At 35.3% G+C, this 72,089-nt stretch overlaps 1 long non-coding RNA gene across 2 annotated transcripts; it reads right to left on the reverse strand.

The window, feature by feature from the left end:
- Positions 1 to 5,123: 5,123 nt before the first annotated feature.
- On the reverse strand, positions 5,124 to 14,784 carry LOC107863657. 2 transcript variants are annotated; one of them, XR_001672392.2, is made up of 5 exons: positions 14,557 to 14,784; positions 10,638 to 11,098; positions 10,431 to 10,557; positions 5,745 to 5,864; positions 5,124 to 5,662 (listed from the first exon to the last, which is right to left on the reverse strand). It is a non-coding gene; the product is annotated as an uncharacterized LOC107863657 (long non-coding RNA). The 2 variants fall into 2 exon arrangements; XR_001672391.2 differs by having other exon boundaries at positions 10,051 to 10,557; positions 14,557 to 14,745.
- Between the last annotated feature and the right edge of the window lie 57,305 nt (positions 14,785 to 72,089).

Consider the following 72,089-nt stretch of genomic DNA (forward strand, 5'->3'; position numbering starts at 1 on the left):
TTGAGTCAGTTCCAGTCGTAAGTGAATTTCCTGATGTGTTTCTCGAAGATCTCCCTAGGGTTCCTCCCAAAAGGGAAATTGACTTCAGAATAGAACTTCTTCCCAATACTCAGCCCATCTCTATTCCACTATAAAAAATGGCTCCAGCTGAACTTAAAGAGTTGAAAGAACAGTTGAAGGACCTCTTAGACAAAGGGTTCATCAAGCCCAGCGTGTTTCCTCGGGGTGCACCAGTTCTATTCGTGTGAAATAAAGACGGTTCTCTTAGAATGTGTATAGACTACCGTCAGTTGAATAAAGTTACTATCAAGAATAAATACCCACTTCCTAGAATCGATGACTTATTTGACCAACTTCAGCTATCATCAGCTTAGAGTTAGAGAATGTGACATTCAAAAAATATCTTTCAGAACCCGGTATAGTCACTTCAAGTTTCTAGTCATGTCCTTTGGTCTCACCAATGCCCCAACAGCATTTATGGACTTGATGAACCAAGTGTTTAAGCAGTACTTGGACATGTTCCTTGTAATCTTCATTTATGACATTCTTGTTTACTCCTGCAATGAAAATGATCATGCACACCATCTTAGAATAGTAGTACAAACTCTCAGAACCAATCAGTTGTTCGCTAAATTCAGTAAGTATGAATTTTGGCTAAAATCAGTAGCTTTTCTTGGCCATATTATTTTTGGTGATGACATTAGAGTTGATCCTCAAAAGACCAAAACAGTGAGAAACTGGACTAGACCCATCTCTCCATCAGATATCAGGAGTTTCTTGGATTTGGCTGGCTATTACTGATGGTTGGTTGAAGAATTTTCATCTATTGTATCCCCTATGTCCAAATTGACTTAGTAGAAAGTCAAGTTACAGTGGTCAGATTCTTGTGAGAAGAGTTTCCAGGAGTTGAAGGCTTGACTCACTAAAGCCCAGTTTTGACTTTGCCCGATGGTTTAGATAGATTTGTTGTTTACTGTGATGCTTCCAGATCTGGTCTAGGGTGTGTTTTGATGTAGAGAGGTAAGGTTATAGCCTACACCTCTAGACAGCTTAAGCCCCATAAAAATAATTATCCCACCAATGATCTTAAGTTAGAAACTATTGTATTTGCCTTAAAGATTTGGAGGCACTATTTGTATGGGGTGCATGTTGATGTGTTCACAGACCACAAAAGACTGCAGTATGTGTTTTTGCAAAAAGACCTGAACTTTTGTCAGAGGAGGTGGTTAGAGTTGTAGAAAGATTATGACATGAGTGTTTTGTATCATTTGGGAAAGACCAATGCAGTGGCAGATGCCCTCAGTAGGTTTTCCATGGGTAGCGTTGTTCACGTTGAGGATGGTAAGAAGAAGTTAGTTCAGGAAGTTCATTATCTTGCCAGACTAGGTATCCGTTTGGTTGATTGGGTTGAGGGTAGTATTTGGGTGCAGAATAGTTTAGAATCTTCATTAGTTTTCGAGGTGAAAGAAAAGCAGGACAGGGATTTTAGTTTAGCTAAGTTGAAAAAGTCAGTCAGAGACCAGAAAGTAGAGGTTTTCTCCTAAGAGGGAGATGGTGTGTTGCGTTGCCAAGGTAGGCTATGTACGCCATGTGTAGATGATGTGAGACAGTAGATTCTTTCCAAAGCGCATGGTGCATGTTACTCTATTCATCCAGGGGCCACTAAGATGTTCCACGACTTGCGGAAAGTCTATTGATGGAGTGGGATGAAGAGAGACATTGCAGAGTTTGCGGCTAAGTGCTCTACTTGTCAGCAGGTGAAGATTGAGCACTAAAAGCCTAGTGGTTCCATGTAGGAGTTCAGTATTCCCACATGGAAGTGGGAAGAAGTGAACGTGGACTTCGTGATGGGTTTGCCTCGTACTCATCGTTAGCACGATTCGATTTGGGTCATTGTAGATAGGATGACCAAGTCCTCCCATTTCTTGCCAATCCATACCTCTTATTCAGCCGAAGACTATGCCAAGCTCTATATCAGAGAATTAGTTAGGTTACAGAGTGTCCCGTTGTCCATCATTTCAGTCCTATAGCATGCCAAAAGAGGCCCCGAACTTTTTTTCTAAGTGTTGAGACTTAGTCTCATTTTTGGCCTCGATATTTCAATGGTCTCATTTTCGATCTTTCCAGCCTTAGATTATCGATTTTTAAATTGATCCATGATCAAGATTATCTATAGGTCATCTCAGGTGGGTTTTAAAATTTTCAGACATCGTTTCTGATACATTTGGGTAACCAAAATAACAAGCCAATACGATCAGGATGCGTCGCGTTAGCTATCACATCATCACCATCGATGCGGTGCATCGATAATCGCGTTGATACCATCGACACAGTGCACGACCTGACGTGTAATTGCGTACTTTTTGCTTACTAAATTACGAGTTTATGGAAGCAAAGAAATCATTTTCCACCCATCTTAACCCGCCATAACACAAAATTAAGCCTCTCAAAGGGCAAAATTCACTCATTATCTTACAAATTCTCTCAAGAATAGAACCCTAGTTCATCAAGTCCAAGATCAAGTTCCAAGAAATCACCAATAATTCCCACGAGTTCAACAATCAAGGTATATTTAGGTGTTCATCCTAGGGTTCCTTCCACCCTTGGAGTTCAAGAATTCTTTTTTAAAACTTAGATTATGATTCACATTCTTGAATGGAATCATGTTCATGTATGTAGGTGTGGGTTTCAAGTCAAGAATATTTTGAGTTTCATGTAAATGAACTAGAATGTGTGTTGATTTATGTAACCCTCATGTTAAATCCTTGAATTGTGATGTTGAATATGGTAGTCATGATATTCATATATTGCTCATTCTTATGTACAAGATTTATGCATCCTAGGTGTTTGACAAAATGTTTATGTGGAGGCATTATGCATGATAACCTATGTGTGATGCTTTTAAAGTTGAGATACGGTCCCATTATCTATGTTATCGAGTCCTGGGGGTATTGAATACCCAAAATTTAGCTGTTTATCTAGTCTCCAGTCGAAGTAGAATGATTTTGTAGTATCCCAACAGTAGCAGTCAGTCAGTCAACAGAATTAGTGTGAGTTCAGTCAAGCCTAGTATAGTCTAGTGATCAGTGCAGTGTCGATTTAGTTGGGAGTAGGATTCAGCACCGAGTAAACCTAGGGATGGGGGCATTCCTGCAAGCAGAGGGTTTGACCTTTAGTAGTAGTCCCTGAGTTACAGAACTACATAGCCAACATAGCGTAAATCGTCTTCCTGTCAGACTAGGGTTGACGTAACTATATATATCTCTTGAGTCTTCATGCCAGATTAGGGTTGACCCAGCTAATATTTGTAACTCGTAGCACGGTGCTAACACCCTTTCAACTGGGGTTACAGGTCGGACCCCAAATCAGTCCATAATCAGGGTATGTCGGTTAGATGATAACTCCCATAGTTATAGTTTAAGTATTCAGTATCCAGTATTCAGTACAGAACTCAGTTCAATTTTACACTATCATGACTTATAGTTATCAGTTATTTAGTTATTAGAAACTTAGTACTTCAGCTTCAGACTACTTATATGCTTATTATTGCATGTTCAGTACCTACAGTAGTCCCAGTCTTGCATACACTCTCATCCAGTTATTTCGTGATATTTAGTTATTATTCTCATACACGTGAACCCATGCATATCAGCATAACTTCACCTAGCATACCAGTACATTCAAAGTACTGACGCATAATCTTTCTTTGTGATATGATGTCTCATAACATAGGTTCGGATGCTCGGGTTCCTGACCATACCTAGTTAGATCAGTCTATCAGTTGCAGCTACAGTAGTGAATCCTCACCCATCGAGGATGCGACACTCATTTATTTATTTTATGATTTACAGTATTTTAGTTTTTCAGTTACTATCTGACAGTAGTTAGAGTTAGTTGGGGACTGTCCCATCAACTTGTTTATTTCAAATGTTAGAGGCTTTCAGACACCTTTAGTTAGCAGTTATTCTACAGATGTACTCAGTATTGATTCAGTTTTATGAACCTTATGGCGTTTTTCAGTTTTACTTCTGTATATATTTCATGATTATTATTCAGTGGTTACTGCAGGTATCAGTCATAGGTTAGCTTGCGGTCCTTTGGGGTCGTAAGCACCATGTGACGCTCAGGGTGTAGTCTCGGGGCATTACATTCTTCCAAAATCCTAGGAAAGAAAAGTTGATGCTATAACTAAGGCAAGAAACTTGAAGACTCTGACTATGAATGAACTAATTTAAAATCTAAAGATTCATGAACTCAAAAAACAATAAGGCCAAGAAAAGAATGAAGAAAAAAGGGAAAAATTAGCATTAAGGCCTTAAAGTATGATTCAAGCAAGGAGGACACTGATGTTTCATATTTAGCCAATGAAATTGTGAGGGCAATGAAGAAGCACTACTAGAAAGTCGCAATTTTTTTACAACTCTTTTAGTCGGAATATAGCCGAAAAATAAGGCATTTCCGACTACATTTTGACTGTTTAATGATAGTCGGAAAAAAGCTTATTGAGAAAATATTTCTTACTGTTGTTGGTATTTTTTGACTACGGTAGTCGCAAAAATTAAATTATAGAATGATTCAAAAAACTAATGATTCAAAAAACTAATATTCTTACTAATGTAGTAGGAAGATTAATAAAATAATTAAAAATAATTACTTAATAATTATAAATATTCAAATTAATGTAGTTGAAATATTAATTAATAATTATTTAATAAATAAAAATTTTAGTTTAATAAAAAATTATTATTTAATAATAAAGATTTTCCGACTACAGTAGTCGGAAAATGATAATACCATTATTTCTTCCAACAGTTGTAGTCGTAAGATTGATAAAAAATTATTTAATAAATAAATTATTTTCCACTACTATAGTCGAAAAATGATAATATAATAATTTTTCTGACAGATGTAGTCGAAAAATAATAAAATTATTTCATCCAATCTGATACATGTCGTCAGAATCTTAACTTTTTTTCCAGATAAGTATTTACTACTCTGACCACTGTAGTCAAAATATCTTCTATTCTTTTATTAGATTTCACTGCCCTCATGTTACAAACAATAACAACAAACCTAATGTATTTCTCACATTAGAATTTGAAAATTACAAATACAACCAAAACTTAAAAATTCAACCAGTTAGAAACATCCATAACAAACATCGAATCAAATAGTTTAAACATTTCAAGACAAGTTCAAGTCTAAATATCACAATCCAAAATAAACATCAATTATAATAGTTTAAGTCTAAACATCACAATCATAAACAAGAACCATCAACTACAATCTAATCATCTGATTCACTATCCTCCTCATCATCAAATACTTGAGGCATATGCTTCTTGACTAACTCCTCAAACTTAGCAAACTTGGCAAATTTGGTATCATTAACTGCACATTGTTGTGTCAACTCTTTGATTTGTTTTTTCATTGATTCCATTTTTTCTGTATTTTGCGAAATAGAAGTGGAGTTGGGCAACATTGGGGAAGAACTACTCGAGAATTGGTTAACTCCAAGACCATAGGTTTTACCTTTCTTTGGACCACCTACTATAGTTGTCCATATTTTAGTCATATTTGCAGGCGATGGTTGGACCATGGTACCATCCTCTGAAGTAGGTTGGGTTTGACACCAATCTTCAATGCCTTTTTAAAATCCTTTCTGAAAGAAAAATAATTGTCATTATGTAAACAAGCTAAGATGAATAATAAGAAAATAATATATATAAAATTTATTATCTTACATATGCATCCTTATCATACAGTTTGATCAAATCTTCTCTTGTACCATCCTATTTTTTGTTCTTATGTGCCTCTTTGAAGGCCGTATCAAGAGGTACATCTACTCCTCCATTTAAGAATTTCTGCAAAATTTTACCCATATACATATCAATGCAACTGTAAAAGTTCAGCTATTGAGCAATGACCATTCAGATTTACCGAAAAAAAGGAATCACGAATGGTTCATAATCAGGACTTATTGACCGTAAGAGAATAAAACTGATACTGTAGTTGAATAACTACAATCTAGAAAAGTAAGGCATGTTGTATGGAGCTTTTGAGCCCCGCATGAGATTCCATGGTCATTCCTGAAACACTCAACTTTTCCGGACGATTTTTGATAGCATGAGCGTCTAGAGAAAACTCATCTCCCACCAAGCCCTTCTGCAGTAGCTTCCTTCCTAATAGTGCCTTAAAACTTTTTTCAAAGTCATTGTTGTTCCATAATGGTATAGAATTGAATAATCTTTCCGTCGATACCAAATTTGTCCAAATTCGACACTCGGGCAAAGAGTTAGAGCCATTTTAGTAAGACATGTGCCACCTGGCACTTTAGCACGTCGCGAAGCCAGCCAAAATGGCAGTTGTCAAAATCTAGTGAGACTCCGCGATTATGGCGCATCGCGCCAAGGCTTAATTTTAGAGTTGTCAATTTCCAGTGCACCAACGCGATTCCACCGCCGTCGCGGTGCCTTTCCAATTGTCCAGTTTCCAGTGAGCTGGCGCGATTCCACCGCGTCGCACCAGCATGTGAAATCGGGATTTTCAGATTTCCTTTTTTAAATTTCAAGAACTAATTGGTAATTTCCTAAAGCCCCAAACTAGTTTATATAAGGGATCTATACCCTAAATGACGAAAATACTTCATTATTCATCAATTTTTCCCCAAATCCAAGTATTTTCTCTCTCAAGAAGTCAAGAACCCTAGCCAAGAAATCAAGAATGAGCCTAAGGATTTCTTCAAGAACCTTTAAGAAAGAGTCTTCTACGGTATGCAGATATTGATTCTTGGGTTCCTTTCATCCAAGAAGCTCAAGAACCCTTTTCTAAATTTCAAAGATCTTATGTTTATGAGTTTTCATGATTCATATGAATTGAAATTGGAGTTGATTCTATTATTGAGTTTTAATTCATATTTTGTTTATGAGGTTTCAAGCTTTGACCCTAATATGTGATATCATATGATGTTCATGATAAACCCTCTTTAAGCTGCTTGTTAAGTGATGTGTTCATGTAAATTAAGTGTAGAAATTGTTGAATAAGCAAAGCATGCTCCCCATATGTTTGATAAAATGCTTATGCGAAAGAATTAGAGCCATTATAGCATGTTGACTAAAAATCCCCAATTTTGTGCAAGTCCATGCATGCCAAGTGTTTGTTGAAAGGCCTTAGTGAATGAATTGTAACATGATAGCATGAAATTCCCCAATTATGTGCTCTTCAATACATGCTAAGACTTTAATACATGTTGAGTGTTTGATGTAAGACCTTGTTGAATAGAGTATGAGCCAATAACATGTCTCCCTATACTATTACATGTTTATGATTTCTAAATACTTGAAGAGATGCTTTAGTGATTGCGATGATGAATGAATGTCCATGGTCTTGATTATTCAAGAATGGTTATGTTTTACTTTTATGTTATCGAGTCCTGGAGGTATTTATACCCGAGAAATTAGCTGTAGTCTAGAGCCCATGTCAGTTTCCTCGATAATCTCGGTTAAGCCACAACTCTCAGAACTCAGTGAGTTATAGAACTCTGTACTCTCTGACAGATACAAAACTTAAGAAATCTCAGTAATCTCAGTATCGCTAGTATTCTAGCCTCAGTTCAGTACTCAGTTCAGACCTAGTAGTATTCAAGTGTTCAGTTCGAAACTCAGTATCATGCAGTCAGATAACGAAATTCAGTAGTATTCCGTCAGATACGGAACCAAGTGAATTCAGCGTAACTCAGATCATTCGAGAAATATAATCAGTATCAGATTCAGTTCAGTTTAAGTTAAGAATCAGTTCAGATCTTTCAGTTGGGAGTAGGAGCTAGCACCGAGCGAGTGCAGAGATGGCGGCTCCCCGTTATAGAGGCAGAGTCATTAGGATCAATCCCTGAACTCCATAACTGCGTAACCAGCGTAGGATGCAGGAGTCACCCGTTAGAAAAGGCTTGTCACCCGCTAGATAGGCTTGACTATTATACTGCCTTAGGCTTGACTTCCTGCGAGGGTCACCTGTTAGAGAGGCTTGACCAAAGAGGTCTTTACCCATGGCACGGTATTGACACCCTTCCAGCTGGGGTCACAGGTTGGACCCCACCGGTTCAGATTCGAGGCAAGTCGGCTAAGTGAGCACTCCCACAGGTACAGTTTCAGTATCAATCTTCAGAAAAGAACTCAGAAATCAAGACTGTCAGATAAGTCATCTATCTCAGTGAGGAACTCAGATAGTTCCATCGACTCATGGACCACCCGTTAGATAGGATGGTCCCACATAAAGTTATTGAGTAATCTTATTATCAGATCCAGAGACCACCCGCTAAATAGGCTTGATCTCAGTCTCATATTCAGTTGAGTAATCTCATTATCAGATCCAGAGATCACCCGCTAGATATGCTTGATCTCAGTCTCATATTCAGTTGAGTAATCTCATTATCAGATCCAGAGATCACACGCTAGATAGGCTTGATCTCAGTCTCAGATTCAGTTGAGTAATCTCATTATCAGATCCAGAGATCACCCGCTAGATAGGCTTAATCTCAGTCTCAGATTCAGTTGAGTAATCTTATTATCAGATCCAAAGATCACCAACTAGATAGGCTTGATCTCAGTCTCAGATTCAGTTGAGTAATATAATGAGATCCAGAGATCACCCACTAGATAGGCTTGATCTCAGTCTTAGATTCAGTTGAGTAATCTCATTATCAGATCCAGAAATCACCCGTTAGATAGGCTTGATCTCAGTCTCAGATTCAGTTGAGTATTCTTATTATCAGATTCAGAGATCTTCTACTAGATAGGTTTGATCTCAGATATAATCTTTTCTTATCATTGATAGTAGATTCCGGTACAGGTACAGGTACATATATCAATAGAGAGTTGGCTTATGGTCCTTCAGTATCATGAGCACCGTGTGACGTTTCGGTTCCAGAAAATCGGGTCGTTATAAGTACACAGTTACACACAGTCCACACACTGCATTTCACCAACACCTCTTCTTTCCTTTTTTTCTTAATGTTTATTTGAATATCAACAAAATAAACTAACTTTTCTGTAGAGACCATTTAGCCTATAATGGGTTGTTGTATATCTCAGTTGGAAGCAAAATTTGCATTTTTTCCTACAACACCATCTACAAATCAACTCAAGAAAGTTATTGTTTCAACTACATCTTCTATGCCTATTTCTGGTGCTGTTGATGATGTTAATCTTGATGAGTTGTTAGTTGACACTAAAAGAGGCAAGAAGATTGTAGCTTTTTACTTGAAAAATCCACATACTAAACTTACTGTGATTTACTCTCGTGGCAATGTTACTGATCTAGGACAACTCTATGACCCAAGGAAAACAATTCAGTTACATCATGGAGAATCAACATACGTGGGAAAACTGTACCAAAGGCAAATCAATATATAGATGCCTACAAGATTATCCCTTAAGCAGACATTATTCTAAACCTTTTCAGTTCACAAAATTGCATTCCATAATTAGATAGCTATTAATTAGCAAAACAATCGAAATAAAAATTAGATAGCATTCCATAACCAAACATAAGAAACACAGATGATAATGGACAGGGAAAAACGGACACTTATTTTGTCTGCTGGACTACTGCTATTGCAGTAGATTTGTGAGCATTAAAAAGAGAAACTTTCTTGAGTTAATTGAGTTGCCTGAATGATTAGATTAATACTGTCAGAAGCTTGTTTTCAGCCACAGTAGAAAACTACTCTAGCATCCCTTCTATCTTGTTTCTAATCCAACCTAGATTGTAAAATTCCATTCTTAATACTATTCCTAGGCAAGAAACTACTTTTAAGACAGACCCTTCTAGAACCACCACTCCCCAATACAAAAACAACAAACTAGTTACAACTACAACAATAACAATAACACACTAGCTATAACTACAACAACAACAATAAACTAGTTACAACAACAATAACCACATACCTAGAATTCACATATAATCCAAATCAATCCAATACATCTAAAAACCTTATATTTTGGGTGTTTGTGTGTGTAAATGGATAAAGGGGTTGGACAAGAATAGTACTAGTCATCGTCGGTGGGTAGCGAAACTCATCGAACTCCAGTGTGTAACGAGTGACCCATTTCAGAGGCTCAATTTGCCTTTCCCCATTCCCTTTTTGCCTTATATTCAGGAGTGTCCCATAATTCCAAGAATTTGGCCTACACTTCATCATTAACCCAACTACGTTGTTGCAATTAACTTCGGGCCTTATACAAGTGTTCTTTGATCTGTAGAGCTGCTTTCAACCAAAAAAATGTGATCTATTTCATTGTCATGGAAAGATCTCCATGAACACTTTGTATACAAAACAGTTTAATATAAAATCATGAAATGAGTTGATGGATATAATGGAAAAACTATCTATAGGCAATGAGATTCATAACTTATAAAATTGCTTATACCGTAAACTGTTTCCACATATAGATTCTGATTTCGTATGGAATCTCGTTCCAACTATTCCATGGCTTTTTGAAAAATGGTTTAATTACTTCTGTAACCATATGCCCGGCGCTATATGCTGGAATGAACCTGCAATAAAGTTATATTAAACCATCGCCTTAGCTTTCAAAAATTTCAAAAATGTAAGAAAAAATATAAGGGTTACTTACCCATCATAATCAGGGACGATGCGTAGCCTCCCGTATTTGTCATATTCTAATACCTCTTTAAATTGAGATTCTGAGAAGCACCTGTTGTAGCATTAGAATTGTAGCACTATCAATGGATGGCGATGTTGATGTGCTAAGACCTCCAATTCTCAATCCAAAAAGGATAGGTGTGGATGATATCGAAGGCACAAATAAAGAGCTATTATGCAGACTATTATTGGAAGAAAAGGTGTGGAACTTGTCAGATGGTGGGGGCATGAAAAATGCATTTGGTAGTAAAATAGTTGATCTAGGAGGAGGGGGGAGATTTGTAGTAGCTGGTTGAAGAGTTGTGGCAATAGGTGGTGGTCGTGGTGTTGTATATTGACCTGCAGGAAGATTATCAGGCCCTTTCTTACTTTTTCTACGCCGTCCATTACCATTACCAGATTTTGAAGCCATCGATTTTCTTTGCTAACCACCTAAAAAAGAAAGAACAACCAAATTAGCAGACAACCTATTTTTGGACATACAAATCAGTTATGTAATGAATGACTGGAAATAATTACCTCAAGTAATGGATGAATACAATATAGTTAAGTAGTACCAATTGAACAAAATAGACAACATACATATACTATAGAAATTCAAAAAATTTTAAAATAATAGATGAATGCAATATAGTTAGGTAGTACCAATTGAACAACATAGCCTCATCATTTGGTTCATTTTGAGACCATGAGTGTGTCCCAAAAGCATCCCTGACCATCCCACTATATCGAGAACTTTCAGCATTATTCTCTCTTATTGGACTTTCAACATAATTCTGAAAAGCAAAATTATAAGCAGTACTACTCTCTCTATAAGTTGTCCACACAGTATAATTCAACATAAATCCCTTCTTATAAAGATGTAATGTAACAACATACGGTCTCAATAATTTGCCACACTTGCATTTCTAACAAGGACACTTAGTTGTCCCTTCAGTAAGAAAATCATCAAGTGTCATTGCTTTAGCAATAAATCCAGCTACCCCATCTTTATATTCCTCCCTCAACCCCACACGGTTAAGATAAGTTCTACTATACATCCATGTAAGATCTTCATTTTCCATCTACACAAGAACGACAATAATAATAATAATAAAGAAGAGAAACAAAAGCAAGAGAACCAAAACAATAACAGGAGAAAAAACACAAACAATAGTTATAGTATAACAGTAGTTATAGCTACTACAAATGCAGAAAAAAGACTATTCGAAGCATTGAATCCTATAAGAAAGTCATTGACATGTATGACAATTGAAAATCTTAAACATGGTTTCTTCTTCCAAATCATAATATCAGCAAGTTCAGTTGGCACAAAGTGTACACTAGTACTTAAGACACAATATTATTCAGGTGGGGAATGAAATCAGATCACTTACGACTTCAATGTTGGTTCACTAAGCATCCAATATAATATGATAAAGAAGGTCCTTAATGTATAGAAAGCAAACTATTTTGATCCTTGATGTATACCGTTAACACGAGAAGTCCCAAATGTATGCAGCACGTAGTGGGCAAGTTAAGTCCTAAACCTCAAACTAACTGTAGATGTCAAAATTCCAGTTAAACATAAGGACCAAAATAGTCCAACTCTCACACACTAAAAGCCATATTGGTTATACTTGTTTGCAATTAAACATAACATAAGAGAGGGTGAAGAGCTGCAAATAAAGATATTCATATACTCGCTAACTGAATCTGCTTCTCACATACGTAAAAGGCCAAACATAAAGGAAAACTTTTTCTCCGAACTAAAGATATTCATACACTCACTACCAATGCAACTTTCTTCCAAATAGCAATAGGATGTAATTAGAAATGCTGGAAATGGAAAATGGTGAATAGGTCTTATTAGTTACATGGAAAAGTAAATACGGCATCCAGTTCATCCTAGTATAGAAAAGGCTGGATTGTAGAGGCGATAAACAAAACAAATGCCTTGAATTGTACAAACCTAAGCTTAAATTTATACAAACGAGACTAGTAAGAAATTAACAATATTTATACCACCGGGAATAGTTAATCAATAAAGTAATCATCAAACTATACTTACCACGTAGTTAATTAACTTGGTTCTACCTAATAAACCCTCCCTCTTTTTACTTACCACAATTTAACTAACTCAGTTCTATGGTTTAACCATTAGCATTTTGAACAGTTCTATGGTTTAACCATTAGCATTTTGAACTTTGGATACATCACTTGACTCCTAGTAGGACCCAATCAATTAATACAACATATTAGATCAAACCACAATAAACACCAACAACTTGTATGTATACAAACTAGCAAATAACAACTATATTTCAATCCCAAGCAAGTTGTGATCAACTGGGAATACTCATTGATCTTGTTGCCATATTTAAGCTTGAATATACAAACTTAACAAGATTTTTATACCTCCAGGAAATAGGCAACCAATAAAACGATCATCAACATATACTTCTATAAACAAAATGGGGTGATATGGTTTCAGTTCAGTATATGTTACATTATGATCAAAATTTGTACACCAAACAGAAGATTGTATCACCGACATAGAAGAGCTACAACACACATCCAACCTATCACTAAATCATGACTCATGAGACTTCACCATCACAAGCAATGACAAGCACAAGCCCTTCTCAAAACACAGTTTCTGCCTTGGCTTAATCCTATTCTATAAACAAATCAAGAAACACTGAGGAAACACAATCAATTAGATTTTATACCACCAAGAAACTGGTGCATAATAAAATGATCATCAACATATATTCTTATAAACAAAAATGGTGAAATGGTTTAAGTTCAATCTATGTTACATTATGATAAAATTTTAAAAAAAATGAGGCACTTTAGTTTATACCATCAGGAATTGTTAACCAATAAAATAATCATCAACGTATACTTACCACATAGTTTATTAACTTGTAACTACCTAACAAAACTCTCTCTTTTTTACTTAATTTAATTAACTTGCTTCTATCGTTTAGCGGTTAGCACTCTGAACTTTGGATAGTGCAACTTGACTCCCTATAGGACCCTATCAATCAATACTAAACACGTATTCAATCAAATTACAATATTTACCATAACTTGAATGCATATAACTAGTAGATAACAACTATGTTTTGATATCAAACAAGATCAACTAGGAATCCTCACTGGTCACGTAGATCCACTTAAGCTTGAACATATACAGACTTAACAATATTTCATACCACTAGAAAATAGGTAAGCAATAAAATGATCATCAAAGATATAGTTTGATAAACAAAATGGCCAATACGTTTAAGTTGAATCTATGATACATTATGATAAAAAATTTTATACAAAAAGGGAGATTGTCTCACCAGCATAGAAGTGCTACGACACACTTCCGAACTATCATGAAATCGCGTTTCATGGAACTTCGACATCACAAGCAATGACAAGCACACTCTTTTCTCAACACACAGATAATGACAGGGATACTCTTTTGTCAACAAACAGTTTGTGCCTTGGCTTTATCCTATTCTCTAAACTAAATGAGAAACACTAAGGAAACACAATCAATTCCTTCAACTCCCTCCCCATTTCCACCACAAAGTAATCGAATTTCATCTTTAAATTAGACTAACACAAAATTAACAAGATTTTATGTCACCAAGAACAGGTAACCAATAAAATGATCATCAACAATATATATTTATAAACAAAAATGGGCAATATGGTTTAAGCTCAACCTACGCTATTTGTCTCACCGGCATAGAAGAGCTACAACAAATATCCAACCTATCATGAAATCGTGATTAACAGGACTTCAACAACACATGCAATGACAAGCACACATCTTTCTCAACAAACATCTTATGCCTTGGCTTTATCCTATTCTTTAAACTAAACGAGAAATACTGAGGAAAAATACTCACCGTCACCTTCGCCATCACTAATCCACCATCACAGAATTCACTATCGCCATCACCAATCCACCGTCACCATCACCATCACCATCACCGTGATCGTCGTTGTCACCATCACTGTCGAGAGAGACCAAAACAGGGCAAGGGTTTGATAGGTTTAAAGAGAGTGAGAGAGACGACAGTGAGAGACTGAGAGACATAATTGGAAAAGGGTTTAACATGTTTAATTTTTATTTTATATGATTGTTTAATAATTAAATATAATATTTCAACAACTGCGGTTGGTATAAATTTAATATATTTAATTATTTATATATTTCGACAACAGCGGTCGGGTACTTTTTTAATATATTTAATTATTTAATATTTTCAACTACATTAGTCGGTTATATATTTAATATAATTTTATATTTTATATAATTATTTACTAATTAAATATAATATTTTGACAACTGTAGTAGGGTATAAATTTAATATATTTAATTATTTATGATTTTCGACTATAGCGGTCGCGTATATTTATAATATATTTAATTATTTAATATTTTTGACTACATCAGTCAGTTATATATTTAATACAATTTAATTATATATTTAAATCAATTATTTATAAACTTTCTGATTACAATTATCGTATTATATATCTACAGCTGATTAATCTTTTTAAAATATTCGGATCAAAATATTTGGTCAAGTTAATGTTGACAATTTTCAAAGGCCTTGTCCGACTACTTAGTCGAAATATATATTTCTTGGAATTTACCGTCAAATTTATGATTGTTGTCGTCAAAAATAGTATCGAAAAAATATTTGATAAAAAATAAAAATTAAAAATTAAACTTTCCAATTGAAGTAGTCAAAAAAATTTTGATTGATTATTTTCAGTGGGAATATGTAGTCGGAAAAACCCAAATTTCTAGTAGTGAAAAGTGGTCAATTTCAAAGGAATAGAAGTAGCAGCAAAAAGGGAGGTACTGTTGAAGTCTGCCACAAATATGGAAAACCTGGGAATTTCATCTAAGATTGCCCATTATATAAAATGAACTATCAAGAATATCTAAAGTCTAGAAGTAACAAAGGAAAGAAGAAGGACCAGGTACCTTAAAAGTCAAGAAAAAAGTTGCAGCTGATTATGCAGTGAAACAAACTTTCCAATCTGGGGAGATACTTCCAATGAATCTTAAAAACTTAAAGATGTCTCCATGTTGGCAGTTGTGGATAATGAAGTCACCTATGATTCCTTATTTGTTTTCACGGCAAAATTAGATGATGAAAAAGAAAATGAGGTAATTCTTTTTTACATCAAGGAAAACTTAAATAATTATTCTCTTACGAAGATAAAGAAGCTTGCGAATATGTTGATTGATTCTGTGTGAACTGACTGCGGATAAAAATGTTCTTGAAGACAAAATACAGAATCTAAAACTTGAATTAATTACCTGAACTCTCCAGTTGTCTGAAATCGAGGAATAGTCCTCAATATTGAAATCTGAAAATCTAAGTTTAGTGGATCAACTGAAGAAAATAGATGAGTCTAATGGTAAAGGGAAAAAAGAAGCCTCAAAGATTCAAGTTGATATTGAAGAAAATTGAAGTATTCTCAAATATATCTTATGACTGCACTCCATAAGAATGAGGAATTAGAAAGGGACATGGTCTGTATAAGAGAAAATCTTAACAAATCCCTAAAATAGACCACATCTTCACAAATCTTTTCTAATCTAACTAGTCAGGGAATCAATAATAATAGAGGACTTGGATATCAGTATAGAACCCATGGTTTTGGGTCTCAAGGAAGTATATTCCTGTTACTAAATTAAAGTCAATAATCCTCTGTGTACTCACTCTGGAAGGGATGGTCACTTGAAAAAAATTGTCAAGAATGGCTTAGAGTTAGAAAGAACAGTGCTAGATACATCCATTAAGAGAAATCTTATCCCAAGGGATCCAAAATCTTGAAAAATATGAAGAAGAACCAACTGCCTAGATGGGCCAAGAAAGATTTGATCACTCTATTATCTTCCTTTTGGGAACTCAAACTTAAGTGGGTTCCCAAATCTAACAATGAACTTTGTATGCAGGTGGATGTAAGGGAAAACAAGCAGAATTGTTTCATGGACAATGGATATTCTAAGTATATGACTATAAGGAATAATTATTTTCTCTTACTCAGGGCACTTCAAAGTGGAGGTGTCTCATTTGAAAATGTAAAAAAGGGTTACATTCATGGTATTGGAAAGATTAGAAAGTCTCTTAATCATGTAATATAGGATGTGTACTATGTTAATGGTCTCAAACATATCCTTATGACTGTATCTCAAATCTATGACAAAGAAAATAAGGTAAAGTTCTTATCTGATGAATGCACTAAACCTGGCTTGAAGTCTAGGAAAGTCATTATTAGAGCTAAAAGGTGCAATAATATGTGTGGTTGATCTAGACTCTGTAGATGATTGTGAATTAACCTTTTTAAGTGTCCAAGGTAAAAATGTTGATTTATGGCATAGATGATTGGGACATGTAAGTTCCTTCTTCCTGAACAAATTAATCGCAAAGGACCTGGTCTATGGTGTTCCAAAGCTGTAGTTTTCAGTCAACAAGGTTTGTGATTCTTGTGTCAAAGAAAAACAAACCAGATCTTCAATTAAGATGAAAAAGCAGGTTAGCACCTCTAGACCCCTTGAGTTGCTGCATATGGATTTATGTGAACTTATTAAAATCCAAAGTTGAGGTGGGAAGTGGTATGTGTATGTTATTATGGATGACTATTCTAGATTCACACGGACAATGTTCTTAAGAACTAAAGATGAAACCTATGAGGTTCTGGTGGTTTTTGCCAAGTAAATTTAGATGAAGCTAAACTGCAAAATTGTTGGATTCAGATCAGATAATAAAAGTGAGATTGAAAATTCCCAAATTGTAGGATTCTTTGGTTAAAATGAAATCAGTGATAATTTTATTGCTCCTAGGACTCCCCAGCAAAATGGAGTTATTGAAAGAAAGAACAAGACTCTCATAGAGATTTCCAGGACTATGTTAATTTATAGTGGCCTTTCAAAAAGCTTTTGGGTTGAAGCTGTCAACACTGCCTATTATGTGACTGATAGATGACTAATCAGATCTCTCTTAAACAAAACTCCGTATGAGCTTATCTTCAGCAAAAAGCCCAAGATTGACTATTTCAGAACTTTGGATGCAAATGTTTAAATCTAAACAACAGAAAGAAAAAGATAGGGAAATTTGACACTAAAAGTGATGTAGAGCATTTGTGGGCTACTCCTTAACAAGAAAAGCATAGAGAGTTTTCAACAAAAGAACTTTGTCTATGGAAGAAAGTGTACATGTAATCTGTGATGAGTCAGAAAACCAAAAAAGTTTTGGTAGAGATGTAGATTCTGACATAGAATAACTCATTCCTATTCAAAGGGATGGTATAGCTAAATCTAAAGATCAAGGACAGACTAATAAAGTTGAGAATAAAGAAGGTGATGGTGAGTCAGGAACTAAGTTGCAGACTGCAGATATGGAAGAGGAAAATTAAGAAGGATCTATTCAAAATTCTCAAGGACCTAGTCCCAGTAGATCTCAGCCTAGAATATCAAAATAGAAGCTATTAGGATTCTTATTGCCTTTGCTGCTTAAATGGGGTTCAAACTCTTCCAAATAGATGTCAAAAGTGTCTTTTTGAGTGGGTATTTAAAGAAATAAGTTTATGTCAAGCAAGCTTCAGCTTTTGAAGATGCAGATTTCCCCCACTATGTGCTCAAACTGGATACAACTCTCTATAGTTTGAAGCAAGCACCAAGAGGTTGGTATGAGAAACTTTAAAAGTTTTTTCTAAAAAATGGCTTTAAAAGAGGGAAAATTGACAACTGTCTTCCTGAAGTCCAGATCTAGCAGCTTGTTGATTGTCCAAATCTATGTTGATGACATAATTTTTAAAACTACTTCTGAATCATTATGTGAAGAGTTTGAAAAATTAATGGGTTGTGAATTTCAAATAAGCATGATAGGTGAATTAAGCTTAATTTTTCAAGGGACTATGATGTGTCTAGAAAAATACATCAAGGAGTTGCTGAAGAAATATAATATGGGAGATGTAAAGACAATTGATACTCCAATAGAAACCAGCTCAAAGATGAATAATAATGAACCTGGTCCATGTATAGAGGGATTATTGGATCCTTACTATACCTCACGGTAAGCAGGCCAGATATTGTATTCAATGTGGGAATATGTGCTAGATTTCAGGCTTATCCAAAAGAGTCTCATTTGAAAGCTGCAAGAGAATCCTTAAGTATCTAAAAAAGAAAAGGGACCTGGTCCTGTTCTATCCATCTGGAGACAGTTTTGATTTAATTGGCTATGTTGATGTTAATTATGCTGGATACTTGGTGGACAGAAAAAACACCTCAAGAATGGCTAATTTTCTTGGTTCTATGGCTAATTTTCTTGGTTCTTCTCTAATTTCCTAGGGTTCTAAGAAACAAAACTCAGTTCCTAAAGCTGAATCTGTGGCTGAAACTTCTTGTTGTGCTTAATTATTATAGATCAAACAACAGCTGAAGGACTTTGGGATTGTATAAGTATAACGCACCGAGAGCACACTCTGGGCATCACACGGTGCTTACAGTCCTGAGGGACTACAAGCTAACTCATGAGCTAGTACTTGCTGTGAGTACTAGATAACATGATCAGAAATGCGAAAGAATACTGACATGCCATAAGGTTTTAATAATTGAATTCAAAACTAAAATATGAGTATATAGAAATAACTGACTGAATCTGATAAAATACTGATAAATTGGATAACTAACTGTAATGTATGAATATTGAATAACTGACTCTAATGTCTAATAAGCCTCTAAAACTGAATGACTATGAGTTAATGGGACAGGCCCTAACTAACTCCAACTAACTACTAAACTGAGACATGAAATAAAGTAAGTCTATCCTCAAAGTATGAGGACTCACCATGCTACTGCGGAGGATCTGATAAGTCTAATCGTGAGCCAGGAACTGAGCGTCAGAACCTATGATATAATACATCATAGCGCAAAAGAAAAGGTATGCGACCAGTACTTTGAATGTACTGGTATGCTAAATGAGGTAGGCTGATATTCATGGTTTTATGAACAAAACTAATAATTAACTGAATATGCATATAAAGCATGAAGTACTGAATAGAGAGCATAAAATTTGTAGGTACTGGGAATATGTGTAAATCTGTAAATACTGAGTACATATGAAAATCTGTAAATATTGAGGATGCATGACCAATTATATAAGTTGAACTGAGTAAAATGTGTAAACTAAAATACTAAAATAACTAAAATTTTGTATGCTTTGGTCAAACAACACTAAGACTGAATAACTGAACTGGGACTGTAACTGAGACTGTGGAAGGTATCATCTAACCAACATTGCCCAATTTGAGCTAATCGGGGTTAAACCTATAACCCTAGTTTGAAGGGTGTTAATACCATGATGCGGGTACTAACACTGACTATGTGAATTCACTAAACTGATATAATGTCCGAAGGACTTATGGTGTCAAGCCTGAACTGAAGGGTGACCCCTGCGAGATAGTCAAGTCTAGTCTGGCGGGTGACTTCTCATATCCTATGTTAGCTACATAGTTCTGGAGTATAGGGATTGCTACTAATGACTCTTCCTATCTGATGGAGAAGCAGCCATCCCTATACTCGCTCGGTGCTAAATCCTACTTCCAACTGAAAGACAGTGAAATACTAGACTGTTTTGAGTTTAATTGACTGATAACTGACTATTCTAATAATGCTCATAGTATATTCTGAAGACTATTCTATAATGTACTAAGACTAGACTAAATAAACAACTATGGTTTTCGGGTATTCAATGCCCCCAGGACTCAAAACAACAATGGTAAAATGACACTAAAGCTTGGGGGGCAAACCATGAAAGCTTTTATAAAATTAATCACTCTTGTAGGCATTATATCAAACACTTGTACTTCATAGTTTAGTCAATTCATGGGAATAGTATAAAACTTGAAATAATAGCATGACTTCAACATCTATAACACTAAATCATGATCTAATTTTAAGAATGACAATAATAAAACATGGGGGATTTGATAACAACGATAATTCCATTAAAGTGTGGTATAAAATCAACATTCATGGAGTTCATGGAGATTTATAGTTTTAAATCACAATTTAATATCATAAATCTTGAAAAGATGATAGATTTGTAATTAAAATGGTTACTTGGATTCCATGGATGAAAGGAATTCATGGATGAACATCTAATATACCTGGGATAATGAATTTGGAAGGATTGATGGTGAGTTCTTAAGATTTGGCCTTGATTCTTCAGAGCTGGGTTTCTATTTTAGACATAAAGCTCTTGAATTTTTGGGGAAAATTGAGTGAATAATGAACTTAAAACATTTTTAGGGCATAAATATCACACCTGGGCGGATTAAAATAATAGGAAAAGACTGTTTTAACTCTGGGCGACACTTTTAATTTTTGTCAAATTTTTCCAAAAAACACCACTGGCGCGACGTGGCACTGTCATGCCGTGCCACTGGAATTGGACAACTGAGAAAATGCACAGTGGCGCAACGCGATTGCCTTGTTTGGGACTTGGAATCTCACCTTGACGCGGTGATATCATTCTTCAACACTAGAAATTGACAAATGCTAATTCGGCCTTTGGCGCGGCGCGACAAGATCGCACATCTTCACTGGAAATTGACAATCGTTATTTAAACTGGCTCCGTGATGCGCTAAGGGTTAAAATGATGGTGTTTAACGACTAAAACTTAAAATTGCCATAACTTTTTATCCAGTTATCAGATTTGGGCGAATTTTATATCGTTGGAAAGCTAATTCAATTTCCTACGTAATGGAAGTCTCTAAACTAACAAATAATGAGTGTTTCAAAAATTTTATATATGAATACTCATGCATTGGGACTTAGATTACACTGAGGAAAAGCGGAGTATTACAATATCTCCCCCTTGGGATCATTCATCCTCGAATGAGACTGGTTAAGCTGAGGAAAAACTGATGGAATGATCTTACACAATGAACATGCATATATTATGCATGGAATGCATGACTGAACTGACTTATGAGTGCACGACTGACATGAATATGATGTGCAACTGAAACTGAGCATGATAGAGAGAAATCTTAAGAGGATTAGTACCTTATACTGAATCTGAATTTGCTTAGAAAAGATGAGGGTACTTGGTCTACATATTTACCTCTGCTTCCCAAGTGGCTCCCTCAATGGACTGATTTCGCTAAAGAACTTCGACCAATGGAACTTCTTTGTTCCTTAGTCTACGAACTTGATGATCAAGAATTTCGACTGGAACTTCCTCAAAGGAAAGACTGTTCTGAATATCTACACTTTCTAAAAGAATAACTATAGCTGGATCACTAATACACTTTTTCAACAATGAGACATGGAACACTGGGTGTACTAAGGCTAAATCTGAAGGCAACTCAAGTTCGTAAGCTACCTTTCTGAAATGACTGAGAATTCTGAAGGGACCGACATATAGGGGACTGAGTTTTCCTTTCTTTATGGAGCCATATGGATACTGGAATGATAGTTGCAAGTGGTCATCCCTACTGCCTTTAAAATCAACTACGCATGCTCTCAGCATAGCTTCTAGAGTCTGAATGGTCAGTTCTACTTGACCATCTATCTGGGGGTGGAAAGTTGTACTGAGATGGACTTGGGTACCAAGACCCTTTTAGAAGAAGTGAGAGGTAAATTGGGTACCTTTATCTGAGATGATAGATAAGGGAACACCATTCAACCTGACCAAATCTCTAAGATAGAGTTTGGCGTTTGGCGTAGTCTTCGACTGAATAAGAGGTATGGACTGACAAGAAATGAGCTAATTTGGTCATCCTGTCTACGATAACCTAAATAGAATCATGTTGATGACGAGTACGAGACAAACCGATCACAAAGTCCATGTTAACTTTCTCCCATTTTCAAGTGTATAGTAGAAAATCTATTGAATAAGTCATTACTGAGGGGATGAAACTCTTCTTGCATATAACAGGCAAAAAGAAAGGCGGCAGTAGTCTTCAGCCTGTATAAATTTGTCATAAAAAGTATTAAAAACAGAAGCAATAATAAACTAAATAAAGAAAAATTATCAAAAATTATAAAACAACAAAGAAATAATAATGCTTAAAGAAGTTGTGCCTTTAAGCAATTATATATCATTAGCAATGCTATCTTCTTCAACAATAATTATTTTTGCATGTTTATTTTAAAATACGTAGTATAAAATTTTATCACTTAAAACTGATTATTGTGATATATTTTTAAAAATTTGGTAAAGCCAACTGAACTAACAAAATAAAATCTTAAATTTACTTTCTTATTGATGGTGCTGAGAAAAAACCCAAATGAACATCATTAATTAGTAATTATAAATATCAAAAATTAATTTTTTTCTAAAGTTGAGGAAAGAAGAAAATTGAGGATAAGCAAACAAAGAAACCAATATAGCTAATACCAGGATTTTTCATAATTTCTTGGAATGGTCTTCTAATAATATGAAATGATGAAATACTTCAGATTCTGATCATTATACTCATATTGTTGAAAAGTAGCAAGTAGATCATAAAGTTAATTAAAGTCCGTATAAGATGACCTAATCAAATATCATGATTATCCAAAAATAAAAATAATTAATATAAATATGTTATAATTAGTCGATTAATGAGAAATATATATGTTTGTGTAAATAACTTTTATCCTAACTTAAACCCTTATCTTTATTCTAGATGATTCAAAGTAAAACTAACCCACCATCCAGAGTTTAATAAGTAATGACAATGATACCATTTAGCCCACTTCCAATACCTAACACTGCTACTATATATAGACTTGTCTCTCTATTAATGGCCTTATCACTCTTAATTTTCTCTACTAATCTCTACCTTCAAACATAAAAAAAGAAAATAGTATGGCTGGCTTAAGAAATTGCTTGTTAGTAGATCCTTGAAAAGAAAGTAATACAGTATATGAAATGAATTAAAAGATTTTTGTCAAAAGCAATGGAGGAGGCTCTGAATGTCGATGACTACATGAGGGGGAAACTTTCATAAAAGCTTTACCATTTACTTTATAGAGATAGTTTCTTATAAGAATTGTTTTGGTAATCCAACTTTACACTCTGGTGTAGTGGTGTTTCCCACTTTTAATAGTAGTAGATCACATGACTTGCATGACTTTATTTTTACAAACACAAACTTTTAATAAGGATGCTTACTTCAACGAATGGTACAAAGCCTATCCCAGAAATTTATTTATAACTTCCAAAGAGCACTCTAAATCTAGCTTCTCTACAGTTTATCCTGAGAAGATGTCGATAGCCATTGGTATCGATCATACCATGCAGAAGATGACTGATAAACTTTAATTGATGGTACATCCAATCTTCAACATCTTTTGTTATGACATGATTTCATGACTTGCATCTGACAAGACAAATTAATGTATTCATTACCACATTTTTTCAATAAAGCTAAGATCAATATAACCGAAAAAGAGCTCAGTTTAGTTAAATGAATAAAAATCATATACATTCCTGTATTTCTTAAATAAATAAATACAAATTAAGAAAATACTTTCCACAAAGAAGGAATTATCTTTGGGTACGGTGTGACTCACAAAGTTGAGATCATTAATTTAGTTTTTTGCTTTTCAATACCCACATTAGAGTCCGACTAATTCAGAATCACGCTACAGAAGTATATACCAGGAAGAGGAACATAAATACGTGAAAGTTATATAACTTAATGGAATACATAATTCGAAGAGTTGGCTTCCACAACCTAAAAGAGTTGGTTTCCAACACGTTAAATAGTTCAAAACTTAAAAAGCGACAACGCAAATTATATATCAGGAAGAAGAAGACATCTAAGATCAGACAAATACCAAGTTATAAGCGTGAAAAGAGAAAAGAAAGAAGAAAAGTGTAAGGGATACATACTTCAGAGAGTTAACTTTCAAAACCTTGAAGAGTTAGCTTTCAGCAAATAAAAGTTTTCAAAACCTAGAAATCCATAAGGCAGAACTATATACCAGGAAGACAAGGCTCAAGATCAGAAATAAAAAGTTAAAATCGTTAAAAGAGTGAAAAAAAGAAGAAAAGCATAGGAGCATAAATTAACAGTTACATTAAAAAGGGTAAGAAATCCTACTAATATACATAAGTTCTTTTCATATTTTTGCCAATTTTTAATTTATTGGACGTGTTAAAGGGTTTGTGTAGTTGTTTTTTTTTTGCTAATTTTATTTTTTTTGGGCCAACTTTTAAATCTATTTTATATGAAAAAGAATTCCTGCCATTTTTTTTTTGCCTATTTTCATGGGAAAATTTAATTGAAAAAAAGTTTACACTTTTTTCCCCTATTTTCGTGATGTTGATGCTTTCTCTTTATATATATAAAGAGTCCTAAAACTAATAGAAAGTAATCTTTTACCTAAAATAAAAACTTCATAAACTTAGGAATTTAACCATATAAGAAAATCTTCTTTATTTAATTTTTAATATAGTTATTATAGTTAATATTTAATATCATAAAAATAATAATATAATAATTGAAAAAAAAGGTGAAAAGATGATTTTGTCTATTATGAAGTCTTTTAATGAAGAACAAAAAGTTCAAACAACATTTTTAAAATGCTTCAGACTTTTAATATATTGTTATTATATTATTATTATTATATTATTATTATATATATATATATTGTATAATTATTATTATTATTATTATTATTATTATTATTATAATATTCTATTAAAAAGTAGTTTCTTGTTATGTTCCCAACTAAGATATCCATTTCCAATGAGAGAGTGATAGTGAAGAGAGATACAGAATGAAAAAAATAAAGGAAATCAGAGTGAAGAAAATTTTCGCCATTGGAAATGGATATCTTAGTTGGGACATAACGAGAAACTACTTTTTGATATTCGGATTAAATTAAAATTTGAGATGTTGAAACATAAATGCTTAGGGTAATGCCTCCTTTCAAAGAACTGTCATTTTCAAGAACCCCTTTGTGCTTAGACCTACTTCCTCCATTTTATTTTTATTTGTACCTTCATTTTTAAATCAAATTGATTAAATTTTAAAATTAAATTAGATTTGATTGATTTTATTTTTTTATAATTAAATTTAGTTGTTTAAAATTATATGAAAAGTATTATCAATTGTAATTTTTTTCAATTTAATTAAATAATACATCTTAAAATAATGGTCAAAGTTTGTATACTTCGACTCTAAAAAAGAAAAGGGAGCAAATCAAAAGAACGGGAAATGATCAAAAATATCCTTGAATTATCTGAAATTAAGCAAAAATATCATTCGTTAGTTTTTGGCTCAAAATACCCCTCTGTTAAATATTTGATTCAAAAATACCCCTCACTCTAACGAAATGGCACTAGACACGCCATATGAATAAAAAAGGCCACACGTTCCATCCATGTCAGCATCCACATAAAAAATCCCCTATTTAATCCATCAATCCAATTTTCATCCATTTAATTATCCAACCCAATCGAAGAGGCGTTTAATTATCTGATTCTTAATTTCACTTCGTCTCTCCCAACAAAAATTGATGGCAAACACAATGATGCACTGCATCAAATAAGAATTTTCTCTTTAGGCACCTAAATGCACCAGCACTAAACTCAATGTAAACTAAAATGGGGGAAACGAAAAAAAGAAGAAGAAGGCTAATGCACAGTTAGGGACTCAAGGAGAAGCATTGTTCTTTGATGGATCTTATAGAACTGCCAACATTATTGCACATAAAATTCTTACTATAGCATCGATTTTTGTTGGGAGAGACGAAGTGAAATTAAGAGTCGGATAATTAAACGCCTCTTGGGTCGGGTTTTTTGCTTATTGGGTCAGATCAGATAATTAAATGGATAAAAATTAGAATGATGGATTAAATTGGGGATTTTTGATTTGGATACTGACATGGATGGAACATGTGGCTTTTTTTATCCACATGGTGTGTCTAGTGGCATTCCGTTAAAGAGAGGGGCATTTTTGAGCCAAATATTTAATGAAGGGGTATTTTTGAGTAAAAACACTAACAAAGGATATTTTTGCTCCATTTTAAATAGTTCAAGGGTATTTTTGACCCTTTTTCGTAAAAAAAAATGAAGGGAGTACTTTATATTATTTGTATACAAAAGTTACTAGTTCGACTAATTTATATGTGTTGTGTAAATCCTATCGAATGGAAAACTCTTCCTACCAAAAAATTTTCATAGCTGTCTGACCCAAGAATGAATGAATCTCTTTCATCCCACCGCATCTTTCAGTGGTAATGAAACAGACTTATACAGAAAAATAACAACTAATTTTATTTTCCAACCAATACGAATTAGTTTGATTAACTAATTCGTAACACATTTTTCCTATTCAATTTTAATTTTATACTTATCCTATTAAAATTAAAATTTTGTATGTACTTTGTTACCAAATTTGAGTTTGATTTTCCTTTTCCTATAGGATTATTACAGAATTTGGAAGTTGAAGCAGCTGCATGCCCACCACAATACAATAGCTATTGGGATTCTGGAGATTTTTGCAAGAGGCATATGCCATATTGTTTAGGCGGAAAATGTGTGTGGTCCCCAACTGCGCGGAATTTCGAGCAATATAAATTGCGATGTGGTGTTTGGCAAAGTAAAAAAGTGCTTTTAAGCATTTATTTTTAAGTCAAAATAAGTGCTTATAAGTCAGAAGGCAAAAGTAAGGCAGTACCAACTTATGACTTTTGACTTTTTGACTTATAAGCCACTTATTAAAAGCCAATCCACACAGGCCCTTTATTCTTAATTAATTGATTAGAAAAGAATTGGCTTACCTTTTGATGAGAATGAATAGTCCATTCGTTCAACTTTACTTGTCACATTTTGAGTTGACACACTTATTAAGAAAAATAATTAATAATATGACTATTTTATCATAGTATCCCTATTAAATTATGCTTACATTTTATCTTGAAATTAATTTGGAAAAGAAGCAATTAATGTTAAGGGTAAAATAGAAAAACAAAAATTGTCTTCTCTTGATATGTCAAAAATGATAAGTAAAAGTAGAAATTCAATTAGAAAATTAGTGACAAATAAAATCAAACGGAGAGAGTAGATGCTATCACGATCTTGGATTTTGATCGTGACATTTATGATTCTACCAAGAGTGGCAAAAATATGAAAAACACCTAGTTGAATTGTGGTAAAAAATTTGGAATAATATATAACTTTGTGGGTTCTGAAATTGAACTTATGTCTCTATCAGCATACATTCTATAACAATTCCTCTATCAGCATAAGTTCTGTAGAAATTAAGTTATGTCTTGTAAAGCATGAGTTGGGGGTTATGAATTTCTTGAGGCATAATGTTCTGAAACTGAATGACATACATTATGTAGGAACTACGTTAATTACGTCTTGTAAGGAACAACTTGTGGATTATGAACTGAACTCATGTCTTTGTAGGAATTAAATGGCATAACTTGTTATGCCTTGAAAGTTGAAAGTCATAACTTGTGTCATAGTATTATGATAGAAATATATTACCCCGTCCTAAATTTTGTATTTTGATTTTTCATTTTACTTGTCTTTTTTCATTAATCAAGAATAGACAATTTTTTTTTTCATAATTTACCCTTTGTATTAATTATTTTTTCTTCAAATTAAAATGTAAACATCATTTAATAGGGGTACTATGGTAAACTAACCATGTTATTAATTATTTTTCTTAATCAATGTGCCATCTCAATTTGGGATTGATAATTTGAGACGAAGGGAGTATCTTTTTCGAAAGAGGCCAACAGGTCATTTATTCCATGACTAGATATAATAAGCCCGTGCAAGCATGATCTCAATATGTTATGTTATAGTCTTTCAGTTGAAGAATAATGTTGTAGTTTCTACTATTTGTTCCATTTTGGAATACAAATTCAGTATATACGGATCATACCAATATTCAGTAAGGTTGCAATGTATAGTTTTCAAGTTTCTTTCAAAATGCAAAAATAAACAATACAAAGTATGAAATTTCTTCTTATTACTCGATGATTCCATTGTAAAAAATACCCTTTATAGACGACCTAATACAATAACCCTACGTAGTAAAAAGAAAGAAAATATTGTGTACATCTAAAAAAGAAAAAAAAATCTAGTAAGTACCTAAAATATATTCACAATAATTAACTAAATATTCATAGTCAATTCCAACAAGAAAAAAAATATTAAATCCCAACACACACACCCCACCTCAAGTTAGAGGTGTGGAAGAGACATCCAACTTGCTAAGATCTTGATAATACAAAGGCCCCTTCAATGATTAGTGAAAATATTGGCGAGTTGGGAAGAAGATTTTACATACGATAATGAGATTAATCTGGCAAGGTACTGTTGACGGACGAAGTGGCAGTCAACTTCGACATGCTTCGTCCGTTCATGAAAAACAAAATTTTGCACGACATGAATGGTGTCACACCTTTTTTTTTTTTTTTACCAAAAAAGGTATGATTTAAAGGTTTGAAAGAGTTTTAATTATTAAGTGACAAAAGATATAATTTGTTTCAAAAAAAATTCTTTTTCATTTGAACTTAGAGTCGCCACTTGACATAATCGGGTCTGCTAAGTCACCTTTGAATTTTTTTTTTCAAAACTATTTTTGACTCTTTAAAACTGATTTGCGAACAGAGATTTCGACTAAGGAATTCTGTTGACTGAGGGAAAGGTGTTTGGCACCCCTCGATCCCGTGGTTCAACCGCGATTGCTTCGTGGAGTATATCGACTAGTATGATGCTATGAAGTGAATAAACCACATAAAGCACACAAAACAAACAATCAAACAAAAAAAATAAAGCAAGTTCGAAAAATAGTGTCCAGTCCAATTATTACAATCCAAAATAAAGATACTAAAATAAACCTACGCTAACATACACTAGTCCTAAACTATGCTCTACCCAACACCTTGGGCCTTGATCATGATCATCTTTCGCCAACATAATACGTCGGAGCATTCCCCGGTGAATAAGTATAATGAGCCTAAGGGCATTCCCCGGCTAAATAAATACATTTGCTGAAATGGGATAAAAATGGAGAAAATCAGTCAACACAAACATTTACACATTCGATGATTAGAATCCTACGAGTTGCCTACCCCAAAACCTAGAATTTGCCTATCGATTTAAGAGACTAATCATAGTACTATCGTGTTCAACAACATTCATATTTAAACATAATTAAACCAAAATCAATGAATCTTAATCAATCCATGTTAACCTTTTTATCAAAGTTTTTTATTCCCACCCTGATTTTGTTATCCAATTACCAATTTTAATTGTCCAACAAGATATTATTTTCATTTAATTTGTACCATTTGAGATCAATCATTCAACACAAACACATATCAAACAACAAATCACCCCCATATAGAACAAACACAACAAAATACCTCCATAATTATATAAACTTAGATGAATAAAGTTAAAGATTAGACCATAATAAATCAAGTATGATTTTAATGGTGAGGAGCTAATCAGAACTCGGTCGGAATCCTCAAAAAGAAATCCCCAGAAATGAACTCCCGACTTCAATAACCCTAAAATTCAGACTGACCCGAACGAACTGACCGACCCATTTCAATTTAGTGGTTTTTTGAGGGGATTTGGTCGGAATCGATTGAAATGGCTCAGATTTTGTTGACTTGGATGTCAGAGTTGTTATTTTGCAATGAGATTCCAACTGAAAAATAAGGGAGAAAGTGGTTGCGACACGAGTTTTGGTTGGAATGGAGTTGACTTCACTATTCTCACTCTGTTTGAGTTTTGGCGACCTTGGTGGTAATGAAAACTCGGCATAAATCTGGAGGCAGTACTATTTCTGGCGAGAGCCCGCCAGAAAAGGGTGTTACTCGTTGGATTTTTTCTCTTTTCTCTCTTACATGTTGCTATTTTTCGATGGTAATTCCTTACATCAGTGTGTATGTGAATTTGTTAATGAGGGTGAGTGTGTATATGTGATGGTATCTCTCCGAATGTGTGTGTTCACTGTGAATTCGATGGAGGAGTATGTATTGATGAAGATAATTGTGTGTGGCTGTGTATGTATTGTATTGTGTTAATGGAAAAATCTGTCCAGTATGTGGAATTGTGAGAATATTTATCAATTAGGTGTGGGAAAATATGTGTGTTGTGTATTACAGTCGGTGTGTATCTTAGTGTGTTGTGTGTATATGAGAGTATGGGAATATGTGTGTGCATGAATTTTTGTGAATGGGAATTGGGGAGTATATGTGTGATGGTGTGTGTCAAAATTTTATTGGGGGAGTGATTAATTTTATTATCAAAGAATATTGGCGATTGGGTTTGTTATTTTATCTTCTAGTAGGAAAATTATCACATAATTGAGGGTACACGGTAGGATAAAGTTAAATAGGTGGAATTGATTTTCAGGAGGGGAAAAATTACGTGTCTACATCATGTTCCTATTTATTTGTAAACACAATGTGTTTCCAGACAAAGAATATACAACGAGACAAAATTTCTACCCGACCATTATTCAAAAGAAAGACAGACACAACCGAGTCTTTATTTCAGACACCCTACCCATCTCATGTTATGTGGGGATCAAGTCCCATGTGGTTCAAGGATTGAAAAGAAAGGACTGTACCGAGTTGGAGAGTCGAGTGAGGCCTTGTCAAGATTTTGATCCGCGCCTGTGTTATTACATCAAAATGAAAATTACAAATTAAAAGATAACAAAAATTACAAAATTCATATTTATGTAGCTTCCTTGGACTCTTGACTTAAGTTTCTGATATTTTCAAAATTGACAAAAGATTTGATCTTCTTTGGGTTCCATACAAAATTTGATGTTGGAGATGAACTCAAAAACTAACCATGTTCTGTCAATGGTACTTCAGAATTTAAACCTGAATTTGAAAATTTTCACCCTATTCTTCAGGTGGGCTCCTGACTTATAATTTTATCACTGTGTTGCTTGGCTTCCAATTTCTTCACTTTGTTGCTCGATTTTTAATTTATTTATCTTATTGCTTGACTTTCAATTTCTTCACCCTATTCTCCGAGCGGGCTCCTGAATTTTAATTTCATCACCTTGTTCTTCAGGTGGGCTCATGGCTTTCAATTTCTTTACCCTATTCTTTAGGCAGACTCCTGATTTTCAATTTCATTACCTTGTTCTTCAGGTGGGATCCTGACTTTGAATTTTATCACCCTATTCTTCAGGCGGGCTCCTGACTTGCCATTTCATCACCCTGTTCTTCAGGCGGGCTCCTGACTTTCAATTTCATCATCCTGTTCTTCAGGCAGACTCCTGACTTTCAATTTCATCACCCTGTTCTTCAGGTGGGATCCTGACTTGCCATTTCATCATCCTGTTCTTCAAGTGGGATCCTGACTTTTAATTTCATCACCCTGTTCTTTAGGGAGGCTCCTGACTTTTAATTTTATCACCCTGTTCTTTAGGCGGGCTCCTGACTTGCCATTTCATCATACTGTTCTTCATGTGGGCTCCCGACTTTAAATTTCATCACCCTGTTCTTCAGGGGGTCTCCTGACTTTCAATTTCATCACCCTGTTCATCAAGCAGGCTCCTGACTTGCCATTTTATCACCCTGGTCTTCAGGTGGTCTCTTGACTTTCAATTTCATTACCCTATTATTCTGGTGGGCTCTTGGCTTTCCATTTCATCACCTTGTTTTTCAGGCGGGCTCTTGGCTTGCCATTTTATCACCTTTTTTTCAGGAGGGCTCCTGACTTTCAATTTTATCACCTCGTTCTTCAAGCGGGCTCCTGACTTGCCATTTTATCACCCCGTTCTTCAAATGGGCTCCTGACTTTCAATTTTATCACCTGTTCTTCAGGCTGGCTCTGACTTTCAATTTCATCACCGGCTCTTGACTTTTAATTTTATCACCCTGTTCTTCAGGCAGGCTCCTGACTTGCAGTTTCATCACCTTGTTCTTCAGGCGGGCTCCTGACTTTCAATTTCATCATCATGTTCTTCAGGCGGGCTTCTGACTTGCAGCTTCATCACCCTGTTCTTCATGCGGGCTCCTGACTTGCAGCTTCATCACCTTGTTCTTCAGGCGGGCTCCTGACTTTCAATTTCATCATCCTGTTCTTCAAGCGGGCTCCGGATATCAAAATCAAACTAGAACAAAAATTATCCCAAACCAAGATTATGATAAAGAAAAATTTTATTTTTCTGAAAGTAATGTCCCATTTTCCAGGAGGGTCCTAAACATGAAGTAATATCCCATTTTCCAGGAGGATCCTGAACACAAAGTAATGTTCCATTTTCCAGGAGGCTCCTGAACATAAATTAATGTCCCATTTTTCAGGAGGATCCTGAACATAAAAATAAATTTCTATTTTTCAGGAGGAACCTGAACATAAAGTAAATTTCCATTTTCTAGGTGGGTCCTGAACATAAAGTAAATTTCCATTTTCCTGGCGAGTCCTGAACATAAAGTAAATTTTCATATTCTAGGCAGGTCCTGAACAGAAAGTATTGTCTTGGATATGCTTTTCCAATGGTAGCTAAACTTAATGAACAAAACTTTTCCCCTATTTCATCAAAGAAAAATTTGTCAGTTAAAAACTTGGTGGTGGCTTGCAACACTTGGCTTCCCAGGCATCTGCTCCTGTGCTCGTTCCTTTCATCTTTGTTTTAGATTGTTGACACTTGTCCCTGTCTTGTCGTTTCATTGACCCAAACCGAGATTCATGGAAATAACTTTGACTCAAACACCGAATTTCTATTTTACCACGCCTCTGAGATGGACCTTTTGAAACCTAATATTCCCACGAGTACATCAATCTGTCGGTTGATTGACTTTGTTTGCTTTGTTTTGAATTATGATCATGTTTCTTTCATATGCTGGTCCTTGACTTTTACTCATGAAATTGGGGAGACTGGTAGCAAGTTTTGAAATTCTTTCTCACTTGTTTTGACACAGACTTGACTCAAAATGTAAAGAAATGATCATGACTTTTATTTTGATAAATGACATAAAAAGACAAAAATATGAATATGTAAACGAAAGAAAAGGGCAATGTCCCTTTTTAAAAAACAAAATTTATCTGAATACGGTAACCAACTTCAATGATTATGACATACATTTTGGATTAAGCTGTCTGATCTTTCTACCCAAACTTTACTATTTGTTGTTGAGTTCATGCCTTTGCCGCAGAGTCACTTTTTCAAACCCATTGTACTTATATACCTCATTCAATTGATGACATCTTAAAAGATTTTCTCCAACAAACCTCTCTCCTTTTTATTTCTCACACACCCACCATCGCCTTACAGTTCCCATGAGGGTTTTCACCAATAAAACTTTCTCATTTGCAATTTCTCTTATCTCACCATCGCTTTACGGTGCCCGTAGATGTTTTCACCGATAAGACTCTCTTATTTTTAATTTCTCTTATCTTACCATCGCCTTACGATGTTTGTGAGGGTTTTCACCGATAAGACTCTCTCATTTTTATTTCTCTCCTAATTCCTTATGCTGAGGAAGGCAAGTAGTTCCCAACATGCATCATCATATGAATTGCATGCTTAGCCTTAAAATTCTCAAAGATTAATCTGAAGGACTTTCTTTGGTTGTAACTTGGCTTTTGGATAGGGTTAGAAATAAAGGCTAACATGAGGCCCAAATGACACTTGAAGTGGGGAGAGACTTACAGCTTTTGGAATCGACTCAAATAACGAAGATTAACTCATGTCTTAGTTTCTTTTGACTGGGTAATTCTAAACTGTTTATTTCGTTGGACCAAACCCAGAATAGAGCTACCTACATATCTCATACCCAAAAGAGGAGAATCAGGTCACACGTTGTTTCGGCAACTTATTCTTTTGCTTGACTCTTATTTCTTTTTCTTTTTTTAATCTTTTATCGACTCTTTTCTCTTTGAAAATTTTTGACTATTTTTCTTGACACTCATCTCTTTTCTTCCTTTTTTTTTTCTAAAAACTTTCTGACTCTATCTTGATTCCAAAAGAGGGATGTGAAAGAAAATAGAAATAAGCTCAAACGGGGTAAAAAAAGAATGACATAATGTTTGGATAGCAAAATAAAATGTATTCATCATATCAATCTTTAAAAAATGCAAGTACTACACATACAATAGAAATAACGAAGGATAAATTGTCATACATAATATCTTTTGACTGCATCAACATTGATAGCCATTTCTGTCATTTTTTCTTCTATATCTGTCAAATATAAAGCCCCATTGGGCAACACTTTCTTCACAATGAAGGGACCTTGCTAATTTGGGGAGAACTTGACTTTATCTTTAACCTGATAAGGGAGGATACACTTCAATACCAACTGACCAACTTCAAAACACTTGGGATGTACCTTTTTATTATATGCTCGAGCCATTCTCTTCTGATATAATTGGTGATGACATACCGACGTCAACCTTTTTTCATCAATCAAACTCAACTGTTCTAATTGGGTTTTGGCCCACTGATCATCATTAATTTTTGGTTCCACAAAGACTCGAAGGGAGGGAATTTCAACTTCTACGGGAATGACTACTTCTATTCCATACACCAATAAATATGGAGTTACCCTTGTTGAGGTGTGAACAGTAGTACGATAACCTAGTAATGCAAACGATAACTTCTCATGCCATTGTCTAGACCCTTGTATCATTTTTCGAAATATCTTCTTGATATTCTTATTGGCAGATTCCACGGTGCCATTTGCCTTTGGAAGATACGGAGTGGAATTTCGATGTGCAATCTTAAACTATTGGCACACTTTTTGCATCAAATGACTGTTGAGATTGACAACATTATCTGTAATAATCATCTTGGGAATTCCAAATCTTCAAATGATGTTGGCATGAATAAAATCTACCATCGCCTTCTTTGTTACTGAATTTAAAATTACTATTTCTACCCACTTTTTGTAAAGTAATCAATGGCTACCAAAATGAATTTATGCCTATTTAACGCTTTCGGCTCAATCGATCCGATCATGTCCATACCCCAAGCTGCGAAAGGCCATGGAGCAGACATTGCATGTAACTCAGCAGGAGAAGAATGTATTATATCACCATGTACCTGGCATTGATGACATTTTCGAACAAAACAAATGGAATTCCTCTCCATAGTAAGCCAATAATAACCCGCTCGAAGTATCTTCATTGATAAGACATAGCCGTTCATATGCGGTTCGCATACCCTGAAATATATATCAACTATGATTGTCGAACCTTGTTTTGCATCTACATACCTCAAGAGTCCCAGATCAGGGGTTTCTTGTACAAGATTCCCTTACTTAAGAAAATCCACTAACCAAATGCCGAATAGTCCTTTTTTGATTACTGGTGGCATGTGTTGGGTATTCTTCCGACTAAATGTTTCGCTTTATATCAAAGAACCAAGGTTCGCCATCAAGATCTTCTTCAACTGCATTACAATGAGTATATTGATCATGACTCTATATATGCACTGGATCGATGTAGGTTTTATCAGGATGCTGGAGCATTGAAGACAAAGTGGCTAAAGCATCAACAATCTCATAGCAAATTCTTGAAATATGCCTAAACTTTATTGACACAAACCGTTGACATAGATCTTGCAAACATTATTGATATAGTATAAACTTTAAATCTCATGTATCCTAATCGCCTTGAATCTGATGGACAAGCAAATCTAAGTCCCCCAACACTAATAATTCCTGGATTCCCATATCAACAGCTAGCCTCAAACCCAGAATGCAAGCTTCATATTCCGCCATGTTATTAGTATAATAAAATTAAAGTTGCACTATTACCATGAAATGCTTCCCTGATTCAAAGATAAGAATTACACCTATTCCAACTCCTTTCATGTTAACGGCTCCATCAAAGAACAACTTCCAACCTGGATCAATATCTATAATGACTTTATCAATACACAACACCTCTTCATCAGGGAAATATGTCTTCAATGGTTCATAATCTTCATCAATGAGGTTTTTAGCAAGATGATCTGCCAAAGCTTGGGCTTTCATAGCGGTTCGAGTCACATATACAATGTCGAACTCAGTAAGCAATATTTTCCACTTTGCTAGTGGATCTATTGGCATAGGCTTTTGGAAGATATATTTTAAAGGATCCATGCAGGAAATGAGATAAGTTGTGTAGGATGAAAGATAATGCTTCAACTTCTGTGCTACCCAAGTTGGGGCGCAACACGTCCTTTCAAGAAGAGTGTACTTGGCTTCATATATTGTGAACTTCTTGCTAAGATAATAAATAACTTGCTTCTTTTTTCTCGTGACATCATATTAACCCAAGACACAACCGAAAAAATTATCCATAACTGATAAATACAAGATCAAAGGCCTACCAGGCTCTGGTGGTACCAACACAGGTGGACTTAACAGATATTTTTTGATTTTATTGAATACTTCCTGACATTCCTCAGTCCACTCAATCGCAACACTCTTCTTTAACAACTTGAATATGGGCTCACAAGTGGTTATGAGTTGAACAATGAACTTACTGATGTGGTTCAATCTACCAAGCAAACTCATTACCTTTGTTATGTTTTTGGGTGGTGAAAAATCTTGAATGGTTTTGATCTTTGAACGATCCAATTCAATACCCTGATGACTGACTATAAACCCCAACAGCTTTCTGGACGGTACTCTATATACATATTTTGTCGAATTAAGTTTGAGATTGTACCTGCAAAGCCTTTCAAAGAACTTCCTTAGATCATTAACATGGTCAGACTGATTCTTTGACTTAATAATCATATCATCTACATAGACTTTGATTTCCTTATGCATCATATCATAAAACATAATGGTCATTGCTTTCATGTATATTGCTCTAGCATTCTTCAAATCGAACGACATCACTTGACAATAATAAGTTCCCCACGTAGTGATAAAAGATGTCTTTTCTATGTCATCATCATCCATAATGATTTGATGGTACCCAGCATAGCAATACAAAAAAGATGCCACCTCATGTTTAGCATAATTATCAAGCAAAATATGTATATTGGGAAGTGGAAAATAATCCTTCGGACTTGCTTTGTTCAAATCCCTATAATCAACATATACTCAAATCTTGCCATCTTTCTTTGGGATATGAACAACATTGGACAATCAAGTAGGATAACGAACCACTCGAATAACTTTGGCTTCAAGTTATTTCATGATTTCCTCTTTGATTCAAATACTTACATTAGTTTTAAACTTTCTCAACTTTTGTTTGACAGGAGAGAATACACTATCCATTGGCAATTTATGAGCCACTAATTCAGTGGTTAAACTAGGTATATCATCATAAGACCATGCAAAAACTTTTTTATAATCAATTAATGCTTGAATCATTCCCTCTTTTAACTATGACAAAACATATACACTTTTTTTAGTTTCCCTAACATCTCCTTGATCTCCTAGATTAAACGACTCAGTTTCATTCAAATTAGAGTTTGGCTTATCTTCAAAATATTTCAGTTCTTTGCTTACTTCATCCAATCCCTCTTCTTCATCATATTCCATCTCTTGCTTTATTATATCTTGATTAGATTGGATTTTAAGATTAGGCTAAAAATTTTGCATGCATGTCATATCACTAGAATCAGCATAAAAAGAACTGTTTAAGGAAAAAGACAGACAAAATATATTAGACATAAAACAAAAGGTACATTACATTTCATTTAAAAGAAAAGATAGGAGGGTTTAGACATAAATGACAACATAACATAAACAAGATAAATTCTGAACTACAACCCTAAAATAATAGGATAAACAGAAAGAAAAACAAAACAAAGTACCAAAACTCCCTCCAGATGGGGAAAAGAGTGACTTCCCAATTGTTGAGCTGGACATCAGGACCTATGAACTGCACATCTACCTTGCTGGTAACTTCCCCCACTTTAACCATAAAAACTTCAACCAACAGGTTCTGGAAGTCACCAACTAACTCAGCTTCGAACTCTATAGGCTTCATGACAATGCTTTTAACAAATGACTTACTGAGTAGTGGCACTGGGCGAGGGAGTGACTATGTCTCCTTCTTCCTTTTCCTGGCCTTTTACCAATCTTTAGCTGTAGGTTTAAATCCTAGACCAAAAGTGTCCATGCTCTCACTCGGGCATATTGGACGAACTATACCATATAGAGACACTCCTAAACCCTTTCCTGGATCAAATCCATATTTTAACATATCATTTACCATCATGACAGAAGTAGAAGATAACTATGGCCCTGGCATAAGCTATCCTTCAAAGATATGATTCACTAGCAATATATCAAAAGATTGATAGACAAATGTCTCCTCTACATTATTTTCTTCAATAAAAGTCATGAGAGAGTCTTTGTAGATGGATAAATCCCCTTCACCATGAATAACCACTTTTTACTTGTCATGCTCGAACTTGATCATTTGATGCAATGTAGATGCAACCGCCCCAGCCTTATGAACCCATGGTCTTCCCAATAACAAATTGTAAGAGGCATCAGTATTCAATACTTGGAACTCTATGGCAAATTCAACAGGCCCTATAGTTAGCATTAGCTCTATTTCACCAATAAAGTCTTTTTTTTCTCCATCAAAAGCTCTGACACATACATTGTTGGGTTGAATTCTCCCGGTACTGATATTCAACTTTTACAAGGTGAACATAGGATAAATATTAGCTCCAGAACCTCCACATCAATCATGACATGAGCGACATAGAAATTTTTAACTTTACAGTAATGTAAAGGCCCTAATTATATCCCATACCTTCTACAGGCAATTCATCATCAGAAAAGCTAATCTGGTTTACCTCAAAGATCTTTCCCATAATTTTATCCAATTGATTCACCATAATTTCTCTAGGGACATAATCTTTATTCAATACCTTCAATATGACATTACGATGCTTATCAGAATGCAACAACGAAAAAAGAAGGGAGATTTGAGTCGGAGTTTTCTTCAACTGATCTATGATTGAATATTCTGGTAATTTTATCATCTTCAAGAATTTTTTGGCTTATTCTTCGGTGACAAACTTTTTGAGAGGTGATTTCCCATTCATTATTGGTTTAGACTTCCTCAAACCTTCTATCACAAAATATCTTCCTGAATGAGTCAAACCCCTACTTTATCTACTTTATCCATGATTTTCTTCCTATGATAAGTCATCACAATCTTCTTATAATTCTAGGGAACCCATTTCGTGTCGACTAGCGGGAGTTGGGTCACTGTCTTGATGATAATAGGTGTTATAAGTACTCCTTTTACCATCAAAATAGGCTTTCTCGGAGATCCTACTACCGTTAACTTGGGTTTATCTTGATTTAAACCACCAGTTTTTCTGACTCCTTTTACAATGATCACGGTTTTCCTCATGTTTTCTTGGGCTTTATCTTCCACCATTTCTTCTTGGCTCAATGACATCTCCTTCATCGAATCCACCATATTCACTGATTTATCCTCATTAGGTTGTATTCTAACAATATTTTTGTAACACATCGAAAACTCTTTACCACCATATATCAACTGGGGTCTGTATCATAATTTGATTTGTGTCGATCAGATCCTGGATATCTCTTTTCAAATACCAACATCTTTCTTTATCATGCCTCGACATGTTAGAATAATAAGCACACTTTAAAAAATTTACAAGATTCCTTGGAGGTGGATTCAAAATGCTTCTTTGAATTAGGCTCAAGACCTTCATATTCCTCAACCTCTGACAAACTAGCATATAGCTCTCCAATAGGTGTGAACTCATCCTTAACTACCTTTTCTTTCTTAAATTTGAGCCTAGGTTGAAACCAGATTTGGAAGGGTTTTGGTAATTTTGTGGAGTTGAGGGATAATTTTGAGGATCTGGTGCACACCATTATATTAGAAAAGGGTTTGGACATATGGCTGTGCACTATATACTGGGTATGGGGGTGGTGGAATAGAATATAGTGGGTTTTACGGAGAGTAGTAATGATGGGGGGAGTATATATAGCTTGTGTATAGACTTGGGCTTGGGATTGGGGATAGGGGCATGGCAGACTTTTCGGATAGGCGTGTGGTCCAGCTACAATAGTCACCATATCCTTCTTCTTTTTTTCCCTCCAAAAGATCCAAAACTACTTTGAATTACTTGGGTGGTGGTTTTTAGTACGACAAAACTCATGATTCATCTATTCTTGATACCCTTTTCTATCATCTCTCCCATTTTGAGGGCTCAATAAACGGCTTACCCATTACCTAAATCAAATATTAGAAATAAGCCTTATTTTGTGCCTGAATAAATACCTCCACCAATTTACTTTCTTTCATCAAAGGTTTTACCCTAGCGGTCTATTCACGCCACCTTATTACGTACTCCCTAAATCTTTCAGTACTCTTCTTCTTCATATTAGTTAGGGACTTCTCATTAGGAATCAACTCCACATTATATTGAAATTATTACACGAATTCATTAGCCAGATCATCCAAACTATTACACTTATCGATGTGCTGATCCACAAACCACTCTGAGGCTAGAAAGACTTTCACCAAAATAGGCCATGAGTAATTTTCCTTATATCTAGCACTCCTTAATTGATCACAGTAACACCTTAAATATGCCACCAGATCCCTGTGTCCATCATACTTCTCAAACTTCAGCATCTTAAAGCCAAGAGGAAGGTTAACACCTAGAAACATACACAAATCTTTATATGACACACTTTTATAACCCCCAAGTCCCTGTAAATTTCTCATGGCCTGTTCTAGACTCTTCAATTTCTACGCCATGCCTTCTTGTTCATCTATTGCAATAGATTTCTCTGTATCAAATGGAAATACCGATGTTTGATTGTACCCATACGGTTCATTTATCTTCAAAGTAGGCTCCGAGGTATGATACTGATCATTCAAAACCTTTAACACCAGCTCACTAGAAGATTGAGGGAGTATGATTATTGGACGAACAACATAAGTAGGAGATTCAAGTGGTGGAGAAGCCACAAATACAGGTGCCACATGTGGTGCCGAATGAGCAGAGGTCCTCTATTGAGATACTGTCAACCACACAATAGAAGTGCTAGGATAGTAATGATGTGTCATGAATTCGGGTATATACTAGGGCGTATCAGTGGGACCAGAAAACTGCACTTGAGATACGGCAGATAATTGGAAGTGTTGCCGATATTATTCGGGTACGGAGGAGAAGGTATGCCACTGGCCCATGCTCGATGGATCTCTACCAGTTGTTGTCTGAGTCTTAATATCTCCTTATTATGTTTGAACCCCCTTCCCCAGGACTCTAGTTTGGGTCAATGAGAGAATTTTCTACCTCTTTGTTAGCCATGGAGAGCTTTACTTTTGATCTAGTGAAGTAAGGATGACTATCCAGAGTGATACAAACCAACCACTTTTATCTGAAAGAACATGCTCATCAAGGACGAAACCCGTTAGGATTAGGTCACACAACAAATATGAAAATCACATTGTATATTTGTGTTAGATTAATGTGCATTTCTACCTGCCTTTGAGGGTAATGAGGTCATTTTAACATCCTCCCGATCTCTCCCTTACACTTATTTGCTTCTTTCCCGCCCATTACACCTCATTCTTTTCTACTTTTCGCCCTCGTTTCTCTCTTCTTTGCTTCAGTCTCTTTTTCTTCCCTTTTCTTCTCTTACTATTTTCTTTCTTTCTTTTTATCATTCTTTATGGCTTTTGCTTTTCTTCAAAAGAGAAAAATTGAGAAAAAAGTGAATCAAAGAAAACAAAATGATTAGATCGAACTTAAAAATAGGTTGCCTACATATCATGTTGTACATGAATCAGATCTTGCGTATTTCAGGATGTTTGCACAAAGTTTGATGATTTTCTTTTGATTTTTGATTTTTTTTAAATGACAAAAAACAAATGAAAAGAAAGAATAATGCAACATAACTACATTTTCATAAAAGAAACAAGTAAAGCAGACTTCAAATTTAAGACAACCTTAATACTAATCAACAAAGACTGAACAACACTCTAGACCAGCAGGACAACATGCGTAACACTCCTAATACAGACTCCACTGTTGAAACAAACTTGACACCGAACTAAAAAAGACACAATAATACAATGACAGAAAAAAAACAAAGGACTCAAACTAAATAAAAGATAGGAAGTGCCCCTTCAAACTGCTGCGCTGCGTGATGGCCCTGGCTGAGATGGACTTGTCAGTGAAGTTCTCCCTTTCCCACTAAAACTTTGTAATATATCCTGCAATGCCACTTTGATATTTGGGAGAAAGCTTCTGGCACGTGTTCCTTCCTCTTAAGGAGTACATATGAAAAGATTTTTTAAGATACCCTTCCATAGTTATGAGAAAACTTGATAACTGAACCCTCAATGCTTCTACTTTGACCCCCGTATCTTCATCCATATGGTCATCAACTATGCATTCTTCCTGCATTATCCCTCTAAGTTGTACTGGTAATGGCCTACTGACATCTCGAGTTATGGATTGAAGCAAAATGCCATATCTCTGAGTGTACCCTAGATTATCTGAACCTTCCATGAAAGTAGCCACGTCCTGCCATGTTACATTATGTCAGAATTGCTCATATTTAATCTCACCTTTAGCTGGATTCCTAAAGTACTCAACATCTTTTTGGAGGTCCATTATCAGTGTAACATCTTGCAATCTATCCAACTGATACATTACCCTAAGGGGAGTGTATAGTCGATACAGTTAAGCCCCATCAAAACTATAAGGAGTTGCATTCTACATCCGACCAAGATTGTTTTTGGGTGAAGCCATAGATCGGTCGACAAAATATTATCATCTATCCTTGATTTTAGAAATTCAATCCAAGCATCGACTCCCACTAGCAATGGGAATTTATCAAAGTGTGTTCTCTTTTCCATAGCTTTCACTTAATAAAAAAAAAACGGGCAATCACATCCAATTTTGTCAAAAAAGTAGCATGCAAATACTCCATCATCCATAGTTGCAATACTAGATTACTTTCTTCAAAAAATCGCATCCCCCCTTTTACTTCAGTTAAGGACTTATATATTTCCAGTAAAATCATAGGTACGAGAGTAACCTTGTTCCCTTGCTCCTCATGAAATTAGGACATCACTACAGATTGCAAACGAGTATTAACATGCCTTTCTTCTAGTGGAAACACTAAAGTGCCTAACAAAGAGAGGGTGAAGACTTTAAGACGCTTTCTTTCCCAACTCTTCTTAGTTATATAAAATTCATCCCAAAAAGAATCAAAACCTTCCAAGGACCTAAATCGAGCGAATGAGTAGTCTATGTAAATCCATGATTGATTGAGGAATCCCAAATGCTTATTTTTACTCTTTAGCCCATAACACTGTAGAAACCTCATACTAGTATGATTGCGGGCTTAGATAATCTTTAGACCGATATAAGACAACTGACACAAACCAGATATTTCTACCAGAGTAGGCATCAATTCACAACTCCCAAACCTAAACACCAAACTATTAGGATCCCAAAAGCTTGACACTACCTCTATCAGATCTGGACGGGGTGTGATACCTAGGAGCACCATAATATTACCCAACATTTTCTATAGCTCGTGCTGCTTAGAGTAGTTGAACATACCCCACCACTTGATTAACTTTTTGGGGACCTTAGAAACCATCCGAACTCTAGATCTCGTGGTTAGGTCCATCCTAAAATAACACATAGGTCATTAACTCAAAAATTTAATAAAAGAGCAAAAGATTCCCAACCATTAGGATTTTGATGCGCACATGTGTCGAAGGGACAGACAACTTTATAATTCAAATTCACCAAATGGTACCACTAAATAAAATCATCCTACTTGGCTAGGACCAGCTAACAACACTTAGACTATAAGGAGAAAAACCCTAGGCTAGGACTAAAAAAAAGGCCAAAATAAAAATTACTGGACCCACCGAGGGTTGCCTATGTATCCCGTCCCGAGGAACGGGAATCGGGTATGCATAGTTCGTCTAGCTTGGACAATTAAAGATTAAAAAATTGATTGAACCTTGGCTTAACAGAAACAACCAAAGATAAATGATGCAAAACATCAATAAAATCTTTTTGGGATTTTTAATTTGACACTTCACATAAAACCGACACCAACAACTATGAAAGGAAATTTTTTTTGGTATTTTTGTTATATGAAATATACAAAACTTCTACCATCATTTTTTGAATTTTTCTTTTATAAAAACCTCCTATTGAAAAAAATCTTTTTTTTGAAATTTTTGAATTATAAATGCATTCTAAAGAAAACAAAAGAAAAATCTTTTTGGTGTTTTTATATTTTGAGAAAATGAGTGTAAAGGATTAAAGAAGCTTTTTGAATTTTGGAATCATGAAAAATTAAAGCCATAAATAACCCTAAAAAACTACAAAACTCCCTTTTTCATTTTGACTCACTTTTTCTCTATTTTTTTTAACATTTCCTTGCCGACTCACATCTTTAATTCTAGAAAATGTTTTTCCCCAAATCAGTCCGTCAAATGACCCTGTTATCCTCCAAGATGCAACATTTAGCATGTAGGGATGCTTTAGAGGTGAGTCTCCTATAAAGGGTCATGTGGGTCCTGCTAGGTCTCACTATGATGCAGATAAGCATGACGTAAAGACTGGCCTACGCTGGAATCCTCTAACAAGGCTATTCAGGGGAGCGTATGGTCGATAGTGGCTGCAAGAGCTTTCCACCCACTCCATACACCCGAGGCCCCCTCCTAAAATAAGGATGACTCAACTAGAGGTTGTATACACATGTGTACTATGAAACTTATTGTGAAAGAAATGACTTTTTTTATGCAAATGATGCCAAATATAAAGCGGTAATACATGAATAAATACTGTAAACAAAGAGCACGTAGGTAATCAACAGTGCTAAAATAATAACACAAACAACATCTATATACCCATAGTGTTAAACTAGGCCGATACGACTCAAAAATCAAGCTTAAATTCTAAAACGATCCCTATCAATGTTGCCAGAGCTGTCACGCCTCTTTTTTTTTTTACCAAAAAAGATATGATTTAAAGGTTTGAAAGGGTTTTTATTATTAAGTGACAAAAGATAAAATTTATTTCGAAAAGAATTCTTTTTCATTTGAACTCAAAGTCACCACTTAGCATAATTAAGTGTGCCAAGTCACCTTTAAAAATCCTTTTTCAAAACTATTTTTTACTCTTTAAAATTAGTTTGCGAATAGAGATTCCGGCTAAGGAATTCTATTGACCGAGAGAAAGGTGTTAGGCACCCCTAGATCCCGTGGTTCAACCACGATCGCTTCATGGAGTATATCGGCTAGTATGACGCTATGAAGTGAATAAACTACATAAAGCACATAAAATAAATAATCAAACAAACAAAATACAATAAATCTAAAAAATAGTGTCCAATCCAATTATTATAGTCCAAAATAAAGATACTGAAATAAACCTACGCTTACCTACATTAGTCCTAAACTATGCTCTACCCAACGCCTTGGGCCTCGATCATGATCATCTTCCACCAACATAATATGTTAGGGCATTCCCCGATGAATAAATATAATGAGCCTCAAGTCATTCCCCGGCTAAATGAATACATTTAATGAAATGCGATAAAAATAGAGAAAATCACTCAACACAAGCATTTACACATTCTATGATTAGAATCCTACAAGTTGCCTACCCAAAAACCTAGAATTTGCCTATTGGTTTAACAGCCTAGTCATGCTACTATCCTGTTTAACAATATTCATATTTAAATCGAATTAAACCAAAATCAATGAATCTTAATCAATCCATGTTCACCTTTTTATCCAAGTTTTTCATTCTCACCTCGGTTTTGTTATCAGATTATCGATTTTAATTGTCCAACAAGATATCATTTTCATTTAATTTTTACCATTCGAGATCAACCATTCAACACAAACACATATCAAATAACAAATCACTCCCAGATAGAACAAACATATCGAAATACCTCCATAATCATATAAACTTAGAGGATTAGAGTTGAAGATTGGACTTTAATAAATCAAGTCTGATTTTAATGGCAAGGAGCTAATCAGAACTCGGTCGGAATCATTGAACAGAAATTCCCAGAAAGAACTCCTGACTTTAATAACCCTAAAATCCAAACTGACCCAAATAAAATGACCAACCCATTTCAATTTGGTGTTTTTTTGAGGGGATTTGGTCGAAATCTACTAAAATAGCTTGAATTTCATTGACATGGACACCGGATTTGTTATTTTTTGGTGAGATTCCAACTGAAAAATGAGCGAGGGAGTGGTTGCAGCATGAGTTTTAATCAGAACGAAGCTGCATTTACTATTCTCACTCTACCGGAGTTTTGGTGACCATGGTGGTAATGAAAATTTGGCACAAATCTGGTGGCAATACTGTTTTCGATGAGAACCCATCGGAAAATGGTGTTACTCGCTGAATTTTTCCTTTTTTCTCTCTCATATTTCACTGTTTTCCTATGGTGATTCCTTATACCAGTGTGTGTGTGAATTTGTTAGTGAGGGTGAGTGTATATGTGTGATGGTATCTCTCTAAACGTGTGTGTTCATTGTGAATTCAATAGAGGAGTGTATATTGATGGAGATAATTGTGTGTGGCTGTGTATGTGTTGTATTGTGTTAATGGAAGAATCTATCCAGTGTGTGCAATTTTAAGAATATTTATCAATTAGGTGTGGGAAAATGTGTGTTGTGTATTACAGTTGGTGTGTGTATTAGTGTATTGTGTAAATAAGAGTGGGAGTGTGTGCGCGCATGAATTTTTGTGAATGGGAATTGAGTAGTATATGTGTAATGGTGTATGTCAAAATTTTACTGGGGGAGTGGTTAATTTTGTCATCAAAAGAATATTAGGGATTGGGTTTGTTAGGGGTTTGTTATTTTGTCTTCTAGTGGGGAAATTATCACATGATTTAGGGTACACGGTAGGATAAGGTAAATAGGTGGAATTAATTTTTGGGAGGGGAAAAATATTTGTCTACAAATGGCCACAAGGCTGTCCAAATGAAGAGGTGCTTGTAAAAAAATTGACATGCCGAGATCTTCGAAAAGGCAAATCATCTAGGTAAGCTCAGCTACGAACCTTCTCATAGAGCAATACTCAACTTCAGCCAAGTTGAGAGAGATGGATGTTTGTTTCTTTAATTTTCATGAAATAGAAGAGGAACCAAGGGAAATATAATATCCACTTACTGATTTTCATGAATCTGAATAGGTAGCCTAGTCATAGTCACAAAATGCCACCAATTAAAAATAAAAATAAAAGTAGACATAAATATACCAAGACCCAAATTAATGAAAGCATTCACAATGCAACTTTAAAATAAGGTTTGCGTGGATCCTACATAAATTGACTCAAATATTGTACTATGACTGACAAATCAGGTTTTATGTGTGTTAGATAATGGTGTTTACCCAATAAATATCTGTATAAAGTAGGATCTTGAATAGGAATTTCTTATTTAGCCTATAGTTTGATATTGTGATCCAAAGGGGAAGAAAAAAGAGATAAATAAAGAATATCAAATTCTTTCAATAAATTTAGTGTAAATTTTCTTTACGAAGTAAGTGTCCTTGTAGATTCTCAAACAACCTCCATACCAAGAAAAAAAATGCAAAGGACCAAGATTCTTAATTTTGAACTCCTTGTTTAAAACAACTTTGAAGCTTGTAGTTCACCTTCATTATTGTCTGTCAATAATTTGTCATCTACATACAGTGCTACAATGGATATAAAATCATTAGACTTCTTAAAAAGAGAGAATAATCATTGAGAGAGTGACTGAAACCCTTAAAATTGAGAGCAGAAACAAGCTTAGCATACCATTGTCTAAATGCTTATTTAATCTCATAAATAAATTTCTTCAGCAAATAAATATGAATTTGAGAGGGTGGTGTAACTCTAGGTGGAAATTATATATATATATATATATATATATATATATATATATTTCTTCATGGAGATTACTATGAAGAAAAGCATTATTAACACCTAAATGAAAAACTCCTCAATTATTCTTCAGTGCAATGGCTAAAATACATCTGATAGTAGTCATCTTAACTACTGGAAAGAAAGTTTCATTATAATCAATACCTTCTCTCTGCACATCACCTCTAATGATTAATTGACTCTTTAGTGTTTCAATGCTTCCATAAGAGTTTTGTTTGATTTTATAGACCCATTTAGAATCGAACTATCTTTCTACAATAGAAAAAAAGATTAAAGGATGGAAAAAACATTAGACTTAGTACTCAGAAGATGTGTCCAAGTAGTTTTACTAAAGTAATCAACATTTGTAAGAATGTATTTAAAACCATATGTGTAGTAGATTTGTAAGGTACCCAAGTATCCACATGTATTAGATAAAAAATAAATTTAGTTGAAAGAACAGTAGAAGGAAAACATAGCTTAGATTGTCTTGACATGAGACAAATAACACTAGGAGAAGAAAATTTTGAACAAGATGCAGAATTTGGACAAACTTTATTCATATTATTTCTTATCATGTACCCCATAGTCTTTCCTTTACATTGGAATCAAAACAATATGAACAGAAAGTAGATTTATCTTCTAAAGAACTAGAAAAGAAAAGGCTACGAGGATTAAAACTATGTAGGCTCTTTGTAAAAACTATTGGATGGCTTGATTTGAGAATATATAGACCTTCTTGCTCTCTGCCAAACACTTGAAGACTTTTCAGTGAAGGACCCTGTAACATGAACCAAGTGTTAGGGGTGAAAAGAATAAATTTCTGAAGTTGTTTACACAACTTATGAATAGAAATTAGATTGAACCTAAAAGATGGAATATATAAAACATTTTACAGAGTTAAATTATGCAGGAGAGAAACAAATCTTAAATGAGTAAGTTTGACCTCGTGGGAGTAAGAAAGAGTTAGTGTTATAGGTTTAGAAAGAAGATTAAATCTTTTAAAATATTTTTTTATCAAAAGTCATACGCTCAGATGCTCCACTATCTAATATCTAAGAATCACTGTCAATTATAAATAAACAAGCATAAGAATTAAAGAACATAGCCATACCAACACATGTTATGTTTACAGATGCATCTACATTTCCCGCATCTTTCTAATTCAACTTCTGTAAAAGTTGCAAGAGTGTGCAACATTATTTTGGCTTAAAGAGTTTAGATTTGTGATACTCTTTGTAGTTTGTTGAGATTCTTTCCTTGTGTTATAAAATTACTACTAATAGGTCCCTTTTGATTTTTTTAGATTTAGTGAATTTAAAAACCTAGGGAAAACCATGGATCATATAACAGTGGTCAATGTTTTGTCCTATTTTCTCATAATAATTTCACAATAGAGAACTTTTCTTGATAAAATTTCTAGCTTTAGTTATATGCTCATTGAACCTTTTTTTCCCTATATTACCAATAAAGAAAGAGGCTAATTCTCCTGGATAAGCAGGAGTGGTATGAATTTTCCTTTACTTTTAATCTTGAATAACAAGGAAGTAAGCCTGACCAATTGGTTGAGGGGATGACAACACAATATTACTCGTAACACCTATGAAACTATCATTAAAACCCATGAGAAATTGAAGAAGTCCCTCATCTTGATGAGCCTTAGCACCTTTTTTCTTTTGCTCCACATTCACACTCACAATTACAAATAGAAAATATTTTTAGTGCATCTAATTCATCCCATAGACTCAACATTTTTGTAAAATAAGTAGAGATACTAGAATTTTTTTTGAACTAATATATTTAGATCTTTTTAAAGTTGAAAATATTTATGTAACCCCAATGTTTTGGAGTCTGAGATTTTATTGCAAAATTGAATGCTGCCCTAGAAACAACTCACGTTATGAGTCGTTATCACTTTTCATGATTTTTATGGTGACAATCATTGCCTGACCAGTAAAGTGTACCCAAGTTACTGTCTTGATCATGACTAAGCCTATGAGTCGTGGTGTAAGCTCATGAGTCAAGGTGAGGGACTCGTTACCTTAATAGTGCGGGTACCCTAAGTTTCTACTCAAGCCACTAGTCCAGGCAATGACTCATCACCAGTCACCACGAGTCATTACTTGACCCATGCCGATTGGAAACAATTTTCTGGCATATTTTTTTATTAAGGGTAATTTGTTTTTTTTCCATCCATTACACTTTACCCATGACTTAGAACACTATATTTAGCTTTTTTCCGATCAGTTAATTAATTATAAGAATTATTCACTCCTTTTAAATTCCTAAAGTCAAGAGAAAGATAGAGTTTCAAAGGATTAATCATCTAAGCTTCAATTGGTGGTTTTCTCTCAGAATTTCTTTAGTGTTCAAGCATGTCTCTCTTCCCTAATTTGATTTTACATAAAGGCACGTGTTTAATTATTATTCATGTGAAGTTAATTATTGGGTTGAGGAATTTGAATGGTTATTACATGGATTGTTTTTCCCATTGTTTTGAACTTGTCATTCATGCTTTATCTTATGGTTTTTGAACTAAATAAGTGCATGGGTATGGAAATTGGACTGGGAAACATGGGTTTCCCTAAATTTATAAATTTTGGTATGGAATTTACATAAATCTCAGCCCACTTTTTGAAATTTGTTTTGAAACATGGCTATATGCATAATTTAACTCACTCTTGGAACTTTATATTGAATAAAAGGTTAATGGAACTTAAAAGATAGTTTTTGAGGGGCCTTGTTAGCCATGGTTAGGTTTAATTTAGAATTTGGGAGTTAATTAGTTTAATTGGATTTGAATGTCATAATTGGACTTAGCTTGCAAGCATTGGTATGACGATACCAACGGTACATGCCTAAATAAAAGACTCTTTGGTTTATGATTGGGATTATTTGCTAAATGGTTTTAATTTAAGCTTAAAAGATATTGTGTAGCTCACTATGAAGGTAGGGGTCCTCGAGAGACCAATACTAGAAATCATATTTACCGGCATAGGGGTTTTTATGACCATGTGTATAGTTTACACACACTATATAAATATTTTGGAATAGCTATAGCCTTGGAGTCTCTATCCCTTTCTCAGATTTTCTTGGTTCATGCGACTAACAAGTATTGGGACCCTTTCAATAGGAGGAACTGAACCTATATAGTCCATGGTGCCCTTAGGACGGATAGAGCTACATAGTCTAGGTTAATGGTTTTTAAGTCTTATTTTTTTAACCTTGTACCCTACCCCTACATTATATACATATATATACATATGAATGCGTGCATGTGTTTTTTTTTGGTTTTGGATATGGCATTAGTTTATCCTTTCCCTGAGTTACTTTGCAATGCTTACCCAATTGATGTCCTTGGATGCTACATCATTTCATGATGTAGGGTCCTAGTATTCTTTGTTTACTCATATATAGTCTTAGGTAGAGCAGATATCGGTTGAGTATTGCTGTGAAGTGGTGAGCCTCCATCATCTGGAAAGCTTTACCATTTTATTATGTTTCTTTTCTTATTTTGGGAATCGGAGAGTTCCATATTCATGGTCAAGGGCATGTCTCGTCCTAATTTGGTATTCTAGTTTTAGAGGTTTTATGGACAAAGGGTGGGTTGGTTATTTGTTTTGGATTCTTAGAACCTTTTTATTGGATTATATATCATTCTTATGGTTTGGTTTTACTTCTGATATTATTTTATGTGCTCAGGTGGTTAGTCTAGGGGTGGTCTCCGACCCACGGTGGGCTTGCGATACCTATCACGATCAGGCTTGGGTTTGGGTCGTTACAAGCTTGGTATCAGAGCATAAGTTTTGAGTCCTTCGGTGTCCACAAAGCTGTATCGAATAGAGTCCCTTTTATGGGTGTGTAGTGCACCACACTTATAAGGGGAAGGCTACAAGGCATTTAGGAATGTTTTCCTTTCTCGTGTTCTAGTTCGGGCTATAGATTCTAGTGACTTGAAAACTCTTAACTCCCTATTTGCTCACATTTCAGATCATGCTTCCTTGAAAATATGATATTCATAGAAGGTTGGTTGGAAAGTTAAAAAATTGGAAATATGGGTGTGGGACTCACATTTGGTTGAAAAGATCTTGTATGGAAAATTCAACTTTTCCAGTGCATTCGAAATGTCAATTTTAGGGTGGTAGCATATTCGGTGTGATTTTATGGCTTTTAAATCTCATTTCGATCCTCAATTTGGAAAATTATGATTTTGGATTTCGAGGGTCGACTTTGTGAAAATGATATTTTTTTTTGAAATTCTGATATAGCTATTGAGTTTGGAGCATTGAATTAGTATGGTTGCATAGTTTTTTTTCATATATCAGACTTCAAATGAATTCTGGGCACCCCGTCGGAGTCTGGGTTGGTCTCAAAAAATCTGATTTTTCCAGATCTGGTGCAGTGTATAAAACAATCCTTTTCCCTTTTTTTTTGCCCAATTTGCCCATTCTTTTACCTTGTCTCTTCAGAGTTAAATCCTAAAATAATGTGAGAACTTAAAACTGAAGCTTGTGGGAACTAGATTAACATCTATTTCTTGATTTTATTTCGGATTTAAGGTGACATTTCATCCTTTTCTACTATAATTCCTTCATTAATTTTTCAAAACCCCAAAAATCTTAGGGTTTGATTTTAAGCCCCTGTTTCACTTATTTTCACTTGAATAATATTTTAATTTGATAATTACTAGTTTTTTTAATTAATTTAACCTTCGAAACAACTTTGATTCTTGATTGTAACAAAGATTTTAAAGATTTTACCGGATAAAACTCAAAAATGGGTTTTCTTTAATTTGAACTTCATTTTTTACTCGATTTGACTTAGATTTTCAGATGTAGATTCCTAAAAATATGGGAAACATGTTTTTGAAGTAAAGTTATGATTTTGCCTCTTTTTTTGAAAATCTATTTTCGAGGATCCATTTTGTCCCCGAATAAAAAGTAGTCAATATAGGTATTGTTAGCTTTATTTTCATGCATAGATTCTATATTTCTTGATTTTATTTAATTTTGGAATCATTCGTGGAAAGTAAGGTCGTGAGTTTAAATTGTAGTAGACTAATTTGGAGAGTCGAGATAGGTTATGGATTAACTCTTTCAGACTGGTTTGGATAGTAAATGATGGTACAAAATTCATGTTAAGGGTAGAAAATAATTATGAAAAATAGCTATCTATGTGTTGTCCCCGTGTGGGGGGCCTGTATGTGGCGTAATTGCAGAAATTGAGATATTATGTGATATGTGTGATCGTGTGGGGTCCTCTATGATATTGATAGCCTTGAATATATGTGAATAATTGTATAGTATTGTTGAAATACCTAATGTAGTACCATTCATGTATTGCAATATATTCATACTTGTTGGCATGTAAAACATATAAAAATTCACAAATGGTGGAATTAATGAGTGGATATTGGCTCATGTGGTTGTGAAAATATATTATTATGATTGGTTGTGGAAATAACTCTTGTAGTTGGGTTTGTGGAAATACTCATTATGATGAGTTGTGAATAATGCATTATCATCCTCATGACATCATAAATATAATTTCACTCATTTGTTGTATGTTTTGTATATAGTTGTTGTTATTGTTGTTTGTCATACTTGATTTGTGTCTTATGTGCTCTGGAAATACTAGAAATACTTGAAATATTGGATATCCTAGGAATTCTAGAAACACTAGGAGCATCAAAATTTAATACTCTCCACGAGGGATGTGTCGGGGAGGAGATATTGATATATAGATTGTATATGGGTTGATGAACCCTTCATGGGTCCCACGTCGATAGGCTTGCCTCTGTGAGTGTATATGGAGGTTGTGCGATGATATCGTGCATCATCATCATCATATATATATTGCACTTGTTTTATTGTATTTATGTTGTTCTTGTATTTCCATATTGACTTGTCATTTATCTATTTATTCTATATCTTTACTTGTTAATGTCTAATGGTTCTATCTTCCTTTATTTGTACTTTATGGCTTGATTATACATATTCCACTTTTGTTCTACTTGTATGTGATATTGTGTATAATTGTATTACTATCTGGTATGTTGTTGTATTATGTATGGATATTGTAGAACTGTTAAAGCAAGCGATGTGGGCTATTGTTGTGGGATATTTTTTGATTGTAGGTGACGTACCTTTAGTGTATATTTTGTATGCTTTCTTTACTACTTTCCTTGGTCAGCCTATGATACCGACCGAGTACAAGGGGACCATACTCATGCCTACTACGCCGTTTCGGTGCAGGTCCTAGATCGAGTGTGCCTTAGATTGGTTGATTTTAAGCACCTTCAGAGTTTTCAAGGTAGCAGTTAGACAATCAAACATTTGTAGTTCACCTCTATCTTTTTGTAATAGTTATATGTTTATTTGTTTTCGGAGATAGATGTTGACCTTGTGTGGATATTTTTGATTTATTTGACTCAAGATTTATATTAGTAGTTCTTATACTATTGAAACCTAATTTTTGGAATATTTGGGTATGTTCTTTTTGCATTGTTGTATAATTACTTGTATGATTTAGCTTTATTCTAGAAGCCTTACCAAAGGGTACTTCCATCTTTCCTCTTTTTGTATCAGTTTGGGTGATAGTGTTACTTGTCAAGGTACGATGCAATAAGTGCCATTAGGACCCCTATTTTTATGACATGACAAATTAGTATCAGAGCAAACATGTTTCATTAGTCTTAATAATGTAAGAATGGAATATCTAATAGAGTCTTACCGATCGGTACGTAGACATCCGTATCTATATTCAAGAGGCTATAGGATATGTTTAGGAAACTTCCCTTATTTTATTCCTTATCGTGTGAAGTTCTTTCATACTTTGTGTTCTGAGTTGTGTTTTTCTCTTTCTACATAGATAGTGTTGACTAGGTCTAGAAAGAGCAGAGATACGAAGCCTTTACCTAGAGGGTGAGCCTCAAGTCGTGGATAGACTCAAGGGAGTCGATGGGTTTGTCATTCAGCTTTATCTAGGAGGAGTGCTAAAGGAATCTCCCCTGAACCTCATTTTGAGTAAGTTGGAGGTGTGGGTTCTACTCCAATTTCTCAGAGTTTTTCTGCCCCAATTTTGGAGGGATTGTTGGTGTGTTTGCTAGCCCGTCTAGAGGGTTCTCCTTTGGTTATGTAGGGTGTTCCTCCAGTTCAGAGTGTGGATCCTCCTGTTGCACCTTCTTTTGTTTAGGGTATTCCTTAGATTCAGAGTACTATTCTCCCTTCATTGTCGGTAATCGAGTATGTTGCTCTAGGGTTGGGAGTTTGGCCTTTATCTATGTTACCTCCTATGGCGAGGTCTCATCCAGCTAGAATTATTTTTCTCCTGATATTCAGCGAGCCATGACTCAGATGATAGGGTTTGGGGTGTCATTCCATAGTATAGGGTACCAGTCATAGACGTAAGGATCTAATCCTCGAGCATCTCTGAGAGGCGCCAAAAGGGTGTGCCATCAAGATAAGTTTAGAGGTGGCTTTCTGTGTGATGAGTTTGTCCATTTGGCCAATGACTTTCCTCGCCATGTGCTTAGAGCTATGCTTTTTTTTATCTATGAGAGGTAGGGGTGCTACCAGAGGTGTGAGAGGCAGAGGTAGTGGAGATCATGGGGCTATTTATCCATTTGGTGGTCATGGACAGTGCTATGCCTTACTAGCCACACTACTTGCAGAGGTTTCTAATGTTGTGATCACATATATCATCCACATTTGTTTCAGACCTTCATCTGTATTATTTGATCCCAGATCGACTTTCTCCTATGTGTATATGTATTTTCCTTTATTTTTGATTCTATTAGTGGGCCTCTTGTCATGCTTATTTATGTATCTATGCTAGTTGGTGATTCTTTAGTGGTGGATCGGCTGTACCAATCTTTTAATGTGACTTTTGCTAGGCTTGAGATTTTAGAAGATCTGCTTGTGTTAGATATGGTTGATTTTGATATTATTTTGGGTATGAATTGGTTGACTCCTTAACATACTGTCCTAAATTGATTCACTTAGATTGTTATTTTAGCTTCGCTGGGTATGCCAAAGATAGCCTGGAAGGGTGCGCTTCTTTTGTGACCTAAGAGGGTTATATCATTTATTTAGGCTCATTGATTAGTTGAGAGGAGATGTTTATCTTATTTGGCTCATATTCGTGATACTAATGTTGCTTTACCTCTTTTCTTGGATTTTGTCCATGTTGTTCATGAGCTTATGGATGTGTTTCCTATGGATTTACCTAGTATGCTGATGTGCCGTAGAAACATGGCACATTTGATGCTAAAAACAAGAAATTTTTTCTTTGACTTAGGTTATTTTTTTGATATGATGTGTTTGTTCCATGAGTGTAAGGAAATCAGGTAGAAAGTGACTTAAGCTGAAAATCTGAAGAAACGTCTCTGCAAAAAGTTGAAGTACTAGTTAGGCTACGAGTCGTTAAGACACTATATAACTCATAGCCCAAACTTGTAAAGAGAACAGTGAGCTAAGCTAAGGTCCTGAATTAGAGTCATAGCATACTACGAATCATAAGGTCAAACTACAACTCATAGTAAGAAATCATAATAAGATCAGTATGCAAGGTCTGAAAGTTTGAGGCTCAAGTGATAACGAGTGAAGACCACGAGTTGTAAGTATTGATCACGACTCGTGGTGAGGAATTGCAATGACAACATAAGCTTGAAGCCTGGAAGATGAAAGTTCACTGGAATGCCGACAACTAGCAGCATACGACTCGTAAGGAGACCTTATGAGTCATAATAATTACTGACTTAATTTTTTCTATTCCATTTTTCTTAGGATTTCTGTATTATTTTGAGATACTATAAATACCTTAGGGTTAATTTATTATTAGGTTACGTACTTTTATACTACTTTTGATACTTTTCACATACTTTGATCATTGACATTTTGTTCTTGCGATTTTGGTTTTGTATTTAATTGGAGACTTCAGATTTTATTCTTTCATTATTGTACCATTATTTACACACCTGCTTCGTTGATTATCATAGATTATTTCATAAGCATGAGCGACTAAATTCCTTGACTAGGGTTGTGGAAACCCTGGTGGATTAGCTACATAAGGGAAGCGGGAGAATTATCTATTCTACTGTAGTTGCATGTATTGCAATCTTCTTCGTATTAATTGTACCCAAGCTACTGCAGAAGCTTGGGAATTGCCTGTATTCGAGAATGTCCTCCCAAAGGAGTTGAAATTTTGAAAAGAATGTTACAATAGTGATTTGAGGCTATCAACCCTCATCTAATTATCTCGAGACTCGAAAGGTGAGAGTTTTATTGAGGTTATTGACAAGGGACAACAAGGAGACAATTCGAAACTCACAAGGTAAAGGGTTAAATCTATCAACACATCTACAAGACTGTTGATAGTACATAGCTTGTCAACTTTGTATGCAGAGTAGTAGGTTAGGTATATTGAACATGAGAGCCTTACGTAGTTGTAAAACCAAGGGGAACACAGTCCTAGAGTTCGTGTTCTATTTTCTACAACCAAAAGCATTCAAGTTCGGCTATTTGTTAATATTAAGTTTCAAATTTCCCCATTTACCTTTCAAAACTACTCATGAACTTTGTCAAGTTTGAGATACTGTTCAGCGTATTCCCTGTGGGTTTGACCCCAACCTGAGTTAGGTTACTATATTTGGCATCGATCGCAGCATACTTCTTTGGAGATTGGTATTGGGCAACATTAAATTTTGGTGTTGTTGTTAGGGAAAGCAGTGTGAATTAATTAATTAATATTGGTTAAGTGCGTGAGTTATTATTTTCTTTTTTTAGTTGGGTATTCGTCAATGTATGCCTTGCACTTGAAGTTAAGGAAATCCCTTACGCCCTATTGATCCTGAACCAGAGAGAATTTTACAAACATCACGAAGGATGTTAGAGCAAGTTCATGATGGTGTTCCTATTGGGGTCCAAGATCCTCAGATTGTACCTCCTCCTCCACCTGCTGATCCGTAAAATGTTTCCAATAGATAGATGGAGCAATATTTTATAGAGGCAGCTAAAGAGAGAAGAGTAATCGAGAAAGCTCCATTGGCTCAATAGGCATATCTGGCTTTGCCAAGACAGGTAGATAATTATCAAGCATCACTTGATGCAAATTATGATAGAGGGTGTGGTACCAGAGCTAGAATAGTCCTAGCCTATCTATATCTACTACTTTATGATGAAGATGAAGATATGGGTTATATAGAGCCTACTGAGATTGGAGACATTGTTCCACCTGCTTTACCCCCTAATGTGAAATTTGATATTACCCGTGCAATTATCTAACTATTGAATCTAAATGGTGTATTCTCGAGGGAAGCAACAGATGATGAAAACATGCATATCAAAATTTTTACTAGGATATGCACTTCATACACCATCCATGGGGTGGATCAGGAAGCATTGAGGTTACAGTTTTTTTCTTTTTCACTGGCGGGTGAAGCATCATTGTGGCAGGGGGAACTTCTTAGAGGCTCAATCACGACTTGGCACGAGCTATGCAAATAGTTTTTAAATCAATTCTTTCCCCCACAAGAATGCCATAGCTAAAAGATGAGATCTATAATTTCCAGCAGTTACCTATAGAGTCTATGTATGAAACACGGTTTCAGTTAAAAAAGAAGTTGAGTATGGTACCCCATAACAGGATTCCAGGTTCCAACCTATTGGAAATATTCTATAGGTCCTTGAATGTTAGCTCTAGGGAAATGGAAGACACAATATCTGGAGGTGCACTTATGCGTCTGCGTTAGCTAATCGAGGAATGGTACATATTCTATTAAAGCTGCTAGTGACTATAGAGCTAGTGATGATACGGTAGCACAAGAGGTTGCATAACTTAGAACTGATATTAGCATGATTTCAAAATAATTTGCTGTAATGACTGCTTAAAAAGTGAACGTATTGGAGGTACATGGATCTACTTCCAGAGCTTATGAGTCTAATAGAAATGAGGAAGCAAAGTATTTATATCGTAAAGTGGTGGGTTTCCAAGCCAAAGGGCAAGGAAACCAAGGTCAGAACTATTATGGTTGTTGGTACTGAGACAGGAGAAGAGAATGAGATAGTTATTGGAGGTGCAAGGATGACTACAAAGAGACGAGCGACAAATATGTTCCACCATGTAGCTGAGATACCGAGTCTAGAATAGAAGAAATGTTGTTGAAATTAGTAAAAGGCCAAAAAAGTCAAGAGAGTTCTCTTAAGGAGATTAAGGCAGAACTATCAGGGCTAAATCAAAAAGTTAAGTCACATGCTACTGCAATCAAACAACTGGCACAGCAGTTCGGTCAAATGTTGGCCATGTTGAATCAAAGGCAGCCTGGTACTATTCCTAGTAATATAGTACAAAAATTAAAGAATGATAGTCATTGCCATGCCATTACCACTCAAAGTGGAAAACTACCATGGATATGTTCGTGCCTTCTGTGAATGAATCAAAGAATGATGTTGATCCTATTGATGTTAAGGAAGCACCTGATATTGAAGCTGAGAAATTATCAGATATCGAGAATGGTAGTAAGAAAAATAAAGAAAAGGGTAAGGTTGAGGAGCCTGTTCTGAAGACCATTTTGAGATCTCTTCCCCCTTTGCCTTAGAGGTTGAAAAAGAAGTAGGAAGAGGGTAAATATCAGAAGTTCCTATAAATGTTGAAGGAGTTGTCTGTAAACAATCAACTTGTTGAGGCATTGGAGAAAATACAAGGCTATGCAAAATTCATGAAAGATATGGTCACTAGAAAGTGGACTGTGAGCTATGAACATGCTGACAATCTTCATCATTGTAGTGTTGTTGCCTCTATATCTCTAGTAAAGAAGAAGGAGGACTCTGAATCCTTAATCTTTTCATGCATTATTGGGTCCTTCAACTTCACTCGAGCTTTATGTGATCTAGGAGCAAATGTTAATCTCATACCACTGGATGTATTTAAGTAATTGGGGTTAGGAGAGCCTAAACCAACATTGATGAGATTGTTGATGGATGATCGGACTGCAAAAAATCTGATTGGTATTCTTTGTGACGTGTTAGTAAAGGTGACATCCTTCATCTTTCCAGTCGATTTTGTGATAGTTGATTGTGAGGTAGACTTCCAAGTCCCTATTATCTTGGGTATACCTTTCCTAGTTATAGGTAGGGCATTGGTTGTTATGGAGTTGGGATAAATGAGGTTCAAACTCAATGATAAACATGTAACCTTCAATGTATATCAGTCAATGCAACAATCGGATGATATGAGAGTTGTATTTGTACTAGACACCATTGATTATGAAGTTGATACATTGTCTGTTCTAATTGAAGAGAGGCTGGGTGTTGAAGCATTAGCTGTAATGATAATGAATTTTGATAGTGATGGAATCGAGGAGTAGGATGAGATGGTTGGTGCCATGTATGGGAGAGGTTCATATACTTATGCTCCAAAGGTACTTTATCTAGATCTGAAAAATAGAACCACTCTTTCTGCTCGTCTATCAATTGAACAACCACTAGTAATGGAGTTAAAGGCTCTCCCATCTCATTTGCATTATGCTTTTATGGGTGCTAAAAAACATTGTCAGTGATTATTCTATGAATTTAATAGAGATCGAGGTAGAGGGAATATTGTCTATATTGCTAAAGTTCAAAAAAGCTATAGAATAAACTATTGTGGGTATTCCACTAAGAATCTGCACTTACAAGATCCAACTTAAACTAGACTGTATCCCAAATATTGGCATCAGCGAAGATTGAATCCTCTGGTCGGACACTGGTGTTGTTTATCCCACTGATAATACCAAGTGGGTCAGTCCTATTCAATGCGTCCTGAAAAAAGGTGGTGTTGCTGTAGTGCCAAATGACAAGAATGAGCTTGTTCTAATGATACCAGTCACAGGTTGGAGAGTGCGCATGGACAATAGAAAGTTGAACACATAGAACTAAAAGAACCATTTCCCAATGCCCTTCATGGACCAGATGTTGGATAGACTTATCATAAGGGGTTGCTATTGATTTCTGGATAGCTATTCAGTGTATAATCAAATCAAGATTGTTTTGAAAGATCAGGAGAATACAATCTTTACCTTACCATTTGGGACCTTTGCATTCAAGAGAATGCTATTTGGGTTATGCTTCCATCCATATTTCAGAGATTCATGATGTCCATTTTCTCTGACATAATTGAAGAAACCATTGAAGTATTTATGGATGATTTTTCTATGGTTAGTAATTCTCTTGATGACTGTTTGATTCACTTGGCCAATGCTCTACGATGATGTGTGGAATGGAACTTGGTATTTAACTAGGAGAAGTGCCACTTTAGGGTGAAAGACGGAATTATACTTGGACACAAAATTTTAAAAAGAGGCATAAAGGTTGACAACGAAAAGATTGAAGCGATTAAGAAGTTGCCACCGCCAATTTTAGTCAAGGGAATTTGAAGCTTCTTAGGACATGCAGGTTTTTATAGGTGATTCATTAAGCATTTCTCAAAGATTACTGACCCTTTATGCAAGCTTCTTGAGAAAGAGGTGAAAATTGACTTTGATGAGGCATGTGTGAACACTTTTGAGTGCTTGAAGGAGCGGATGGTGTCAGCTCCTATCATTGTGTCTACTGACTGGCCTATGCCATTTGAGATCATGTGTGATTCGAGCGGTGTGGCTTTAGGTACTGTCTTGGGCCAATGACGAGAAAAGATTCTGCACTCTATCTATTATGCTAGCAAGGTATTAAGCTCTGCTCAAAAGAATTATATTGTGATGGAATAAGATCTACCAGCAGTGGTTTTTTCCTTTGAGAAATTTTGGTCTTATCTGATTGGCACTAAGGTTGTTGTGCATATAGATCATGTAGCCTTGAGATACTTGATGGTGAAGAAAGATATAAATCCTAGAATAATACGTTGGGTTCTCTTGCTGCAAGAGTTTGATTTTAAGGTAAAAGACCAAAAGGGTACAAAGAATCAAGTTGCTGATTATTTATGTAAGCTTGAGGTTAAAGCAATGCAGAAAGTAGGGAATGGTCTTGAAATAGATGATACTTTTCTAGACAAGTAGATTTTGGTAGCATCGCAAGACCTAATTCCCTAGTTTGCTGACTTTGCAATTACCTGGCAAGTGATCTCGTCTCAAAAGATCTGTCCTTCTAACATAAAAAGAGATTTATGCATAAGGTAAGGATGTTTTTTTGGGATCAATTGTATCTCTTTAGAATCTGTGCAGATGGGGTTATTTATAAATGCATCCCTGAAGTGGAGATGATGATCATTCTTGAGGCTTGTCATGCTTCTCCAGTTAGGGGTCACCATGGAGAAACCTGCACAATCCACAAGTTCTTACAGTATGGGTACTATTGACCGATAATTTACAAGGATACTCATGACTTTGCTACAACTTGTGACCAATACCGATGTAAAGGTAATATATCAAGGAGCCATGAACTTCCTATGACCTCTATTTTAGAATTGGAGTTATTTGATCTGTGGGGTGTGGACTTCTTGGGTCCATTTGTGAGCTCCTTTGGTATGTAATATATTTTGGTAGAAGTGGACTATGTGTCCAAATAGGTGGAAGCGGTAGCGCTCCCCAACAATGAAGTGTCACTAAATTCCTGAAAAAGTATATTTTTTCTTGATTTGGCATTCCTCATGCTATTAACATTGATGGTGGGTCGCATTTCTGCAATCGCTTGTTCAAACGTATGCACTAAAAGTATGGATTAAAGTATAAGGTGGAAACACCTTATCACCCTCAAACAATCGGGAAAGTTGAAGTTTCGAATAGAGAAATCAAGTCCATTTTGGCAAAGACTGTAAATACCAATAGGACTGATTGGTCTAGAAAGTTGAATGATGTATTATGTGCCTACCAAAAAGCTTACAAAACCCTCATTCGTGCCTTCCCGTACCATCTTATGTACGGATAGGCGTGCCACTTGCCTGTCAAACTTGAGCACAAGGCACTTTGGGTGTTAAAAAAGCTGAATTTAGAGTGGCATGATGCAACAAAGCTGAGATTGAGTAAGATAAATGACTTTCAACTTTGGGCTTATGAATGTTTTGCCCTATACAAGGAGAAGATGAAGCTACATCAGGATCGAAAAAATAAGAAAAGAGTATTTGAGCCAGGCGACCAGGTATGTTGTATAATTCAAGACTTTGCTTGTTTGCAGTAAAGTTAAAGTCCAGGTGGTATAGGCCATTTATTGTGATGAGAGTGTTTCCATATGTTGGTTTAGAATTAAAGCATGATGATGAAGCTACATTCAAAGTGAATGGGCAAAGGGTGAAGCATTATAAAGGCAACACTGAAGAAGTTAAAATCAATGATGATGTAATCCTTGGTGAAGTCTGAGAACCAGGGAAACTGAGTTGTGTCACGACGTTAAATCGGGCATTGCATGGGAGGCAAACCATGGGTCTGGTTGGTGAAATCTAAGTATCCAACCTATCCAAATTGTTCCACGATGTTAATTAAGCGCTTCGTGGGAGTACCCCTATTTTTTGTACCTATTAAAATATAGGGTAACTTATGTGTTCAGTGTATAGGATTGGATATTGCAGGAGTCAACCACAAAATTTGCTGATCTCAAGCCATACGAGGCTCTTTACGAGTCGTAACCAAATATTACGACTCGTGAGCAAGAGTCTTAAGGACTTGGAACTAAGATCACCTTTAAGTAATAGGTATCTGAGTCATTACGACACTCAAAATGAGTCGTAGTCAATGACTACGACTCGTCACCTTGAGTCATAATGACAGGAGACTCAGGTAAGGTTCTAGTCTTATGGATGGAGTCAAAAACTCATAAGAAATAGTTATGATTCAAAATAAAGACTTGTAACCAAGCCTGACATATCAGGCATCGAGGGTCCACCCGATCTAAATCACGATTTAAGATAAAAGGGGCAACCAAATAGGGCACCAAAATTTTAAATTCGCGGACTCCCTCAATTTTTCTTGGCTAGCAAAACTAAAAAAAACTCCACTTTTCAGTCTAAAACACAAAATCAACCAATTCCATTCCTTGTAAAGTTCAAAAATCTCACAAAGAATAGGGCTTAAAGTTGTTTGAAGTCAAGAAATCCAAAGATCAAGCAAATAAGTAAGTGTTTATGCTTAAACGATCTATTTATTAAGTTAGTTCCTAAAAATGGTACAATTCCCTTGGATTTCTTGATTCAAATATGTGTATACATAGGTAACCAAACCCTATTCTTGAAAATTTTTCTACGTATTGTGGTAATGGGAGTGAAAATAGAATTTGTACTTTAGATTTGCACTTAGGGATGAATGTATGGAGTATTGATTTGTGTGTGAAGTTATATGTTGTGAAAAGATTGAGTATTTGAACTAACTAGTCTAAACATCCATGTTACAGTGATTACGGGCTTCGTTATGACTCGGAGTGAAACCTAAAGAGTTGTTAAGTTACTCGTAACCACTTATAATATACCTGTTTAGAAGAGTGGGGGTTCTGGTAACATATGACTCAACTTAATGAGTAGTAATCAATTCTTATGACTCGTAGACAAGATTTGTAATGACCGGAGAGATATCTGCATAATATGAAAACTTTCTAGTCAGCATACAAGTGCTGGTATTGAGTTGTAGTCTCCTTATGACTCGTTAGGAGGACTCATAATTTTTATTGCAACTACTGACCTGTACTCTATCTATATTATGACTCGTTTAAACAAGTCATACCCAGTAGTTACAACTCGTACCCTTTAGTTGTATAGAGTCGAATACATATACACTAACACCAAACTTTCTTATTTATCCTTCATCTTCGTAGAATTCAGTAATTGGTTTTATGAAAATAGGTACTCATGGATCCTAAGGGTGATTCATCATCGAAGCAAACACCAAAGAAGAACACCAAGAAGAAACCTTCCCTAAAATTTAATTACCAGTTGAGAAATAAGGATACCAACGAGTCAAGCGGTGAATTTGAAGAATACTCGATAAAGGAGTAGGTGAAGATAAGGAAGAAACTACCTCAGGGAAAGAAAACAACTGCGGAGGAGGCTACACCTCCCAGAAAGACCCCAGAATGAAACATTTCAGCACTTTCCCACCATATTTACCATCATCTTCTGATGATGATGGTGAAGAAGAAGAAAATAATGATGATGCAGGTAAGAAAAAATCAAGTTCCTCTGATGAAGAAGTTGAGAGCGGGAGTGAGGAGCATGTTACTCCCATTGATATCCGACCACTACTACCACTAGCTCAAATTCCATTATATATTGAAGCTTATCCGTGCCCATCATTGAACGATGGGGGTACCTTAGAATGTAGGATACATATAATGAGGGAATAGAAGTAAACCCATCCTAAGGAAAAATAAGGAGGGGGATTTATTAGGAGAGAAAGATGACTGTGGCAGACATGTCTGAGATGCCTGAGTTTGAGGCTCGATTCCAACAATATCAGTTTTAGTGGATGACCACAACCCCCAAAAAATTTAGTCCTGCATTAGTGTGGGAGTTATATTCGGCATACAAATGAAGGCTGACGAGGCAATACCCATAAGTCAACTTATGAAAGGGTGGTAAGCCAATAACTTTGTTGACTATTAAAGGAGTTTGGGTGAAGGTCTCTCCAAGGACTATTTCTAAAGTATTGCATGGACTAGATTTTCAACCACCATTTAACACTAAAAAAATTGACTACCACATGGATGAAATGTAAAAAATAACAAGGAATTAAATGGGAACTAATGATAAGATGATGCATTTTTGGTAGATGGAAAATATTATCACTTTGTATAGAGAAGAAACTAATTGGGTAGTTGGTGCTCCAAGAGTAAAATCACAGTAGATTACCAAAAACACCTTAAACTTTGGGGCAAAGACGTGGTGGAATCTTGGCCAACATAGGTTGTGTCCCACAACTGGGGACAACGTGCTTAGTCTAGTCCGCATAATATTAATAGCTGAACTCATGGCTGGGTTGATTTCAATGTTGCACAATTCATTTACAGAGAACTACATGAACGAGCAGTGGGTATTGATGTATTTCTGGCATTCACATACTTATTCACTCAAATATGCTTGGAGACGGGGGTCCCATAAATTTCGAATATGGATCAGTATATTGAGATAAGGAACACCACTGAATTGGGGTTGATTCGGGATGTAGCAAATCCTGTGTCAAAATAGGCCAAACAAGGAGCAACATTGCTAGCTGGAGCTTTTCAAAAAAGTATATGAGTATCAAAAAACTACCCTTACTCGTCAGCTTGAGGGTGTTCAATCCCCCGATATAGCGGGAGTTAAGGTTGAGATAGTCGAGCTACGGAAGTTGATTTATGAATTACATGAGTGGCCGATTTATCAAATTCCTATTATTATGGAGATCCATCTAGAAGACAAGGTTAAAAATATCGGGGTGTTGGTGATAAAACACGAGAGCTGCTGTAGAGTAAAAAAAAATAAGAAAAGAAAAAAAAACCTAGGATGATCATATGGAGATAGCAGTGAGAGAGAGAATCCAGAGAAAGCAAGATCGGTATGTAAGGGTCCAGAAGAAGAATGTTGGTGTCGGTAGTTTGGGAGCAGCCATAGATTTTGAGACGACCCCAACACCAGATATACCACTGAGAACACCTACCACAACCGGTACCATAATTATTAAGGATGTTTCGATAGCTATTGAGACTACTGTTCAAGAGAGTGGGGCCTAATTTGAGGGTCCCCATGCTCATCTGGTATAAGCTGGTGTCTAGGGCACCCAGGTATGTCCTCGATCTCTGATTATATTTCTTGATACATTAGGGACAACACATAGGATTTAGTTAGAGGTGGAGGTGTACCATAGTCGCCATGGGTTATGGTTATCGTATTTTAAAACCCATAGGCCACAACCTAAATAATGTACCAATATGTTTGAGTTTTTTGTATTGTTAATGATGCTTAAGTGAGAGAGAGCGAGAGTTGTGTGTTGAAGCCACTGTCTGTTTGATTTTTTTTTTTATTTTAAAAAAAAATTAATACCCCTTTCAAATTTTTTTGTAATAAACTGTGTGATCTCTGTGTGTGAGACTGCTGAGAATCCCTTTATGGAATTAAAATTAGGGATGAGATAACTATGGCATGTAGGTGTATGAACTAGATAGGTAGCGATTGACATTGTGACCCAGTACAACGTGAGTGTGAGGCGGTACTTAGTTCCCAGTGTGTATGGAGTCTTGAACTTGCTTGGTTAGTTTTGCCTATATTGTAGGATGGTCGGTTAAGAGATGATCATAGGCCATTTTTCTTAATTATCCATTCGAGCCTAAAATGTTGAACCAAATTAAACGAATCCCTTGATCCATAAGTTTAGCCTAATAGACCTATTTTTTTGTTTACACTAATTTCACCTTCCATTTGACTATAATTCACTTGTTTTGGCTCTGATCCTCCTTGGACACTGTGCACCTCAACTCAGGAAAATCTCCTAAGTTGAGGGTGGCTATTATAAGGGTAAGTAGGGAAAAATGAGTATGAAGAAATAAGAGTATATATAAAAAAAATGAATAAGGGCAGTGTGGTAATTAAAAAAACAACAAAAGAAAAAGAAGCAAAAAAGAGAAATTAGAAAAGACAACTGCACCCAGCCCAAAAATAAACATGAAAATTAAAGATAAAAAGAGAGATAAGAGCGGATTGAATAGAAAGATGATAGAAAATGTGGACCTCTAAGAAAACATATTTCCAAGGAGGTTAAGTCACATTAAAAAGTTTCCAAATATACCTTAACCATCCCCAAGCCTAACAAAGTACTATAGTGATCCTAGCCTGATCGTCTAAAAATTTAGGTAAAGAGCATAAGAGCAAGCCTATGGCATTTTGTGTATACTGATTGGAATTTCTTTGTGAGTGTATGACTGTCTCTAGACCGTCCCTGGAATGTTAGCCTAAATCAAAATAAGTGATAGGGACTTCTGTGACTGTTAGGGTCTATGGGTTACAATGTTAGGGCGCGTATCTATCTGAGTAGTGCATCTTATGTCGGCCTAGTTGTTCATTGATAATTTAATTCTATCAATAGATTCCTGCGGGTCACACTGTAGTACCAAATTTCAATACAAAGTAATGGGTTTGAACAATGAAATAAGAGAAAGGTAAAAACATTCTTGTGTTGATCTATAAAGTCGACTGTCAAATATATCACAGACTCTCCACAGTTAAGCATTGTATTTTTGTATGGATAGTGATTTTATGTTTTACCTAAGTACATGCAAAAGATTTAAGTTGAGGGTGTTGTATGCCCTAGAAATATGGCACATTCGATGCTTAAAATGAGGAATTTATGCTTAGACTTATGTTATTTTGATAGATATGATATGTTTGTTGCATGAGTGCAGAGAAATCAGGTAGAAAGTCACTTGAGCTAAAAATTTAAAGAAAAGTCTCTAAAAGGGTTGAAGTACTTGTCAGGGTATGAGTTATTAAAACACTATACGACTTGTATCCCAAAATCATAAATAGAACAGTGATCTAAGATTAGGTCCTGAACTGAAGTCATAGTAGACTACAACTTATAAGGTCAGATAACAACTCATATGACTCGTAGTGAGCAATCGTAATAAGACTAGTATGCAAGGTCCTGAAGTTTGAGTCTCAAGTGATAAAGAGTGAAGAACATCAATCGTAAGGATTGATTACAACACGCGGTAAGGAATCATAATAACAACAGAAGCTTGAAGCCCAAAAGATAAAAGTTCACTGGAATTTTGATGACTAGCATCATACGATTCATAAGGAGATCTTATGAGTTGTAATGATTGCCGACTTAATTTTCCTATTTTATTTTAATTAGTATTTCTTTATTATCTTGAGATACTATAAATACCTTAGGGTTAGTTCATTATTAGGTTACACACTTTTATAATACTTTGATACTTTTCACATACTTTGATCGGTGAGATTTTGGTTTCGTATTCGATTGGAGACATTTGATTTTATTCTTTCATTATTGTGCAATTAATTACATGATTTCTTCATTAATTATCATGGATTATTGTATAATCATGAGCGACTAAGATCTTTGACTAGGGTTGTAGGAACCCTGGTGGATTAGCTACTTAATGCAAGTAGGAGAATTATACATTCTACTATAGTGGTGCGTATTGCAATCTTCTTTATATTAATTGTACCCAAGCTACTGCAGAAGATTGGGAATTGCCTGCATTTGAGAATGTCTTCACAAGGGAGTTTGAGATAGGGAAATACAAATTACAACAGTGTTTTGAGGCTATCAACCCTCATCTAATCAACTCATTACTCAAAAGGTGAGAGTTTTACTAATGCTATAGACAAAGGATAGCAAGGCGATGCCCCAAAACTTACAAGGTAAAGGGTGAGATCTATCAACATGTCCACATGATTGTTGATAGTACATATCTTGTCAACTTTACCTGCAGAGTAATAGGTTAGGTGTATTGAACATGAGAACCTTACGTAGTTGTAAAACTATTTGGAACAAAGTCCTAGTGTCCGTTTTCTATTGTCAACAACGTCCTAGAGTTCGTCTTCTATTGTTAAAAACATGAACTTTGTCAAGTTTGAGATATTGTTCAGCGTATTCCTTGTGGGTTCGACCCCAACATGAGTTGGATTACTATAGTTGGCATCGAACACAACATACTTCTTTAGAAGTTAGTTTTGGGAGACATTATATGCCTCCGGATCATGAGATTAATATTGCTATTGATGTTAAGTCAGGAACCAAACCCATTTTTATTCCTCCGTCAAGGATGGCTCCAACTGAGTTAAAGGAATTAAAAGATCAATTACAGGTGTTGTTGGATAAGGGAGTTACCCAATTGAGTGTATCTCCATGGGGTGCACCTGTCTTGTTTATGAAGAAGAAGGATGGTTCTATGCATATGTGTATTGATTATCAGCAGTTGAACAAGGTGACAGTTAAGAATAAGTATCTTCTTCCCTATATTGATGACTTACTTGATCAATTTCAGGGTGTAGCATTGTTTTTAAAGATTAATGTGAGGTCCGGTTATAACCTGTTGAGGATTAGAGCATTGGATATTCCAAAGATAGCTTTTTGAACTCGATATATTCACTATGAGTTCTTGGCATATATTTTGGCTTGACCAATGCCTTTTGCGCGTTTATGGAGTTTATTAATCGGATGTTTTAACTGTATCTTAACTCCTTTGTTCTTGTATTATAGATGATATCTTGGTTTATTCCAAGAATGAGGCTGATCATAAGTAATATTTGCGGATTGTGCTTCAAAGATTGAGGGATCAGAAGCTTTATGCTAAGTTCTCCAAGTTTGAGTTTTGGTTGGAGCCTGTTTCTTTTTTGGGTCATGTGGTGACTAAGAAAGGTATCATGGTTGATCCAACCAAGGTTGCAGCAGTCCGGAGTTTTGTTGTCTTGGCAGGTTATTATAGGCATTTTTTTAGGGTTTCTCATCTATTGCATCTCTTTTGACTTAGTTGACTCAAAATAAGATTTCCTTTTAGTAGTCTGATGCTTGTGAGGCAAACTTTCAAAAGCTCAAGGATTTGTTGACTTCAACTTCTATATTGACTTTTCCTAAAGAGGGCGTGGGTTTCACCACGTTTTGTGATACTTCTGGTGTTGGATTAGGCGTTTTGTTGATGTAGGAGAGAGAGGTAATTTCTTATGCATCTCTTTAGTTAAAGCCTCATAAGAGAAATTATCCTGCCCATAATTTAGAGTTGTTCGTGGTTGTGTTTGCTTTGAAGTTTTGGAGGCACGACTTGTATAGAGTCCGTTGTGAGATCTTCTCAGATCATCGTAGCCTTCAGTAATTCTTTACCTAGCAAGATCTTAATATGAGGCAACACCGTTGGATTGAGTTGCTTAAGGATTCTAACTTGACTATTTTCCATCATTGGGGCAAGGATAATATGGTTGCGGATGCCTTGAGTCAAAAGTTGATTAGCATGAGAACCTTGGTATATCTCTTGACCTAGGAGACATCTTTAGTCTTAGAGGTTCAGTATTTATCTAAATAGATAGTTAGGATTGATATTTCAACATCTGGGCGCACTTTAGCATTTGTCGAGGCTAGATCTTCTTCGATGGAGCAAATTTTAGCTCATCAGTTTAATGATATTGGATTGAGGTTAATTTAAGATAAGGTGTTGAGTGGTGAGGCTAAGGAAGCCTCACTTAATTCAGATGGAAACCAAATTTGTTTGCTGAGAGTAGGTGATTGGAATAGGTTGGTCTTAGAGGAATGATGAGTGGTGATTTTACCACTCATTCGTACTAAATATTCGTGCACATTACCTTGTTTTGAATGATTAAAAAAGACATAATTATGATTAAATACACTAATATCCAATATTTGTAGGCATTGAGTTAAGGGGATAGAAAGATGTGGATTGGAGCATAAAATGATAAAAAAGGGAGCAAGATAGTACAATTGAAAACCTGGAGAAGGAACTGGCCTCATTACCGCGGTCACGGTAGTCAAGCAGAAGTCAAGCAACCGCAGTTGCAAAAGATATTTGCAGTCGTAGCCAGACCTGCGCAATCGAGGTTTAGTAGAAAATGGTAGCCTAAGGGAAAATTTGGAAATGC

Source organism: Capsicum annuum, chromosome 3, assembly GCF_002878395.1.
Source record: "Capsicum annuum cultivar UCD-10X-F1 chromosome 3, UCD10Xv1.1, whole genome shotgun sequence".
In the NCBI taxonomy this organism is placed as follows: Eukaryota; Viridiplantae; Streptophyta; class Magnoliopsida; order Solanales; family Solanaceae; genus Capsicum; species Capsicum annuum.